Source organism: Bidens hawaiensis, unplaced genomic scaffold, assembly GCF_021521415.1.
Source record: "Bidens hawaiensis isolate Kalapana, Puna unplaced genomic scaffold, B.hawaiensis_p1.1 tig00022175_1, whole genome shotgun sequence".
Lineage (NCBI taxonomy): Eukaryota > Viridiplantae > Streptophyta > Magnoliopsida > Asterales > Asteraceae > Bidens > Bidens hawaiensis.
Genome location: NW_027493442.1, coordinates 1,001 through 73,089, shown reverse-complemented (window position 1 = coordinate 73,089; position 72,089 = coordinate 1,001). Strand labels below are relative to the sequence as shown.

General features: G+C 35.1%; 4 protein-coding genes across 5 annotated transcripts; 2 read left to right on the top strand and 2 right to left on the bottom strand.

The window, feature by feature from the left end:
- The first annotated feature begins 1,431 nt into the window (after positions 1 to 1,431).
- LOC143564905 (uncharacterized) lies at positions 1,432 to 3,783 on the top strand. The gene is made up of 3 exons (XM_077052043.1): positions 1,432 to 2,158; positions 3,181 to 3,366; positions 3,471 to 3,783. Exons 1-3 carry the CDS (start codon positions 1,676 to 1,678, stop codon positions 3,750 to 3,752), a joined length of 951 nt encoding a protein of 316 aa, XP_076908158.1. The 5' UTR covers positions 1,432 to 1,675; the 3' UTR covers positions 3,753 to 3,783.
- A 14,775-nt stretch (positions 3,784 to 18,558) lies between these two features.
- On the top strand, positions 18,559 to 20,284 carry LOC143564904 (uncharacterized). Its single transcript, XM_077052042.1, has 2 exons — positions 18,559 to 18,758; positions 18,791 to 20,284. Exon 2 carries the CDS (start codon positions 18,857 to 18,859, stop codon positions 19,685 to 19,687), a length of 831 nt encoding a protein of 276 aa, XP_076908157.1. The 5' UTR covers positions 18,559 to 18,758; positions 18,791 to 18,856; the 3' UTR covers positions 19,688 to 20,284.
- Positions 20,285 to 39,452: 19,168 nt separating this feature from the next.
- On the bottom strand, positions 39,453 to 45,667 carry LOC143564903 (chloroplast processing peptidase-like). Its single transcript, XM_077052041.1, has 5 exons — positions 45,199 to 45,667; positions 43,275 to 43,412; positions 40,386 to 40,472; positions 40,220 to 40,287; positions 39,453 to 39,755 (listed from the first exon to the last, which is right to left on the bottom strand). The coding sequence occupies exons 1-5, from the start codon at positions 45,649 to 45,651 to the stop codon at positions 39,587 to 39,589; spliced, it is 915 nt and encodes a 304-aa protein (XP_076908156.1). The 5' UTR covers positions 45,652 to 45,667; the 3' UTR covers positions 39,453 to 39,586.
- Positions 45,668 to 53,743: 8,076 nt separating this feature from the next.
- LOC143564909 (trihelix transcription factor ENAP1-like) lies at positions 53,744 to 56,679 on the bottom strand. Of its 2 annotated transcripts, none has more exons than XM_077052046.1 (2): positions 55,657 to 56,679; positions 53,744 to 53,957 (listed from the first exon to the last, which is right to left on the bottom strand). In XM_077052046.1, the coding sequence occupies exon 1, from the start codon at positions 56,669 to 56,671 to the stop codon at positions 55,661 to 55,663; it is 1,011 nt and encodes a 336-aa protein (XP_076908161.1). In that variant the 5' UTR covers positions 56,672 to 56,679; the 3' UTR covers positions 53,744 to 53,957; positions 55,657 to 55,660. The 2 variants fall into 2 exon arrangements, 1 of the variants encoding a protein (XP_076908161.1); XR_013140961.1 differs by lacking the exon at positions 53,744 to 53,957 and adding an exon at positions 55,085 to 55,472 and having other exon boundaries at positions 55,514 to 56,679.
- Between the last annotated feature and the right edge of the window lie 15,410 nt (positions 56,680 to 72,089).

The following is a 72,089-nucleotide window of genomic DNA, read 5'->3' as shown; positions in this document are numbered from 1 at the left end:
GGTATTCATTAATAATAGTGGTCCGAACAAGCTTGATGTTTTAATGATATATCTCTAAGTATCATCGGGCAAGGTTCAACTCAAACAAGGAACAGTACTCCCGATTACACCTTGCCAATAAGTTATTTTATAGCAAAGAGTTGAAATGGACCATTGAAGAACAAGGTTGCTCGTAAGGATTTGTCGGGCAAAGTTTGGCAAAACCAAGAAGACTGAAGTCTACCTGGTGAGTATTTTACTTGGTAAAATACTATTCAAGTAAAGTCTACCCGGAAACTGATTCTGAGTACACTTCTATATTACCAAGTCCTGAAGTATAGCAGAGTACACAGCCTACTCGGAGAATAAAGACTGTTGTAAAGCCTACCCGGAAGACTTGTTTTACACTTAGAATAATTCTGAATATGTAATTTGAATATGTTTTAGCATTTAGGGTTTCTAAAAGGAATGACAGCTATAAGGGATGTGTCAGGCCTATAAATAGAATAATTTAGGGCACACCTCCCGCGGCGGCAGAGAGAGAGGTCGCCAGCGACATAATTAAGAAAGAATATGTGTGTGTGACGGATGTCTGAGTACGAGAAAAACCTTCCTTCAAGAAACCCTAAATCGATTATCCAATCTGTATAATGAACATTATATAAATGGAAATCTTTTGAGTGAATCTTGTTCGTGTTGGTTACATTTGAATATTGATTTTGCAACCGTATGTTTGTTATTGATTCCGCCTTTAACAAACGGTGATCTTTCTAAATATAGCAACTTGTCATTAACTCCCTTGTCGACACATCTATTTGTGTGAGTTATGACATGATTCTAGTAAGATCCAGCTGAAATCGGGGACCTGACACAAATCAAACTTAGTGGCTTACTAATTATCATATTTGCATAACACTTCTTCCGTATAATTAATCCAAATATTTTTTTATTTTTTTTCCTTTTTCATTTAACCTTTGTCTAGAGGCATTATTGAAAAAAACTTTGATGGAATTTTCAAAACCCCGAGCAACCATGTACGTGATTTTTCTAAAATTGTTTTTGAATAAACTTGACAATGGGTTTATAAAGCCAAATCAAAATGTAATATTGGTTTCATAACATCAATAACTGAAACTTTAATTATTTTTGTTTTTCCCTTTCTCAAATTCAAATACCTCTTCAGCACCCAAAAACGTAAAAGGAAATAGCTAGAGGGGGGAAAACAAAGGCTGACAAAGGGCCATGTATATATAAGTTTTTTTTTCAAAACTACCTCAGAGCACTCGTATTGTGATTTTTGATATATAACCAATGAGTTTATATTATAAGAATGAGGCCCAAATTTTGTCTCACACGATGCCTAAATTTTTTTCTAATTCTCAGAGATGGCCCTAGGCCTATACGAGCCACATAGCGTGAGGAGTTCGTGTATGAAGATCCCATCCTATAACCTAAATCTTATCCATGGGCCTTGGGCCCACTACTAATTAATACACCAGCCGAAATTATCATCTCTCACTTCTGACACAAACACACGACTTGTCTATAATAATAAGGTTTTGTTTAAGGTTCCAAAATCCCCATTCACTCTTCACATGAAACGGTCTCTTTCCATTTCCACCGTTATCGTTCCTTATTCTTAAAACTTCAAATCCAATAATAATAATATTATTATTATTATTCCTTCAATCCAGCAATGCAATCAGAAATCGACTCAACCTCAATATCCTCAACATCTCCGTACATTGTTCAAAGCCCCTCACGTGACTCTCACGATGACAAATCATCAACCAATAGTCACACGACCCCAGTCGAGTCTCCGACGCATCCGTCCCACTCACGGATGTCGTCGGAGAGTCGTGTTTCGGGGCCGTATCGGTTTTCCATGGTAGGAAAACATCACGATGATCATGAACAAGAGTTTTTGAATAATGAAAATAATAATAGTATTAAGAATAAGAAGGATAAGAAGAAAAGGTGGCCACCTTTGTTTAGTGTGATTGATGAGGAGGATGTTGAGGGTTATGGGTACGATGATGATTATAATTATGATGATCGACAAGTTACGAGACAGTGTCGGGTTGTGATGCTTGTTATGGGATTTGTGATGGTTTTTATTACTGTTTGTTTTATCACTTGGGGTGTCAGTAGACATTACAAACTTCAGGTTCAAATGAAGGTAATTATTAAAAACCCTACTTGTTTTATTAATTTTTTCTTTTAATAATATAATTTTAAGAACAAAAATTACTATATATTTATTATTTACTAAATATTTTTTTTTAAATGACTGTTTAGATCACTGACAAGCAAATCATCTTCCTTCCTTGAATAACTCAGTGTTTGAAGATGTGATAAAAAGAGAAAAAAAGAAAAAGAGATAATTATATGATGTGTATGACAGTTAAAGCGAAAGAAACGTATGCGTTCGATTAAAAGATTTGTTAACATAAAATTAAAGTATTATAATATCACATGTACTTTGTTGGTAATGAAATAATTATCTAGTATGTGAATTTTTGGGTGGAGATTTTATATTTTGATACTTACTTTTCATGTGAAGGATTTGGAATCCAAACTTTTGTTAAAATAAATATATTTTAATTTAATGTTTAAGATAATATATTTTTGTTTGGTGTTTGATACTTGATTAATTTTCCATATATTTTTTTATAATTAAATATATAGTATAATATTTCTTATATAGTATTTCAAGATACCAGTTAATATTTAATATCACGTTTTGATCCTTAATATTTTAATATTTTATATTTATGAATTTACATATATTATTTAGCTTTTCTTTTAATTTAATAGTTTATTTGTTTCATAATTTAGTAATACTATACCTTATATTGGTGTTTCACTATGTACTGTTAAAAGTAATATTAACTACTATTTATTATTATAATTTAGTAGTTATATTTAATTCAATATTTTGTATTTCTGTAGTTGAATTTATTATGTAACATACTCTTTAATATTTTAGATTTACTTTTGACATTCCTGTTTGATCCTTAAGTATTAAATTAACTTCTATCTTTCTATTTATTATTTCAACCTACTTTTTATGCTATTCAACCTAATAAATGCTCCAATTTAATTATCGCATTTAATTTATTTTAATCTATAAATGCTACCATTAAATGCTAAGTATGTTTAAGGTATGCATTAATTATTGTATGATATCTTGTGTTGCAGAATTGGAAATTGAACAATTTTTATTATGGAGAAGGATCAGATAATACAGGAGTTCCCACCAAATTGTTGACGATAAATTGTTCGGTGAAGATGAACATTCATAATCCGGCTACATTTTTCGGCATTCATGTTTCATCTACATCGTTAAATCTTTTCTACTCACAAATCATAGTTGGAAGTGGTCAGGTAAAATTTTAAATTATTAATGAAAATTTAAAATTTTGAACTATAATTTATGAAAATTTTAGCAAAGTTAAATACATTTTTCTAAGTTTTTGTATTTTTATCAGTTTATGAACTATTATCAACCAAAGAAAACCGGCAGGACAATATCAGTAAATGTGGAAGGTCGAAAGGTTCCGCTTTATGGAGTTGGGGAGGGCTTGGTTATGTCAAGCAAAGTCAATGGCAGCGTTCCATTGAAGTTAGAGTTTGAGGTTCGTTCACAATCCTACTTGGTGGGTTCGTTGGTGAAGACGATTCATCATCGTCGAATCTTATGTATTTTGAAAATCGATTCTCAAAACAACAAAGTCATTGAGTTTAATGAGGATTCATGTTCTTATAGTTGAAATTGAAATGTATATCAAGATATATTATTCAGCTTCCCTTTTTGCGTAACTTATTAAATTTATATATATGCTAGTAATTAGTGTGCCCGTTGAATTACGTACATTTAGTTTCTTTTTTGTAGATTTTTGGTTAAATGAAAATAAGAGAATAGGGTAGTCACTTGCAAACTGTCGTTCAGTTCGGTTATTACTCTTAACTGTAGCCATAACCGCTGGCTTCGGTTATGGGATATCTTTAACTATAATCATAGCTGAACTACACTTCGGTTAATGGGTTATGAAGCTCGGTTTTGGTTAGGTTTCATTTAATTCACCTAACAAAGTTTGAATAAAAATTTGAAGTAATATATATATATATATATATATATACATATACATATTCTCAAGTTTTTGTTACAACATTGACACATATACTAAATCCATATATATACATATAAATACATATTCATCTCGATGTAAGCATGCCTAAAATTTTTTCAGTTTGGTTCGGTTTAGTTATGGAACACTCTTAACCATACCATAACCGATTAATTGGTTAATCAAATCACCTTAACCATAACGGTCGGTTAACTTGGTTGGATGACGGTTCCGTTATCGGTTAATCTTTGTTAAAAGGTTAAGGTTTGCTCACCCCTTTCATATTGCACAACATGTATGCATATATGAAGGGGTCTAGTTCATGAACCATTTTACGGTTGTCTGATCTGATCGGTGCGATCTTCATAGAGTAGACAAATGGACATACATAGGAGATGATCATGATTCTGGGGATAGAAAGAGTCACAATTGTCTTTGGATCTTAACCAAATGATTCAAGAGAGCTAAAAGTTTCTTCTCTAGTTCACAATTGTCAGGAATTTTATACATTGATATCTATGGTTTGACTTATCAAAGCATGTGCGACAATCGTTTCCAATACCAAAAAATATTATATTCGAGTACAACTTCATTTTCAATAAAGTTTATGTAGGAGTATTTAGAAATTCTTTATGAATATAATTAACGTTGGGCGGAGCAATGCGGTAGAAATTTTGTACATTATACCTACAACCTGACCAATCAAAGCACATGTAAAAATTGTTTATATAGAGCCGTTTTCAAGAATCATTTTATTTTTTTGAACCGAAGTGGAGAAAGAATTGGACATTTAGTAAAAAGTGTCTTTTACAAAGCATATAAAAAAAATTAAGGCCTACTAGGATTGATTGAATACTAAAAAGATATTTAAATATACCTTTACTTTTAGTTAATATTTATATCCGTATGTCCTGCAAAAATTTAGACATAATCAGAATGTTGAGAAACGAGTATCCGTGAAATTGGGCCTATGTGGTGTGGCAGAAATTTTACAATCTATTTACAATCTGACATATCAAAAGTACATTCGAAAGGCATCTGTGATATCAAAAAATAATTTATTTAGAATACAACTAGGTTATTGACCCGTATACGACACGGGTGAAAATATAGAAATTGTCTAACAAACACATGTAATCTGAAAGGGCAACATAATTTATAATATGTTTTCTGGGACGTCAACATGATATTTAGTTGTAAATAATACTTGTACGAAAGTACATGACTGTCATATATAAAGTTAAACTAAAATAACATTCAAAGTACAACGTTTAGAAACATAATCAAAAGTTGAAAACGTAAATTTCATAAACTACTAATATTTCCTTATAAACGATATTTGTTGTTTTATTAGTAATTTTACATTCCTTGTCTAATATAAGCATTTTAATACCGTCTATACTTTTCACTCTTGATAAAGTTACATAAAGTTGACCATATGTAAACACGAGGTCTCTCAGGTATATGTCAGCTCTTGTTAGAGACTAACCTTGACTTTTATTAATAATCATTACAAAACAAATTATAACTGGAAACTGCATTCTTTTCGATTTAAATGGAAGTTTCTTTTATTCATAGTGAAGTCTTCCTAACAATCAACGCTTTTTTCTCACCAAGATAAACATCAAACTTTGGAATACAAGCCTTCTTGACTTAAGTCAAATTTCGGTTACCCCGTTATATAATTAATGTAAAAAAAAAGCTTGTAAATAAAATATAAAAAATAATAGTTATTATGTGTAAGTAGTAACGAATGTTTGCTTAAATTATATATGTTTGTAAATATGAAATTAGCATCTCGTCTTGCAAAGTCATCTCTATGGACCAGTCTTTGTTATTGTCCTTTAGACACCATAACTTCAATATACGAACCTTGAGAATGCAATCTATCTTAAGAACATCCAACTCATTAAACATGGTTATGTTTGTTGGCTCCATTGTGTTGTTTGTAAAACAAATAAAATACATAGTATTAAATTGATAATTAAAATGTATGAACAATATCAATAACACGAATGAATAAAATAAATTGAGTAATAGAAATGAACATTATAAGAAATATGAAATTGCAGAATTTAGTAAATGAAAATGTGTGGTGTAAAATTTCTTGTGTGAAACTGAAAGTATATATATGAACATAAATATTTTTGGTTGATTAATTAAAAAAGAAATATTATTCTCAATTGCATTCAAGATTTCAAGATAATCAGTTTCATATAAATATGAAAGATTTTTAAAGATGCAAAAAAATATGAAAGTTCATACCTATAATTGATTTAATAAATGTTATTATTAATAGTCGAACGATTTTTAACGTAAAAATGGTTTCAAATTGATTTGATTAAAAATAAATATCTACTTATTTAAAATTCAAACTATTGAAAGAAATTAGAATATACCGTATAGTATACTTAAAATAGTTAAATAAATCTATTTTAACATTTTAATAGTTAAATTAACATTTCAATTTGATCAAAAAATATATATTTTGAGGTTATATGAAATATCATAGAAGTTGAGATACAAAAGACTTTTAATGCATAAAAGTATTAAATGCTTCTCCAAAATAAAAGTTTATAAATTTTTATTATATTCAAAAAAATCATAGACATAAACCCGGATATCTCATTGCATTCATTTAAAAAAAATCAACTAATTTAACAACTAATAATTAGTTGTTTCCAAATATACAAAGTTAATTGATTGTGCAAGTTTTAAAATTTATTATCTGCATTTTTTAATAGTTAAAAGCATAACACAATATAGTATTTTTAATTAATTTAAATTTTTTAGACAGCCAAAAATAGTAAAATATATAGTGTATTGGTTTTTATTAATCTCAATTATCATCTTTTAGTCGTTGTTGGTCTATAAAATTTTATTATATATAAATATACAAAAAATTAGAAATAACCTGTAAATGTTATTGCATTTACTTAAAAAAACAACTAATAATCAACTTTTCAAATATACAAAGTTAATTGATTATGTAAGTTTTAAAATGTTTGCAACGTTAATATATTGGTTATTTATGTAAATACCATATTTAATGTCTAATGTATTTCAATTAATATGATAGCATAATCTTGACATAGTACAAATAACATTGGTTAAAAAACTTCAAACAAATTAAAATTCGAACACAAAAAATAAAGTTACATGATTTAGATGGGTGTAAAGTTACTACAGCTCATCCAATCCTACATTTGTTTTTAAAAACAGGTGAACAATATAAACAATTTACAACTGAAAACATTAATTTCTTACTTTTTAGGTGAATTCCGTTTACATGATTTTGTATCCCTATAGCATTCATTTAACCACCTAGCATGTCACATAAGAATTTTGCTAACAAAATTGGTCTGCATCTTTTGTTTGTACTCCACTATGCAAGGATTTTGTACAACGGAAGCTCCATCTACATAATACATAATTATGTCACATATTAAGTTGTGTTACTTGTAACACCCCGGTTTTAAGCGGAATAGGCCTGGGTGCAACGTACAGATCACTCATAAGCTCGTAACACTATTAAAAGTGACAATATATTTATTTTATTTCATAATTTCACAAGTACACAAATAGTTTGATAATGAGACAAAAAGAACATCACATTTAAATGAAGCAAATATTATTCATTGAAATAATCCTATGATATAACTAATTTTCTTGTCCTGTCACTTCATCGTATCAACCTGCAGCACGTTTAAAATAATATATTTTGTCAACAACACATGTTGGTGAGTTTTCATAAGTTTTTGCGTATATAAATATATATTAAATATGTGATTCAACAATCGTCATGCAATAAACATTCAAACATAATGTAAATGAAATCAAATATTGTCGTTCTCCCGTTCATTTAGCCGAAGCCGCAGAAGTCGGGGAAATGAGAACAACCTTACGTAAACAACCAAAGTCGTAACGTTAGACGGCGCAGGTACGTCCCGTCCGACCCTCCCACTATGTGTATGCGTTTGCGTAACTTCCACCATAAAAACAGTAAACACGTTGCAATCAAGTTCACTTATAATCATACACAATATGCAAGAATAATATTAACATGTACGATAAATATGAATCGTTTTCTAAATAAGTGCATAACTAACGAAATAAAAACTTGTGACATGCTACACCTCAAAAATATTAAAAGAGTTAAAAAGGGGTTATGAAAAACTCACTTGTTAAGTAAGCGAGTCGAGAGAGAAAAATGCCTTTAAGCAAGTGAACTGAAAAAGTTCGGTTCAACAAATGGCCCTAGATAAATAAATAGCTAGGCTTAAAAAAATAAGTTGCGTAAAGAAAATAATTTGGCGAGTACGTTCGGTTTATGACAAAATGATTTATAAAGAAAAAGTATTTTTGGTTTATTAAAAAGGTTATTGGTTATTTGATTTTTTAGGTAAATTTATTTTAGTCTTAGAAAAATAAATGGGTTATAATAAATATTAATTAATTTAGATGAGTCCGGTTTGTTCCAACCGAACAATTAATTAAGAAAACGAGTTTAACGAGTGGTTCGTTTTTTGGTCGGACACGAACCCGGTTATTGAGTCGGGTTTGTGAGTAATATAATTTGAGAAAGATGAAGCAGTATGTTAAAAAATGTTTGTTCTTGATTATTAGTTTGTAAAAATAAAAGTTGACTTTTAAACATAAATTCATAAACCGAACATAAGCTAGCCGATTACGAAGAATGATAGGTCTCCATGAATGTCGTTTGTGTTATCATCATGGAAACAATCATTATGCGTAACGAAAGAAATAAACATTACCCGAGGATTGAATCACAAAAGAAAAGAAAATAATATTTCTTGAACAATTGACTTTTGAAGTTTAAACTTGAGAGTTGAGAGAAAATGAAAAGTTTGGATGATTTGAGTGTAAATTGGTTGTGCAAAGAATGTAGAGATTGAGTGAGCTTTATATAGGCTCCAAAATCGTTAATAACAAGGTCAAAATAAGTTAATTTGATGGCTAGTCAAGAGGCTAGTCATAAGGCTTGAAACATGGTTTTGACTAGTTGAATGTCTTTTATGACCAATTAAATTTCTTTGACTCAATTTATAAAATAAAGTTGATATAATACTTATGATTAAATTTGTAACATCATAAATAACAAAACAACATAAGAAACATCATGAACATAAATACAAAAACAATTCACCATTTTATTAATAAATAAAGATCGGAAAGGTGTTGAAAATTTTAAATGGGTCGGGTTTTCGGGTTTTAAAAATGACGAATGTCACATTACTTTTAAAAGATGGATCTTCATATAATAGATTTCCAACAAGAAGCTATCCATAATATTGGTCAACTGTTAATTTGCATCTTCAATCAAATGAACCTTCCACTATGAAAACATTTATAAACATATAATTAGATGTGGGTAAATAAGCTGGTTTATCGAACCGACCCCGAAAATCAAATCGAAACTGTTCGGTTTGAAACCGATTATGTAGAAACCGGTTTGGAACCGATTGAAACCGTAGGTTCAGAACCGGTTTGTAAATTTCTCCAACAAAGCGGTTCCAAACCGGTTAACCGAACCGGAACCGACTAAAACATGGCAAAAAGCATGCAAACTTGAACCAAAACCGATCGTAACCTAAACAAGAAACCAGTTTCAACCCAAACCAAAACCAATTATAAACTGATTTTGACTTTTGTTGACCAAACAGACTGTTTTAAACCGGTTTTGAGTTCTAAATATTTCAATGTAAAAACCAAACAATTTATTTATAACATACACAATAGTTATAACTAAAATTTTATACGTATGAATTACCATGTTCCAAAAAAAATAACACATTCAAATATAGCGGTTAGAAAAAAAAAAGGTAGTAGTATCATATTTGAGATCTCTTGAACATGTACCAATATTTTTTGGTTATTTAGAATTGAAGGACCTAAGATAAGTTGAAGATAATATTATTGTCCAAAACAAATAGAAACCATCTACTATTAATAACAAATTGCAGCAATATGACCCATATTTTTTTGTTAATGTTTATATAATAAGTAACATATCAAGCTGGCAAATCTTTGTATATAGCAACTAACCTATGAGGATTTGTCAGTAGAATCGCATATGTTCTTAAAGCTTGCAAGCTTAAAGAAATGATATAAAATTCAGATGAAGGAAAACAGACATTGTTATAACACAATAAAAATAATGAAATAAACTTTAATAATATCTAGTGTCGTTATTTAATCCATTGACTTTTAGGTCAAATTCAACTAAAGTCAAACTATCCCATAACCTAACTTTTACTAAATGTAACCAAGCGCTAGAACTCATCTTATCATTATTATGTTCTGTAAAACTAAAACTGTTACTTATTATGAGGCTTGTACAACTTATTCTCTTGTTATCTTTCCAAAATGTTGACTTCGTTGCAAAATTCTTTTCGGCTAAATCTAGAGTTTACTCACACAAATGCACTTGATTATTACCTATTTTGTGACATATAAATAATGCAACCATTCAACAGCAGCCCGTAGATCAAAGTTGTAAAAGAAAGACGACAATTGTACATAACACTTTTTACATATATGAAATGTAGAAACACTCATTAACATTTTTCGTAATGAACTATAACGTTAATTCTTCCAATCTCATTCAATGCATAATAGAGATTAAACTTATAATATGATTAATTACATCAAGAATATTTAATCTCATAATAACCATCAAACCAAAATCTTCCAATGGTAAACCTTGTACTACCTATCCATATGCCTTTCTAGCAAACGAATCAGATTCACCAATCAGGTGATGGCTAAAAACGTAAAAGTAATTAAGACGTAGAATACATTAATAGTAGAAAATGCAAAAAAAAAATGCTTACACGATCGTAAAACAGCCTTCTTGTCCCCTTTAGAATTACATAATTGATGCATGAAAGAAAAATAAATGAGTACTCAGACTGAGTAAATGTTTAACAAAAATCAAATGAAATCAAATAAATTACAACATTAACAAAAATCAAAATGAAAAAAGAACTTATAGTGAAAACAGTGTTGTGTTGCTGCAATATTATATAGGGTGATAAAGAAAATCATATTTTTGTTAAGTTTTTTAAATATAGAAGTTCTTTAAAAAAATTTTAAAATATACATAAATTGTGCTGAATTCAAGTCAACAATAGTAATTATAATTGCAGAAGATATGTCACTTGTTAAATATATGTCCGAGATTATATGCATAACATTAAAACCGTTGAAAACTTAATGCCTCTCTTAAATATATATATATATACAAAAAGTTGAAAATACTAAACAAAGATTTAATTCACTTATTGTCTTTAAAACAAAATAAAAATATAAAGGTTCCATCTAAAAATTTAAGTCATTTATTGTCCATAGAAAATTATAATTTAATTTTGAATTATTTAAATTCCAAGAAGATCTATGAATGCATAGTATATATGGAATCTATAGGAATTGACCAATATGATGGAACCAAGTATTCAAATCCCTATTAATTTAATAGTATAGGTAGATACATTAATAATACATTAATTATTAGTAATTCATATTCTTTTTGATTTATTTTATTGTTAAGAAAATTAGAGAAGTGAATGATAAATTTGAAAACATGGGAAATAAACCAATAGGAAAGGGCCATGTAGACTCAATCTCAGTTGTTTTAATAGTATAGGTAGATTTCGTGTTTAGTTATGTTTATATTGGTCCATCAAAATGAACAGGCCCGTCAGTTGCTTTAGTTCAATTCAAAATCAGTTAAATCTGTTAAGTCTAATAAGTAAAGTTAAAATATTAATATGTGGTAACAAGTTATAAAAGCTAGATAGCTTTAATTAGCATGGTCCGTTACATAAATTAATATAGTTAATCTCGCTAACTTGGTTAAGATGGTGTAGCTAATACTGTTAATTAAAGTAACCCCGTTAGAGCAGTTAGTTCTGTTAGCTAGTTGTGTGGTTAATTAATGCATGTGTATGTTAAAGAAAAGAATAACTATTAACCCATAACACTTCAGGATCCATGTGAGTTTCTAACCCTTTCTTTTTAAACGCTTTGCGGCTGTGCGCACACTCGTAAGTAAGAAAGTTAATACTTGCTTAATTAACGAGGTGTATTGTATGTGTGTTATATATATATTATATATTAAATGAATGTATGATTCTATTATGGTGGCAAACTCTTCTAGTATATGTGAATGTTAAAGTGGCAGACCATTTTTAATATTTATGAATGTTAGCGTGCCAGCCCCTTCTAAAGTCTGTGAACGTTAGGGCAGCCTCTTCTAATATTTGTGAATGTTAGGGTTGTAACTCCCCGACCATGTGCAAAAATTAAGGCGGGTACTTAAATTGTCCATCGCTCGTAGACGCTATTAAAGTGATAAATATATGTATATTTACCCCGTTTTATATAATCACAAGTACATATTTGTTTGAATCAAATAACGATACATCGAAATATAACGATATCAATTTATTTAAATAGTTCTAAAGGTCCAATCTAGTTATCTTAGTTCCATAGAACTTCGTCAAAAAACCTGTAGCACGTTAAAAAGAATATTTTTGTCAACACGTATGTTGGTGAGATATTATAAGTTTGATATATAGATAACACAAAAATGCTTGTTGATTCACATGTCAGAATGTAATGTATCCTATCATAAAGTAAGAAAGAAAATAATAAACACCCCACCCTCCAGATCAAAGTCGCGGAACTAGGGGAAATGGTAGAATAAGGGCGCTGGTACGTCACGTCGGACACTCCCACTTTGATGTTTATGTACTAACCATAAAACGATAAACACGTTGCACATTATTTATGTATAGTCATCATAAGCAATATGAAAGAAATGTTATTAACATGCATTACATAATTGCGAATCGATTTGTAAACAAAATCATGAAATAATGAGAAAACATGGTAATTTCCTACACCCCAAATCTTTATAAAGTATGGAAAAGGGATTATGAAATTCACAAGTTAAACAAAGTGAGTTTGAATAAGAAAAACAATTAAGCGAGTGAACCGGGTAGTTTCGGTTCGACACGTGATCTTAAAAATATGAAATATTTCCATGTCCAATGTATTGCACAAGATAACGATGAATAAACAAAAATAACATGAATGGTTTGGTTAAAAGTTTGGAGTTTTAAGGCTTTGAAGAAAATATATATACATTTTACTTTACAATAGGTTTTTAGACTTTTTCGTCAAGCAGGTTAAGTTTATTTGTTTAGTAAACATTGTGTTGTTATAAGGTTTAGTCATGCTCATAAGCTCGGCGCGTTTCAAGAAAGACGGAAACATGCCTAAAAAGTAAGAAAACAAGTTTAAGCGAGTGGTTCGTGTTCACTCAGACCCGAATTCGACAAGTCGAGTTTGGTTCCGACATCGGAAAAATATTATTTTAAAGTTGAGGGGATGAAAGAATTTGGATTTAGATATAAACAGTATAAAAATTCTCAAACTTAACCAAACGAGCGTTTAAGCAAGCCAAGTTTGTTTTTTTATGAACTAACACCGTTGTCAAATTATTTTTTACATGGAATTAAGTTCTAAACGATAGGAGAGTGTAGAAACTATAATGTACATACCCGGGGAATGAAGTAGAATAAAAGGAAGACTTGAATCTTAAACGATTCGACTTATTGAGTCAAACTAAAGCAAAAACACCAAATTAATAGCTGGAATGATTTTGAGAGTGTAATGAGTTTTGGCAAAGAATGAGTAGAAGCTTGAGCATGTATATATAATGAAGAATTCGTTAATAACTAATCAGGTCAAGCAAGTCTTTAGCCTAGTCTTAAGCAAGAGTAATGAGGGAATTAAATGTTTTTACCAAAATTGGTGAAGTGGTTGTAAATATAAATCATAAAAATTATAGACATGAAATATAAGTGACATGAAACTTAATGTTTTCATACATAAATGCATATCCGAATTATATCATAATTTTAAAACGGGTCGTGTTTTGGGTTTAAAAATTAACGAATGTTACAAGGATGGCAGATCCTTATAATATTTATGAATAAGTGTGTACTAAGTAGAATAAGTATGATTAGAAAATATGTATGGAAGTATGTATGTCTATATGAATGAAATGTTAGCACGTTAAGTATGGAATGTTGATGGTCGGTCAGTTTGTACATATGTTAGTTTTTATTTATTAGTTTTAATCGTTTATTGCACGAACTTTGATACGTCATACGCGGTTGTTACATTTCAGGTCACATGTGATTAAAGAAGCTATTTTGGACCTATACGAGCACGGAATGAAGACCCGGGATGTCCAACATGCATTACGAGACAAGAAAATGATGTTCGCTGGTGAGGAGTCCCATCGCGGTACGCGATGGAAGTGAAGAGTGTCCATCGCGTATCGCGATGGACTGGTATTTGGACTGCATTGACTTTTGGTCAATACGCAATGGACCAGTGAAGGTCCCATCGTGTACCACGATGGGTGGCAAAAACGGGAAAAATAGGGTTTTTAATTATAATATGTTTTGACGACCCTATGACGAGCCAACACTTTCCAGAGCAGTTTCTAATGCATAGGAGTATTTCCATCATTCCAATTCATTCTGAAATCATTTACATGTTCCATATCATCTGAATCAAAGACTTTGTGATGTTGAGACACAGCTAGTCTCCAAGAATCATACTCGAGATGTAAAGTTTGTAACTTTTCAGTTTTCTCGTGTGTTAAAGAACATACTATTTGTAATTATCTTTGATTAATAATGAGTGTTGATGTTTGGTATTGCTATGGATTCAGTCGGTTTAGGTTTATGTGATCAGAACAATTATTTTGTCAATTGCTATGTTAATTGGTTATAGGTTTGTTTGACTAGTTTGAATATGCTGAAGTATTAAGTTGCCCTTAGTTGGTTACAATGGCAGGGATTGTTTGATAACACGTGTCATGTGTTAGCGATTGTTGATGCCTAAAGTTTAACTAGTTAATCAGTTTGTATTAATCAGTGATGATTTATCTGTTAAGTTAACATGAGACTACTATCTATTTGCTTACTTGAACCCGGGTGAGATTTGTTTTTGTTAATTGTTTAAAAGTTGTTTATTGCTTGGTTAATCTTGAAAACCAAATTGTTTGCTATGTGATCAACACTTTAAACGTTCACTTCATAATATTAGAAATTGGTTGCATGACACACTGACCACATACTCCTCGTGGTTCGACATCGTACTTACCCTAGCTTGCAAGGCTGGTCATGGCATATGGCAGGGTAGTCGACGGCCATAGGCACGACTACTTGCTAGGCCCGAAATTTTTTTTTTAAATTATATGTGTTTTGATGAAAATCTATATCTATACTTAATGTTTTAACACTATTACAAAACAACTAACTTGGTCTAGTGGCAAAGGGGTATGGCTCTCAACCAAAAGGTTGTGGGTTCTAGCCTCATTTGAAACATGTTTTAGCCTATATTTATACATTAGTTTTTTAAACAACCCAAATCATAACCATGGAAGCCAATTTAAAATTTAATTTTTTAAAAACCAACAAAATACTCTTATTTACTTTAGGCCCAAAATATTTTTCGCCTTCGGGCCAAATTTTTTTTTTTTCAATTCTCGGATCCGGCCCTGCTAGCTTGCTTAGGTGATTATGACTTGATTTTAATTGTTTTTGACTAGATAGCGATGATCTAGCATCAAATGTGTGTCTTTATATATGTATGTAAATGAACGTGAATGCATCACTTGTTGCCTGTTAAAACTAGAACTTAGTCACCATAGCTGACTTTTAGTATGCACGTAGGCAAATAAGATGAGGCAGCTGGCTTTAGAGGGACACATGGCAATAGAAGAGAGACCGGCATATGAAGAATAATAAGTTATGATAGTTCTATTGATGTTTGAATGATTAAAGACAATTTTTGGGTGTTTGCTAGTGACTTAGGTGCACAAGAGTACTCGCGCCACAACCATATCTTTATTATGGGTTCTACGGACCAATGTTTGCTACTTCATCCAAGAAATGGATGTTTATGTAATGAATGGCTGAAGTTCTAATATTCAACAAAAAATTTTAGTTAACTCTTGTATTTACAACTGTGTTTATAAGTAAATCCAACGACAAATAGGGCGCCTAGTTTCGGGGCCTTACACAGCAATACCCCACTCTTTCCAAAGAATTACACAACTTTGAAACCTTAAAAAAGGCCAAGTTGATTAGGAGAATGCCGGGCTACGAGCCAGTAGTCTGAAGACACCTGGATGGGTACTCTAGCTTTTGCAGTGACTCATCTGGTTGCCATAATGTTGCCCCTTACACATTTTTTTTCTCACCTCCCAACTCTGAAGGGGCCATTTACCTAAGTTTCCCACATCAATAAGATAACTAACTAACTTAATATTAAGTGAAAGAATATCCTAGGGAAATATTTATTTGTAAATCTCCCAAACTACTATAATAATGTAAAATATGTATCTGTCTTTTGAAACCAAAACCTCAGCTTTTATAAACTAAAACCGATCTATAAAACAATAAAGGTTGAGTAGGGGAAGTCGTGTATTTGGACAATAGTTGGTTCTTACATAAGCTATGCTATGCGATGAGTTCTTTTTCCGATTGTGTGTGCTTAGTTCAAGTAATTATCAGTTTATAAATTTAGAACCTTGATAAACTTATGTTAAAAATAATACTATAAAATACATATTAGCACACGAACATAAGTCGATAATTTACATATGTGTAACAAACGTTTGAAAATCAAAAAAGAAATTGAGTACTTAAATATGCACAGAGACAAATATGCCACTTAACCACATAAAACACGCATTAAGTGTTATATCTTGTTCAGAGAATGGATAGTAGAAAACAAGTTTTTGGAGAAAACGGTAGGAACAAATCTACACCACACATTTTGATTAAAAATGTGCCACCTAAGCATTATTGACTATTTGTGTGTTTCCCTTCTTAAAAAGGGCATAATTGTCAAAAATGTGTTTTTTAATTTTAGAAACCTCCATTTAACCGTCTGAATTCTACGTCTATCATAGTACAAACAATTGAAAAATAATAGCCTAAGATCTTTGAAGAAATTGGACAGATCGTTTACATGTAAGAATTGTTGGTGCAATGTGCCAGTAGTTCATTAGTCTTTAGTTTATCATGTCTGTAATTAGTATATTGCTTGTTACGTTTTGGTGAACTTGATGTTTAGTGTTTGGTAATTGGCGAGGTTAACCCATATTATATTTAGTGAGTTCCAATCATCATATATAAAAAAAGGCAAAAGAGGAGACGGAAATCAAGAGGGGGGGCGCCCCTTTGGTCAGCTACTGTTCGAAGTACGAAAAGTTAAAAATAACAAGGTTGGTTAATTAATTGGGAAGCAAGCTTTCCTAGCATCTTAAAAAGTCCACGTCCAAAACGAAAGAAGCAAGCAGGCAGGCAGGAGGATTAATTTAAGCTACCTGGCTAGTAGCTCATCTATTATTGTTATTTTCTATGAACCGTAATACTTGTATAATATTTGTTTCATCGAATATTATGAGTAGCTAATCTGTTATACTGCCTGTGTTTGGATGAATACTTTTTAGACTCGTTTTATTTTTGGTCTTGGATTATTATTGATTGGTTCATGCTTTGGTAAAGTTTTTATTGTATTTGGTTATGATGCATGTGCGTATTTGGTATTGATTTATTATCAATTTTTGTTCCATGTGCGTCTTTGTGAATGTCTTTCATGTATGGATGCATGTTAGGTTGTTTACTATGTGTTTGCAACTAGTTTATGGTATATAGTTAACGTATTCCATAGGAACGGTAATTGATAGTTTAGAGATACCTTATATTCAGCCACTTGAGAGACCGGGAGGTAATTAAGTGTCGCCTGTTTTGGTCTTTTGCTGGTTTGGGTAGTGACTGCACGGGAGTGAGTTACCCTAGATTCCCTTAGATTCTTACAGATCCGAATTATAACCGAATTTAATAAAAATACCCTTTTACGCCTTAGGGTGATTTGTGATTAGTGAGAACGGGAGGTAATTTAGTCTTTGGGTACCTTAGCATAGTTAGGTAAGGTGAGACCGGGAGGTGATCCGAACCATTAAACCGTTGAGCATACATGATATTAAGGGTTCTTAGGTATTGTTGGTGAGACCGGGAGGTGATCTATCTTACTATAGTAATTCCTTAAATTTCATATTTTTATAATACGGTACCAATCATAAATCCAATTCCGAGACTTTACGAGTTGACTAGTAGGATTCCTTGTCTAGGTAGTTGTTCCCCATATTTGAGTTCTAGTCCGATTTTTCAGTGTCAGTTTTAGTTTAAGTATTATTTTATTTATAGTTAATAATTAAAAAAGATAAAAAAAAATAAAATCAATTTATTTAAGTTATTAGTCAGAGTCTAGTTTAGGTGTCGCTAGTGTCCTTTGGGTTCAATATCCGGACTTCATTAGGATTTACTACAGTTGATAGGTACACTTGCCTGTCTAGTGGTTTAGCATTAGGATAGTCTAGATTTACAAATTTACAACTAGAGTGTCTAGGTTAGGTTAAGTTTTTATAGACCGTTTTGCACATCAAGTTTTTGGCGCCGTTGCCGGGGATACTTAGGCGATAGCGAAACTAGCTTTGATTGAACTTAATTGATTAATTGGTCTTTTGTGTCTTAAGTTGTGGTGCGTCTTGTGAGTTCATGTCTTAGATTTAGCGCGTCTAGTCGTGTTTAGGATAATTTAGTTTGTGTTTTATTTTCTCGAGTCTAGTTAATATGTTTAATAGATCGAGTCAGTTTAGGAGTATTTTATATAGAAGATGTTGGAAAGAGATGATGTTGGAAAGAGCCGAACAAGAGGAACGTGAAAGATTCCAAAAGATTAAGGAATTGGAAGTCAGGCTTGATAAGTTGATCGAAAGAGAAAGACTCCATAAGATAGAGGAAATCGAAGCTAGGTTAGACGAGATAAGTGCTAGAATTCAACATGAGAGTTTTTCTAAGAAGGAGCGGGAAGTCGTCTATGAAACAGATGATGAATTCTGGAATAATGATGATGAGGGCTTGATAGAAGAGATGGAGTTGGAGCTACCTGATTACACGGATCTGAGCGAAGATGTCGTTGTGGAGCCACTTGACCAGATGGAAGATGACGAAGAGGAGGAGCATGTACCATCTTGGGAGGATGAGTCTGGTGATGAGTTAGTGGGTTTACCAGTTTTTGAAGAACATGAAGAATTTGACCCTGTTGGCGATCTTATATATTTAGAAACACTAATCATGGGGAAGCCAACAATGGAGATCAAAACGTCACTAGAAGAAGAAAAGGAAGAGGATGTGGCAAAGGATGAGGATCAGAATATGGTGGTAGTTGAGCCGCCACATCATGTGAAGGTTAGCAAGTCTATGGAGGAACTAGATAGTGGACCGCTACCGAAATCGACAAATCCACAGAAGAGGGAGCGAAAGTGCTTGGATCAACACGTTTTGAGGGTTCAAAAATGGTACATAAAGAGTTATAGGAGAAAACTGAAATGCAAGAATAACCATTTTTCTCATTATATGTCACGTATTAGGTTTGGTCCAGGTAAGTTTAAGTATTGGTGATCCGACACGTTTGAATGTTTTAAAATGCTTTTAAGTTTCACTATGTGCTATTTGTTTAAAAATGTTGGATTGGTGGAACTAAACGGGTTAGACCGGGGTTGGATAAAAGAAAAGCCTCCTGATTAAGATTTCGGGAGCGAGTCTGACTGAAGACTATTTTGTAAACTTAGCGCTTCCCGGGAGGCAACCCGGTAGTATGTTTTGGTTTTTACTTTTATTTTTACTTTTATTTTTTGGGTTTCTTGCTTTCTTGTGCTGGTTGTTTCTTGGTTCGCTTTCAGGTTGCTTCAAAGATGCTATTGGATGATTGATGATACATGGTTTGATTCAAGTGTGGGGAGATTATTTGCTGATTGATTGTCGCTTTCGTCCGTAAGTGACAGCTTGGTAGAGAGCATTGGAGTATGAGGCTTTCGTTCGAATTGGAGGGCATGGAACACGAATCGCGAGGCAATATCATCATATTTACCAGGGAAGTCTGTTCCACTTTACTTATATTTGAATGCGCTTTAATTTTTGTCGTTTTCCTGTCTCATTGAGGACAATGTGACATTTAAGTGTGGGGATGGGAAACTGACGTTTTTATAAAAAAAAGAATTTCAAAAATTTCAAAAATTTTAAATAAAAAAAAGTTGAAAAATGTCCCGAATTTTTATCGAATTTTTTTTTGCAAATAATGGAAAATGATAGAAAAATTTGAGATTGGTTTTTAAAACTACTATTATATATGAGATTAAATAAAAGATAACGCACTAAGGTTGGGATATGTCGGTAGGCCCAACTAGCTTTGATAGTCCTCTTTAGCAAATTTTATATATCTAATAATTTGAAAAACGGTGAAACCGAATTTCGATGCTTAGGGAGGATTACCATAATCTAAAAACTTTGAGATTGTAAGACTTAGATGCACTCAAATCATCACACCACCACATGTCCATCTTTTTACGAGCTTAGAAATAGTTATATACTTTAAGGTGGTATAAAAAAAGAGAAAAAAAAAAGAAAAAAGAAAAGTATGTTTTGAAAGTGTATTATGAAAAGTTGGTCCGAAAAGAAAATGACCATGTGAAAGTTATGTAATGAAAAATGCCAAAGAAGCATTCTCAAAAATAGAAAAAGAGGCCAAAGATGCAAATACTAGACGGGACTTAGAGTTTACGTGTTACCAAGGGGATAGTGACTCTGAGGATACACTATTGAGGTTCGAAGGTTTTTAGTCTATATATATATTTTAGGGAATATATAGGACAAAGTCCAATAATATTTAGGAATAGCTCGTACGGCCTCCACATGACCATTCATCCATCAAATTTCACAGAGTGCATCTACTTAGTACTATCAACGAGTCATTAGCAAATGGTGATTTGTCAAACCAGTCTGCTTTGACTCTAGTTTTTCTAGCTCTCTTTGTCTGAGATGGGGTAGGTGTAGCCGTGGTTTTTGAACTTAAAACGCTTAATGCAATTGTGGGCTTGATAGGCTGGTGGCTGGGTTTAAGTGGACAATAATATCGACAATCGCGGTTTTTGCGTTTATCTATGCTTAAAAGATAACCTATATGTTTTAAAAAAAATCAGTTTCGAATAGATTCCATTGCAAAATACTTTTTCAGGGACGAAAAAGGTTTAAGTGTAGGGATATTTGATGTGGTCTAAAATATACATAATATTATATTAATATTTCCCATGCTTTAAAGTATTTTGAGTCAGGTTTTTATTGAATATATTTATATTTGACTCATATTTGAATTATAAAGGTTTTAAAGAGACAACGAGCTAAAATGATGAAATATAATTAAGTCTCTTATTGGTTTAAATTAATTACCTATTATTTGTTGTATCCGTTAACAGTTTAAATAATATTTCTATTATAATAATTTACTAATACTAATATTACTTGTTCTTTTTATTAAGAATGGTTCATATAATCTATTAACAAACGTATGTTTGTTCCACATAAACATCAATTGGAAATTAATTTGAAGGCTTATATTGAATGTGATCCATATGCTCCATTCCTCCAATACCATGTAATAATAATATTTGCAAGTAGCTAGGAAGGAACGAGGAACATTACAACAAGATCACATGGGCTGAAACTAAAATTAAGCCCATATTATATTTAGTGAGTTCCAATCATCATATATAAAAAAAAGGCAAAAGAGGAGACGGAAATCAAGAGGGGGGGGGGCGCCCCTTTGGTCAGCTACTGTTCGAAGTACGAAAAGTTAAAAATAACAAGGTTGGTTAATTAATTGGGAAGCAAGCTTTCCTAGCATCTTAAAAAGTCCACGTCCAAAAAGAAAGAAGCAAGCAGGCAGGCATGAGGATTAATTTAAGCTACCTGGCTAGTAGCTCATCTATTATTGTTATTTTCTATGAACCGTAATACTTGTATAATCTTTGTTTCATCGAATATTATGAGTAGCTAATCTGTTATACTGCCTGTGTTTGGATGAATACTTTTTAGACTCGTTTTATTTTTGGTCTTGGATTATTATTGATTGGTTCATGCTTTGGTAAAGTTTTTATTGTATTTGGTTATGATGCATGTGCGTATTTGGTATTGATTTATTATCAATTTTTGTTCCATATGCGTCTTTGTGAATGTCTTTCATGTATGGATGCATGTTAGGTTGTTTACTATGTGTTTGCAACTAGTTTATGGTATATAGTTAACGTATTCCATAGGAACGGTAATTGATAGTTTGGAGATACCTTATATTCAGCCACTTGAGAGACCGGGAGGTAATTAAGTGTCACCTGTTTTAGTCTTTTGCGGGTTTGGGTAGTGACTGCACGGGAGTGAGTTACCTTAGAATCCCTTAGATTCTTACAGATCCGAATTATAACCGAATTTAATAAAAATACCCCTTTACGCCTTAGGGTGATTTGTGATTAGAGAGACCGGGAGGTAATTTAGTATTTGGGTACCTTAGCATGGTTAGGTAAGGTGAGACCGGGAGGTGATCCGAACCATTAAACCGTTGAGCATACATGATATTTAGGGTTTTTAGGTATTGTTGGTGAGACCGGGAGGTGATCTATCTTACTATAGTAATTCCTTAAATTTCATATTTTTATAATACGGTACCAATCATAAATCCAATTCCGAGACTTTACGAGTTGACTAGTAGGATTCCTTGTCTAGGTAGTTGTTCCCCATATTTGAGTTCTAGTCCGATTTTTCCGTGTCAGTTTTAGCTTAAGTATTATTTAATTTATAATTAATAATTAAAAAATACCAAAAAAATAAATAAAATCAATTTATTTAAGTTATTAGTCAGAGTCTAGTTTAGGTGTCGCTAGTGTCCTTTGGGTTCGATATCCGAACTTCATTAGGATTTACAATAGTTGATAGGTACACTTGCATGTCTAGTGGTCTAGCATTAGGATAGTCTAGATTTATAAATTTAAAACTAGAGTGTCTAGGTTAGGTTAAGTTTTTATAGACCGTTTTGCACATCAGTAAGCAGCGAAGTTGACTTTTAGCGAAGTTAATTGACTTTTAGCGAAGTTAGTACTTTGGTCTTTATTAACTTCTCCCTTAGAGAAGTTAACTCTTAGGCGAAGTTAATACTAACTTCGCTCGTCACTGCTTATAGAACAAAAGTTGAAATAGCTTTAGATCTCGTTTCGGATGAACATGACTTCGATAAACATCTCAGATTTGGTAAAGATGGAGGTCGAGGCAGGTTCAGCGACTAAGGCTCCTAAGTTACTTAAAGGTACTGACTTTGTTGCTTGGAAAGACAGATTTGAGCAATAAGTGAAGTATCAGGATGCAAAGATGTGGGTATGTATTCAGGATGGTTATATTCCTCCAACGACAGAATTTGAAGGTCGTGAGCAACTAAAAAAGTATAATAAGATGGAGGATGATGAGAAGAAAATGTATGAAGCAGAAAGTAAAGCCTTAGCAGCTATAACTATGGTGCCGCCTCAAGAGATATTACATACATTCAGAAAGTATAAGTCTGCTTGAGAGTTATGGGAAGCATTAGAAAATCGTTTTGAAGGAAATGTGGGAATTCGAAACTCAAAGACAAAGTTGCTGAAAACTCAATTCTCTGTATTCAAGCACTTTCAAAATGAATCGCTTGATGAAATTACCACAAGGTACTACCATTTGATGACCGAGTTGACCAACTACTTCATAAAGTATACTGAGATTGAAATAGTAGAAAAGCTTCTAGATGCTCTTCCACCGAAATGGGAGATGTATACTATGTTGATGAAAGAAGACAAAGAGTATGAAAACTTCGATTTAGAAACGGTAGTCAAAAAGTTACGTACCTATGAACTGAGTATGAGACGAAAGGAGACATTTACTGATCAGGTTCATGATCCGGGAATGTATGGTGCAAAGGGTTCTCCAAGTTCAGGTTCTAAAGCAGGCTCCAATGCCTTCAACTCTAGTGGAGAAACTAACTCAACTCAAGATGGTCAAGTGATAATGAACATGGATAGAGACTTATGTTTTATCGCTAGTGGTAGCTCTTCTTCAAAACCTCAATCTGCAGCTGGAAGCTCTACTGAAAATTCTCCAGGTATGAATTATTCAAGGATGTCTATGAGTGTGAAGTCTGCTAAACTACAATTTGCCCTCTACGCGTCTTTCATTGCCTCATATGAGAACTACATAAATGGGAAGATAGTAGACCCGACCACTTTAGAAGAGGACTACGATCAGATTGATGCTAATGATATGGAAGAGATGGATCTTCAATGGTAAATGTCCATGATCGTGAGAAGGGTGAAAAGGTTCATGAAAAAGACAGGAAGAAAGTTCGTGGGGGAGAGACCGGGATTCGAAAAGTCCAAAGTTCGATGTTACAATTGCCAACAAAATGGACACTTTGCAAGAGAATGTACTAATGAAAGGGTTGAAAGGAGTCAGAACAGGTAGACTTCTCAGAATGGAAATGGAGCTGAGACGAAAGCTATGGTTTCTCAACATGAAGGTGGATATAATTGGAACATCCATGTAGAAGAGGTTAGCGAACAGGCAAACTTGGTGAACATTGTGTCAGGAAGATATGAAAAAGACGGAGTGGAGGACCAAGCCTACGTGGCTGATATGAACAATCAAATCTCAGAGGAACAGTCTGAAAGGACTGTGAACAATAGGTGGGTTGTCGACAGTGGCTGTTCCTGGCACATGACAAGTAACAACAAATTGTTACTTGACTGGAATGTTGTACAAGGAGAAGAGTAAGTTTTGAAAGAGAAAGTGGAGGAAGAATTTCAGGCATTGGTACGGTTACTAACGGAAGGATCAGATTGGAAAAAGTAGATTTTGTGGAAGAATTATCTTCTTAGTGTTTCTCGAATTTGTGACAAAGAATACACCATGCATTTTACAAAGGACGAAGCCTTAGTGCTTTATCCCGGTTTCAAGATCCCAGAAAGTTGGATTGTCATGAAAGCTCCAAGAGAGAAGAATACCTATGTGATGGATATGAGGTCCACCAAGATAGCAACTGAAGAATCATGTCTTTTGTCCAAAGAAACATAATCTGAATCTGAATTGTGGCACTGAAGAATGGGACACATCCATCTACGTAAAAAGAAATACATTGTCAAGAATGGGTTTGTACTAGGGGTTCCTTTGAAGAATTTCAACTTTAAAGATAAATGTTTTTCATCCAAGAAAGGAAAACAACACAAGAAGCCGCATCACTCCAAGCTGATTAATTCGATTGTCACACCTCTAGACTTGCTCCACATGGATCTCTTTGGTCTCATAAATGTTAGAAGTTTGGGTGGGACGTCTTATTTCTTAGTAGTGACTGATGACTACTCACGATACTCGTGAGCGTATTTTCTGAAAGCTAAGGATGAGACAGTGCATTTGGTGATTAACTTGATTACCAAGGTGGAGAACATCATTGGAGGAAAAGTCAAATTCATCAGAAGCGATAACGGCACGGAGTTCAAGAATTATCAAATGGTGTTTTGTCTGCAGAAAGGGATAGAGCAACAGTTCAGTGCACCATACACTCCACAACAGAATGGAGTAGCTGAGAGAAAGAATAGAACGCTAATCGAATGAGCCAGGACTATGCTGGCATATGCTAAGCTTCCAGTGGTGTTCTAGGCTGAGGCTGTTGCTACAGCCTGCTATATCCTTAATCGTGTTTTGATTGTTAAAGATTAAACAAAATTTGTTATGAATTAATGCATGGTCGAAATCCTAATCTGTCAGGTCTCGAACCTTTTGGGTCCCCTTGTTCTATATTAAAGACTAATTCAAAATTTGGTGAGAAAGCTGACGAAGGTATTCTTGTTGGTTATGTGGTTGGTTCTACCAATAGAAGAGTCTTTAATCTATCAAGAAACAAGGTTGTGGTGGTGTGTAACACTGACATTACCATTTACAAGTCTCCAAAGCCTAGCATGAGACCAGATGAGGTTTTTGATTATGACAAACTGTTTAAGTCTTTTAATCTGCCTTCTTATGAATCTACAGATATGGAAGAAAGGATGGCCACTCAGATGTTAATTGATGAAGAAGAGAGTTTCACGCATAACTCAAAGGTTGAAGATAAAAGACAAACCGTGAATAGTACTGAAGAAAGACCCACTATCTCAAATGAAGAAGAGTTTATAAATCCGTTTCATAATCAACATAATACCGATGAACTCACTCCTAATCTGGGTGAAGACTTGGTAGTTGCTCCTGTCCAAACCACAAGAATTCACAAGGATCACCCTCTGGAGAATGTGATTGGTAATCCTTCTGATGGAGTGTAAACCAGAAGTAGCTTGGAAGAAAGCACATATGTGTATGTGAGCATCAAAGATACTGGTATTATGAACGAATACCTGTATGCATGCTACATCAGTCAAATAGAACCGAAAAACTATCGGATGGCGTTGAAGGATAGCTCGTGGGTTGAAGCCATGCAGGAAGAATTGGCTTAGTTTAATAAAATGGAAGTATGGAGTTTGGTTGAAAAGCCACACGATGTGCACGCAATCGGTACTAAGTGGGTATTTAAGTGCAAAAGAGATGAGAAAGGGGTAACTGTCCGAAACAAGGCTAGACTGGTAGTTAAGGGATTTAATCAAGAAGGAATCGACTACAATGAAGTGTTTTCTCCTGTAGCAAGACTGGAGACAATTCGACTTTTCTTGGCTTTTGCCGCTCATAAAGAAATGAAGGTGTTTCAATTAGACGTAAAGAGTGTGTTTCTGAATGGAAAGGTAGACGAAGTGGTATATGTCGAGCAACCTCCAGGTTTTCCAGATCCAGACTTTCCAGATCATGTGTACAGACTAATCAAAGCATTATATGGTGTACATCAAGCTCCACGGGCTTGGTATGCAACCTTATCTGATTACCTATTGGAAAATAGTTTTGTGAGAGGGAAGATTGACAGCACGCTGTTTGTTAAGTGGAGTGGAAAGGATTTTCTTTTTGTCCAAGTCTATGTGGACGATATTATCTTCGAAGCCTCAAAGATTTGTATGTGTCAAAAATTCAAAGCGGTCATGAAGAAAATATTTGAGATGAGTGCCATGGGTGAACTAACCTTCCTTTTGAGGTTTACAGGTAGATCAGAAGAAGGACGGGATGTTTATTCATCAAACTAAATATGTTCTCGACGTACTTAAAAGATTCAAGATGGAAGAAAGTACTCCGTATGATACTCTAATCTGTGTCAACCACAAACTGGGTGTTGACTCTGACGGTGATGAAGATGTGGATCCCACTCAATATCGCACAATAATAGGTTCTAATGTATCTAACGGCTTCTAGACCTGATATTATGTTTGCAGTTTGTGTTTGTGCATGTTTTCAGGCTAATCCAAAGGAGTCACACTTGAAAGGTGTGAAGAGGATACTACGATATCTCAAAGGAAAACCTAAGTTGGGTCTCTGGTATCCAAAGGGAGGTGACCTGGATTTGTGGCATATACCGATTCTGACTACGGAGGCTGTAACCAGAATAGGAAGTCGACTACCGATGGCTGTCAGTTTATAGGTGGGAGATTGGTGTCTTGGCAGTGCAAGAAGCAGACCTCGGTTGCAATATCCACATGTGAAGCAGAGTATATGACAGCATCAATTGCTGTTCCCAGGTTTTGTGGATACAACAACAAATGCGAGATTATGGTCTGAATTTCACTCATACTCCTATTTGCATTGATAATACTTTTGCTATCTCAGTAACTAACAATCCCGTAAAGCATAGTAAAACTAAACATATTGACATTCGTCATCATTTTATACGAGATTGTGCTGATAAGAAATTAATCGTGCTGGAAAAGGTTGATTCTCTGGATAATTTTGCCGATCTTTTTACAAAAGCTTTTAACCGATCTCGTTTTTAAAACATTATTGAGTTAAATGGGATGAACAATCTCGAGTAACCGTGTCTTGTTTTTGTTTTTTTTTTATTAAAAAAACTTCATTCTCGTTTAAAATTATGTCGGTTCGCTCAAGTTTGAAGGACATATACTTGTATATGTTTGGTCCTCTTATCTGCTTGTAGATTCAAAGGATAGCCATTCACCTGAAAACTGAAAACATCTGAGGTGATTGTGATGTGTTTTGTTTTAGTTCCTTCGCTGAAAAGTATGTCGGTAGCTCTAAGTTTGAGGGGCACATATTTATATGTGTTTGGTCCTGTTAACCAACTGGACATACAGGATGGTCATTTACCTAAGAACTAAGAAGTGACCGGGGCGATTGAGTTTAAACAGTTTTTCTGTTTTCTCTGGGAAGTGATATAATCATCAGTCTATAGCTTTTTAAGAAGCTTTAAAGTTTGTTTTAAATTGAAAATTGATTCAACCTTTGGAAAATGATAGTAAATTGATTTTGTGTGCCTAACAGGTGAAGTTATTAAGCTTAAAAGGCTCTAGAACAGTCATTGATTGGCATGATAGCTTTCCATGATGCGTAAAAGTTGAAGTGATACAAACTAAATATGCTAGATTTACTGTGGAGAGTCATTTTGAAGAAATGTGCATGTCTCCACATATATCTCTCCGAATGATAGGCAGAAAAGTGATTACCCAGTCATACATGAGCGCGTTAGTGTCTTGATCACCAAAAATATTTTGTTTCTTTGCTTTAATTAAAAAAAATGTGTGTGTAATATTAAGTTGTTACTTTTATTTTTCGAAAGCTTAAAGCGTCAAACTAGAACTACAAGGGTGGTGCATTCAAATAAGTCCTAAACACTCTGAATGAAAGGCATGTAAGTCAGAATGGCTTGTAAGCCCAACGTTCAACCTTAAAGCTTTAAATCTTTTCTTTTCAGTTATAAAAACTTTTGATCAAGTGCTAGGGGGTTGGAGTCAAATTGGGGTGATCTGGGGAAAACCAAATACGCTTTGAGAAGAGATAAGAGGCATCACATGTCCATAAGTTATGTCCATCTAAATTCTATGCCTAATTGAACCTAACTCGTATCACGGACGCAATGATAATCATGCTAAGTTATATATACCTACTTTCAACCTGTTTCTCTATGTCGTAATAACGCTGAACATGAATCCTTGTGACAACATATTAATCAATATGATTCCATGTTCATATCTTTTCATGAACGCGAAGGTTTTTCTCAAAGACTGAAATTTGATCCCGCATTCTTTTAAATACTTATTTTTAATCAGGTTTCCTTTAAACCACAGGTTACTTGTTATTGGTTATGTTCTAAAAATTTAATCCTTAACTTACTTGGCGAAGTTAGCCCAACTTCGCCTCCAGGGTTTCCTAAAGGTATATAAACGCGTACTTGATCAAATTAGGTCAAACCTTCTTCCTTAAACCCTCGGCGAACTTATCCTAAGAATCAATCTCGTGCAAATAAGTTTTTGTTCACCTATTAAGGTGCATTATCCCATAATGATTCATAATTTATTACTGGTTATTGTTGATTCTCCCTATACAGTTTGTTTTTAGTGTTTTTCTCGGATAGTAACTATAGGTCATTAATACTCCTTCATTGTTAATGTTTGTGTGATATCGAGTATTGGATGACCTTAATCGGACCTTATATGACCAGCCATGGCCTTCTGATTGTTTTGGTTTGCAACGGAAAAAGAGTTTTAATTCTGGTCTGTTCTTGAGGCGATGTTTAGATTAAAGGCGAAGTTAGCCTAACTTCGCCTAGAGACTAACTTCGCAGGCTATACTGCTTTAAGCATAACTTCGCTGGAACTCTAACTTCGCTGTAAATATGTTAAGCGAAGTTACCAGCTTAGTATGCATTTTCTAACTTGGCTCGTTTACACTGCAGATATGGCTGAGGTTGCGGGTGCTGGTGGCACGGATGGTGATGGAGTGATGGAGACAAAAGGCAATTTTCTTGGCTCACAACATGTATGTTACCCTAGTTCCCGATACTCGTGGAGCTGAGGACTACGCGAAGATCATTCAGTTTCTTTTGCGCTCATGTATTTTTCATTCTATCTCCGCAACTCTTCCTATTTCTTTGCCGAATATCGAAGACTTTTGGAGAACGGTAGAGTATGATTGTCGAATGGAACCTCCAGTTATGCGTGTTACCGTAAATAAGCAAGTCGTGCAGTTTTTAGCTGATCAGATAAGGGCAACTTTTCTGTTTGGGTTTGTTGAAGAAGATGAGGGTCCTACTGAGTATCCGGCAACGTTTCGTAATGGTGCTTTTCTTCGCATGGGTTACTCAAGTCCTTTGGAAGACTCTCAACGTTGCAAAGGGTTCTTACTTGATCAATGGCATTTCTTTATGCATGTGTTGATTGTTTGCATGTCTGGTCGTAAAGCTGGTTCTGATGGTATGGGTGCAACTATGCAATCTGCAATGACTGCGTTGACATACAATAAACCATTCAACTTTTGTCAGATGGTAATTTTGAGATTGATCGTCAACGGAGGGCGGTGGCTAGGGAACGGTTCTTGATGTATCCCAGATTTCTGCAGATGATCCTTAATCATGTTTCTCTGAATCTTCCACAACGTCGTCTTATTTCATTTATGGACAGTGTGAACAAGAATTTGCTCAGTGTCGGACATCGAGCGCACAAAGTAATGTTGAGCGTCGTCCGAGACACACTGATTTATTTGGTTATCTTGTGAATCCAGCTAATGTTGCTCCACCAGATGATGGGCTTGTTGATCCTGTTCCGGCTCCAGCTGATATTCCACAACCACCTCCTGTGGTTCAATATGCTCCAGTATATGCTCCTATAATGTATGATGCTGAAGAGGTAGATCTTGATGCTGCTTTTGGGGTACAAGGGATATTTAATATGTCCTCGGTTAATGCTTCTGAGGTTCAGGTTTTGTTGGTTGATGTGACTGGGGTTTATGGTTCCTCAGTTGCTGCTTCGGTGGGTCTATCACTTCCCATAGTTGAGGATTTTGAGGAGACTTTATCTTATTCATCCTCAGGTGAGGTTAATGAGACTCAAAGAGTTCTGGCACTTCAAGAAAAGATTCAGGGGAAACGTAAGAAGGGTTCCGATGATGACAGTGAATCTGATTTCGAGGATGAGTTGTTTGAGTTGGTTCGTAGATCCAAGAAAGCTAGGGGTGGTGAGAGCTCGAGGGTAGTTCACTTTGCTCCTTAGTAGTTATCTGGTACGTCTACTCTTGTACCGACCACTACTACCTCTATGCCAGTGACCTCTAGCTTGTCAACGGTGGCTTTGTCAGCACCAGAGATTGTGCCCTTCTACGGTGGCTTTGTCAACACTGGAGATTTTCCTTACTGCCTCAATCTATTACTCCATCTGAGGTGGTTTCTATGTTTGTTGAGTCTACTTTAGTGGCTACTGCTAGGTCCTCAGTTATAGTTCCACCTCCTGTTACTATTCCACCTACATCTGAGATTCCTGTAAGTTTGGGTATTCCACCACCATATGCTCAGGATATTTCTCATATGTCATTTGCATTTGATACTTCTTTGACGGATTCCGAGCGGATTGTGGCTCTGGAACGTGTTGTTGCTGAGAAATCAAGGATCATTGTTATTCAGACTCAGGCCGTCCAACGTCTGGTGGCTGAAAATCAACTTCAGTCGGCTCTCCTGGTTGAACACGGTAAACTTTTTGATGCTTTAAAGAAGCTTTTAGCATCTCAGGGTGGAGAAGTTGCAAAGAAGATGAGTTAAGAACAAAGAGAAGGGAGGACAGAGATGATGATCCCAATTCATCGAAAGATGCAGGTGGTGAGCTGCCAAGAAATTCACAATCTCTTGGGGCTTCCACATCTCAGGGGGAGTCTACTACTCCGTTTGGCAGTGCAGGTGGTGAGACTATAGTTGTGGATGATGAGGTTGATATTGTTGAAGATGTGTTATCGTACAGTGAGATCGAAAAGCTTGGTGAACAGATTGAGATTGATAGTGGTTTGGAGGAAGAGGAGATACCGGAAGATGGGGTTGAACATGATATTCCGGGTAGTGGACAAGAACAGGTGATTCAAGATGATAGTGTAAGTGATGATTCTGAATGGGAAGAACAACCTAGGTGGAAGGAAGAATGTGTTCATTGGTTTGTTAAAACAAATAAACCAGAGGTGCCTCCGATGTTCAAAAGGAGTTATAATATCAAAGGGTATAATGAATCAAAGAAAGGTATCATCTGTTGGCTCTATGATTATCAGCTCAAGGTGTTTGTGGTTAAGAGGTATGATGGGATTCAGTATTTTGCAAAGAAGCTGATATCGTTCAACACATTACCCGAGTGTGAGGTAAAAGATTTGGCTCGTTTGAAGTTGATTAACAGGAGTGGTGATAGATATGCTGGTTGGAATGGAAAGATAGTGCGGAATGAAGTGGTCAAGGAGAAGAAGTTCGGGTTGTTAAAACCTCAGAAGGGTAAGTTGATTGAGGATGCTGAAAGGGGGATGCGAGCGGATGGTAAACCGTGGATGATTATGAAGTACAAGCCCATTCGATGTCTGACATAGATTCCGATGAAGATTATGCCTCAGGATGTGCTGAAAGACTTGAAATGGTGGTATTTTGATTGTGAGACGGCTGAAGCTGTAATGGAATATCAAGATGAACAAGAGATCTTGAGGGTGTATGATCCTATGCACCTGGTTAACTTGTCCCAAGCTGATTTGCAAGTACTGAATGAAAAGAAGATCTTTTATATTCCAGCTTGGAAAGATGAAGGGAAGAAGTATAAAAGAGTGGTCTCGGTTTGTGTGAGACAAGGTGTGCATGTCTGAAGATTGTTGGTACAACTTTTTAGATTACGAGAAAAGAAGAAGTTATAAGAGAAATGAAGCTACTGCCAAGGGGGAATCTGTTGGTGTAGTGTGCCAGTAGTTCATTAGTATTTAGTTTATAATGTCTGTAATCGGTATATTATCTGTTACGTTTTGGTGAACTTGATGTTTAGTATTTGGTAATTGGCGAGGTTAACCCAACGGTGAAGTTAGGGACAACTTCTCCAAGCATGTTTGGCGAAGTTGTCGCAGGTTATTTAAACGTAACTTCGGCCGTGGTTTTGATTAGGGTTTTTGTCATAACTTTTGGAAGTCGTCTTGCTTATTGGTTATGAGCACTGAGTTGCTAATAACAATTAAGTATTTGGTTTACGCATTTGTTCTTTTTATGTGTTTGATTCGTTATCTCGTTTATACACTCGTAATCGTATACTTAGGGGATTCCGCACCCTCTGTGTTCAAGATACTCCTGTGTAGATCCGGCTGGGAACCTACAAGAATTCTCGATTAATTGGTATTCCATTTTCCGATTGAAAACTACCCTGTACTCCACATTTCTAAGAGTCGGCGATTAACACCGAAGAAAGGCGAAATGCGATGGTAGCACCTGGTTCATGTAAAATCAACAAATTATTTGTGCTTTTAAAGCAAAAATGTTATGATTTTTTTGTTATTTTGATTTGTGTGTATGTTACTGTAGGTACTGGTTTGGCTAACTCCATCATTCTTGGTGCTATATTTAAAAATGTTGGTATTAAACCTTGACGTGTTGGTTTGTTTGTGCTGTTTGGACTTTTTGGTGTTATTTTTGGGGCCATATGTGCTAGTTATATATCATTTGTTTGTGCTATTTTGATATCAATCCCCTGTGTTATCATTTCCCTTTTCGTATCCAATAACTAATGTGTTGTTATGAACATTTTGCTTATAAATTAGGTGGTGGTGTTGTTATAATATGCTTCATCCGTTGTTACAAACTCAGAAAATCGATTATAGTAACTAATAAAGAACTCCACGCAAAGGTTTCATTTGACGTTAGCACTATTAAATTCAAAGTTGTTCATTAATATAGTCTGGTAGAATCTGATCATCCATTTACAAATAGAAATCTTGAAAAATTATTAATGATAGATCGATAATAAAGATGTTTGTGCTTGATTTCTGATACGTATCGTTTAATTGATGCATCAAAATAGGAATTAAGATAACAAGGAATTCAATTTGATTAAAAAATGATCAGCATATGTCTTTCCATGAAAAAAGGATTTGGATCACAAATTCACAATTACTATAATACCCTTTTTAATTAATTTATTAACTGAATTCTGAATGGTTCTTATCATTCTCACCAAAAATATGTTTTCTATTTGATCCTACCTCTTAGTATTGTGAATTACAATTAGTGTTACTTCAATTTTAAAAAATCCACTTTGTTACACATTGTAATATATAAATGGATAAGAATTTGACGTGGATGCAGTAAACTCCACTCATATGCAATTCCTCTCCTGATAGGAAATTTATGCTCCTGAATCATTGAATTCAAACTCTTTATCAGATGAAAGGGAGTGAGTGAATGTAGGTTACTCCTAGAATGTTGGGTCTTAGAGACAGTAGAGTGCAGTACAAGCGAATGGAGTGGAATCTACCATCGAAGAAATCTATTTGCTTAACCCAGGCCTTCAGATCGCACTTCTTGGTTGAAGAGGATCGGAAGAAGTTGAAGGTTGTGAAAGAATGATCATATGTGTACGAACATAATGAACCTCGGATAGAGAAAGCGAACCAAGGGGAGATTCCCCTTTCGATTGTAGATCTTCGATGGGAAAGAAAGTAAGGAGTTAGAGCTCGGAAGTGAGAACTAGCTTATAGGAGCGAAGCCACTCGACCACAGGGAGAGGAATGGGTACTCTCTCTCCTCATTCAAAGAAAATAGAGGAATTCCCCAGTACTGCTATAACTATAGGAGGAGAAGTGATAACTAGCTAGATCATATTGATTTTTAGATAGGCTCGACCGGAGTAAAAATTTACTTATAGGGCCACCGGTCATAGCTATATGAAGAGGGAATCCAACTATCACAATTCCCGGTTAATGATGCGATGGGAGAAGTTTTTCTTTTGTTATTTCATCAATGTTGGCTCAGTCGTCCATGCCCAATCCAAATGGAAAAACCTTAGCCCCTTGCTCTATAATCCACCCTACCTAGTCCCTGAAAGCCCTCCCAGGGGCCTAGCCATTCGAGTCTCCAGAGGCTTTCATCGTTGACGAACACTTGTGCTAATAAGACAAAGAGGCAGACTTTGCCTTGAATGAATCAGCAAAGTAAAAGTAGATTAGTGGAATGAGGGATCAAGACACAGATAGAGGGAGAATGGAAATCATTGGTGGACCTTCCTTTGAACGAGTCACGGAGTTCACTATAACCAATGGCTCTTATACCAATTTGTCACACCCTCAAATTTTGACTAACATAGTTTTACCGCGAGGCCTGGGACATACAAGGATCTAGCTCATCTGTTATAGCAAACAACTAGTTTAATTTATTCGAGAAATTATTCAAATCTCATTCAAACATGGGAAAACACAAAAAAAAAAACAAACCAAACAGTAAACATGGTTGGTGAGTTCATAAGTTATAACAAAGAAAATGATAAATGTAATATGTATAAGTAGATTTAGCACATTTCAAAATATATCATGGTAGCTAACCCATTTACAAGCTACTAGACGGTTGAACCGAAGCTGACCGTATGTATACCTTCTTACCAAGTCTATCATGAACACTAGCGTATAAAAGTTAGGTAAATACACTCGTTTTACGACATTACAGCTGTGCTAGTGCAACTAGCCCAAGTAGGGTTTGTCAAGCCCAGTAGTACTGCTCAAAGTAAAGTAAGGACTTTAAGTTATATAAGGGCATCTAGTATAAACTTGTGATATATAAGAAATTACGAAAAATCTAAAAAGAGTTGTTGTGTTTCCCTACAGAAAACTAGTATATAAGTAAGTTTGTGTTTTCTCCCTGAAAACATGTATCAGAAAGTAGTTTGCGTTTTCTACCCAAAAACAAGTGTAGGCAAATGTTTTGTATGTTTTGTGTTTTCAATCCAGAAAACCAATATACGACAATGGTTTTATGTTTTCTCTCTAGAAAACAATTAGGAACAAGTATGAACTCACCTAAAGTATGCAAAAGAGATTCCGTGAACCAACTTAACGAAAGAGAGTGTGCCCGTCTAACCAATACCGAGTACAAGTGTTAAGATATGAGGATGTGTTTAACAATACGACACCGTAAGACTCACGTAACGATCCACACACAAACATGGACCTGATCCGACGACTCGTTGGTGATTGATAGTAATGTCAACAGTTTCAAATTATTCTAACATGCATCCTATCTCACAACACCATCCAAACATCAAGCAGTTATCAATTATTTCAAATTTGTTGAAATCTTTAAGACAAATTCTCGCATGCACACCCTAATTTATTTAACGAGGCATCCTTTGAAATAAATTCCACAAATACTAGCACAGAAGAACATAAGAATCGGGTTTCTCAATATATATATATTTTTATATATTTTTGCTTTGTGTAAAACATTCACAACAATTCAATCATCACACATCTGTAAGTTTTTCATCAGTTTGCGCAAAAAAAAAGTATAGACTTGGCTAAAACTCTAAACCAAACTAAAGAAAGCAAGGTCAATTGGGTTAGTTTCCTGACTAAAAGTATGAACTTCTAGAAGTGGAATTAACTCATTTGATGTTGTCATTTGGGAGTTATGCTGTCGAAAGACAGACCAGAATACAACTCCCCGAACCAGCTTTGACACACGTTTTTGTAATATCATAAAACTTATTCAATTTTCCTCCAAAATTTACCTTTCTGGAAACTAGACTTAGAATACTATATCTTATAATCAAGAATCAATAAATAATCATTGTTTATCATCAAGTTACAGCCACAACAATAAACGAGAACGAATCGGTCTGCAAACTGTTGTCATCAAAACTCAAACTCTAACATGTTTATGACGTCTCTAGGGTTCTAATTCGTCAATTAAAATCAATTAACATCATAATCATGTTATATCATCAATATTAAAAATAATTAGACCTGGGGTTTCATCAAGAATGATTAAACTAGCACACAGTGTTTAGCACTCACATGTAATGATTAATGTAGCATACCATCATCATTCTAAACACACACAAAATCATCAAGAACTCGATTGGACATCTAGGGTTGCAAAGGAACTAATCAAAGTCATAAACTTAATCAAAATTGAGAATGATTGTTACTATTTATGCATGTAGGAGTGTTAGAAAGCTCAAAAATCACCAAGAATTCCAAGGAATCAAAAGATGGAAACTGGATTGAAGATCATGGAGGTTGCTTGGTGGGTCACGATCGATGAAGAGGATTGCAAGGGTTGAATGCAGGTTTTGGGGAGGGGATTAGGGTTGGTTTATATTTTTAAAGTTAATATTAATCAAATTTACAAGAATGACCCCTTTAAAATGGTTTTTGGGCGAAAATGGAATTTAAACACCAAACCGGGTTATAAACGAATCATTACTTATATAATTGATAGCATGTTAAGCAAAAATAATCTACTAAATCACGTAACAATAAAATCATCCAACACATAACATTACATTCGAATTATTTAAACATATCTGATTCGACGTTAATTACCAACGCATACTGACGGACTCATGTGTGTGACTCGTTACCGACTCCTATAAATATTATGCATAACGTGTAAGATACCAAATTTTGGTTAACAAAGTTAATGTGCAAATGTGGGGTGTCACAGGCTAAACCCATGAACTTGCAAACACAATCCGTTTAACAAACCTGGTGAGGCCTGAATAGCCTTAACCGTTTGATCGTAGGGGCGTAGGGCTGACTTTGACTCATACCAGAACTTAATCGGGAGAAGCCTGGGTTCAAACCGGTCAAACTCAATCGTCTGACCTTTTTAACCCAGTTCTTAGCTAAAATGGTTCGTAGTGGAATTGTCAGCTTCGACAAGTCAAAGCCAATCCTTTGACTTTCCACCCATGAGCCAAGTCTGAGCTTTAGGATAAGAGCGCAAATCAAATCGAAGCCAACCTTCATAAAACATCATAAAACACCATGATTTAAAACCAAGTTCAGGTTCGAGTTTGAACATGTCAAAATGTACCAACATTGGCTAATTGGTCTAAAGTCAAAACTCAAAACCAATCTTCATGTCGTTGAATTATTTCCACATCTTGGATTTAGGTTGAAATAATAGAAGAATGTGAATTGTAAACGTTTTAATGAGCCAAGTTCGACGCGTATTGACTTACTCGAGCTAGAAGTTAGTTTGATTCATGTTGTTTTGTAAAGCTCGGACTCAGTTTAATTCGTGCTCTTTTTCTAAACATGAAGCTCTTATACAGTTTAGAAGACTATTCTTTTTTAGTAATTTATGAAACTGCAAATTCAAAAACAGAGCGGGTCATGTTATTTAGGATATGGTCAAACGGGTCACTTTCTCTGTAAAAATCGTTCATGACTAGACATGAGATGTTTTATTGTCTTAAATGTAATTCATAAACCAGTCATCTCATTTTGCAACCCTTTATGAAAACTAAATACAAAGAAACAAAATCCATTACCAACAACGAAAACATCCATTAACGCATCACCTAACAAAGTATTAACTATAGTTTGAGAGAACTATCGTTTTCTCAATTGGTTGATGTTATTTTATTTACGTTTTTCATGTTATATCAACTATAGTTATTTGGTTATGTTCTAGTAGACATTTCTACATGCTCTAAGAAAATTTAAATTTTTATTGTTACGACCAGAAGACAATGCCATCCCCATCAGTCGAACATAACGAACCGATAAACATCAGCTATACATTCTAATACTCGAACCAGTTATCGCCTGCCACCCAAGAAACTGTTCTGGAACTAAGGAACCGGTGCCAAAGAATCGCTAGTGTGTGTTACCATACGGTTCTCGGTTCTCAGTATTTGCATTAAACGTTTCCAAGTTCAGTTCCGGGTAAAACTGAAGGTTCTAGACGTGAAACCGAAGAACCGGAATATTAAAAACTTTGTAATTTTTAAATAAAATTACCAATCACCATTTTTATAGGGTAATTTATTAGCCGGTATTCATTCAAACATTCTTTAATTCAAAATTTTCCTTGTTTGCGTTTAATACCGCAACCAAGATCAATTTGGACTCAAGCTTTCAAGTTAATACATATAATGGTATTATATTCCTTTAATCTATCACCACTAATGATTTTTTTAACTTCAACAATTAGTTTTTATTCAAAAATATAATTGATGTTCATATTATAATCTAAATTAATTTTATCGTGAAAAAAGATATACAATTACATAAACTTGTTTTGCAGTCTGTTAAGTTTGCATAACCAATATGATAAATGAACGACCGAACCGGTTATGGCACATAGCGAGAACCGACTTTACCGGTTTCAGAACCGAACCGGTTTACCATAATAGGTTCCGGTTCTATCTTTCAGCCATTTCTGGTTCCGATTTAGTTCCGGTTCGGTTCTCGCGATTCCAAATCGTTGCACAGCCCTAGATCTGGTGTCACCTTGCATTCCTCAAAATAAACTGCATAAAAATATAGTTTACAAATTGACCATAAAAAGTCAAACAAATGATGTGTATGCCTTCAATCCCTAAACACCTATTGAGATGCCAATGTAGTGGAATCTTGTTGAGTTTCTAAACTATTGGTGGTATTTTCCAGTTTGTCGACTGCACAACCAGCTGGCAAAATCGTGCTGCCGATCCTCGTTGGCGGCCAATATCGCAACACCGATCTCCCAATTATGTTTTTTAAAGGTAGGGGTCCCCTGTGATTAGATTTTTTTAAAAAAAAATTAATCTCGGTTTTGACTTTCATTAACTGAAAACAGAAATAAAATCATGAAGATTAAATAATTAATATCTTTGAATAAAATCAATTCAAGAATTTGTACGACTGAATACATAATTATTACGGCTTTCAACCCGTTTGATATGTTCCCTTTGAAGCTAATCTTTAAATCTTTTTTTGACCCGTTTGAGATAAAATACACCAAAATCTTTAGAAATCTTTTTATTTAAACCATCTGGCCCGTTTGAGATAAAATTCACCAAAATCTTTAAATCTTTTAATTTGACCCGTTTGAAATAAATACACCAAAATCGACCCATGTAAAAACGAAATACCAAAACTTTTAGTTCGCTGAAAAGATTTAAACTTTTATCAGAAAATTTCAAACCGACCAATTGGTAAAAAAAAAAACAAAATGTGCATAAAACCGAGAAAACTTACCAAACATGTGAATCATAGCTGTTATTACGGTTATCTCCCATCACAAACACATAATTCTCTGGTACACGCTGCAATAAACAAATATGCCCGACTTTTAGCTAACGGTTTCAAGATTAGGGTTTCATGGATGAAAAAAAAATGTTAAGATTTAAGATTTTGGACATACAATTGGAGTCATTTCATATTTAGGTGCTTCATAAGTGAAGTCTTCGTTTCTGACTATCCCGTTGACTATTAGCTTCCCGTTGTGTACCTGCGGAGAAAAAGTTTGCAAATAGTTTAGTTTCAATGAACAGTTTGTTTATTAGTTAAATGTCTAAAATGCCCCTTACCAAGAACAGGACGACTTGTTGAGACCAAGAGTTTATTGATACCGAGGTGTTTTGGAGATGGTTATTTCTATTGTAATTGTATGCTTATTATTCCCTGTTATCATGTAATTAAGTTGCAGAACGCATAATCTTAAACTACTTGACCAGATTGAGCTTATGGATGAGATAAAATAAGATTTTAATATAAATGAAACGGTCAAACGAGACAAAACCGAATGTTTGAAAAAAAGAAAAACTATGCTTTAAAACATACTCAATCCAATCTTGAAACGCGGATGAGGATCTACTTAAGAGCAACTAAAGCGGAACTTGCTGAGACTAAAATTCGTGTTGACAGATGATCCTTTGCTTTTATGTCAGGCATCTAAATAGGATCTATTTCCATTTGTATCTTGGAAGACCTCTTCCAAATGCTAATGAATCAGAAGACTGTAAGTTTATCATGTATCTAAGATTCATTATGCACTTGATCTCATTTGAATTTGGGAACAATATTCCAAAAACAGGAGGCACTTACTTTAGAAATGCACACAAGCCGAGTTGAGAACGAGCTCGAGCTCGGCTCGTTTAACTTACATGGAGCTCGATCTCGGCTCGTGAGAAGATTTTCAAGCTCAAGTCAGCTCGTTTACTATTTATTAATTATATTCTATGTATTTATAATTATTATTATCTATTTTTTTGCGATTATAATTTTATGTATTTAGTTACTTTTTCATAACATTATATATATTAATAAATAATTATTAAATATATATATTAAAAAATAATATAAATGACAGCCGTTTAGGCTCGCGAGCTGCTTGAGCTCGATAGGTGAAGCTATGGCTCGTTCATATCGAGCTTACTTATAAGATCGAGCTAGGGCTCGATCGAGCTTTTTTACGAGCCAATCTCAAGTAGCTCGCGAGCGGCTCAGCTCTTTGCACCCCTACTTATCAAAATCCCATACTCACAAGGTCTTCACCAACCTGTACAATACCACAAGTGGTTCTCAGGGTATGGCATCTCACCATTATCTACAATGGTGGGACCATATGTCCAACACGGTGACTTAGCACATCGTCCCTGCTTTTAAAACTCCCAAACTGAAAGTAAGTCAGTCCATATTAGCCAAGCCGCTCTAGAAAAAAGGCCGCTGAACAAGCTTAATCCCAACCACACAAACCAAGAAAGAGTGTTAAATAGAACCTTCGTTTACACACAACTGGCCCAAGCCTTGTTGCTAAACCGGCAAGCAAGTTCACAAAACTCTCTTATTAAACTTTAAGAGAATGCCTACGTCATGAAGGTGCTTTCTTTGGAAGGTACTTCTCTAGATTCAATACCGTCCCCCGGTCCTTCTCATTCTGAGAGCAAAACCCCCAAACCAAGCCTCAATCAGCAAGCATTAAGAATCAAGATGCTTATATAGTTGTCCTTACATCTCAAAATGAAGCATAATTTACACCAACAACATATGTTGCCAAAGTGTTGACTGATTTGCAAGGGGTGGAATCTAAACCCGGATTCTACCAAGGTTGATCGTAAGGAGATTGATCACATGACATCCATCTTCTTATGATCAACCTTAGTAGAACTTGGGTTAGATGCTACCACTAACATCTCAGTCACCACTTTGGCAATAGATGTGGTTGGTGTTAGTTGTGCTTCATTCTGAAATGTAAAGACAAGCATATAAAGCATCATGGTTCCGAATGTTTGGTGACTGGATAGACTTGATTTGGTTGTTTTGCTTAGAGAATGGAGAAGGATCTAAGAGAGAGGAACCTGAATCTAGAAAAATACCTTCCAATGAAGGCACCTTCGTGACATAGGCATACCCTTTAAAATTGACAAAAAGTTTTACATGTTTACTTATCGGTTTGGCAGCAAGTCTTAGGCAATTGTTATTTAAAATAAGTTTTTATGACACTCTTCCCTTTATTTGTTTGCATGGTTGCGATTAACCTTTCTCGGGGGGCCTTTCGTCCAGTGCGGCATGGGATATATGGGCATGCTCACTTCCAGCAAAAGAAGCAGTGATTTGATTCATGAAATATGCATTAACTGTTTAGGAATTTGTAGGGGTAGTAGGTGTTGGCAAAGTTATCAATAGCATGGTATTATGATTTGATTAAAAAGATGCCTTACTAATTACGGGCTCTTCATAAACGACACTCGAGAAAGATGCAAGTCTGCAAACTCAATTTTGGAAGAAGTGAACTAAAGATCCGAATTCGGATTTTGGAAGAACTGAACTCGATTTTGGAAGCACACTACATTCCTACATGCCGATCTAATAACCTAATTCCCAAGTTTAACCAGTTCTCTTATTAATCACCCTACAAAACTCAAACTTATAAAAAAAATTATTACCGCCATTTTTGTGCTTTTAGATCGCTACAACCCATCTAGTGGGAACTCACATATACGCTACGCTATTCGCATAACGGCTGCTACGAGCGCTATTGACAACTACGGATCTTGAGCAGGGGACGTCTTGCCAAGTCACCATGTTAGAAAATCCCATTTTCCCGACATGCACAAAAATTATCCGTTTTGACCTGTTACCCAACATGTTTGACCCGCCCAAGAAACTCGGTAATGCACGTCTTTTTATGTGAAAACATGTACTTCAACAACAAATAGGCTGAAATACAAGCATAGGATATCGCATGTTGCATAACCAATAATATTTGCATCAAAGAACTGTGTTTGTGAGAATTAAACAAGAAACTAACCTCCACTAAATCTCCTCCCTTCGCGACAACTCGTTTAATGAAAACATCATCATCAGTGTATCCTACGTCTTGGAGGACCGGAGGGCTTTTAAAAATCACAATATCGTTTGGGCATGGCTTTCTAAAATAGTAACTAACCTGAAAACAGTGTCCATAAATCAAGATATTGCCAACGAAGAATCAGATAAAAGGATTAATCATGTAAAGAAATAGTTGAAAGAACTTTTTACATATGAAACTATAAATGTATGTCTTATAACATGGATTGATATATAAATATTACAACCTAAAAGGCTACATGTACAACATCTTGATACACAAAATTTTCCCTCGTATAAAGGGGTATGCCACAGAACAACGCCTCATGTTGATTTTCTGTATAGCAAATTAGCAACCATATAACTTTATTAAATCTGACTGATCTGACAGTTAAGTCATGTCAAAAGTTATAGGCCCGTATAGGCATATAGCCTTATATGGCCAGTATAACAAGGTATGGTATACAATAATCCTAAAATCACTTTCAAATCCGAACGCCAAAGAACTTTGGATATCAAGCAGGATTAAGGTTGTTCACGGGTCGAGCCAGGCTAAGCTAGGGCTCGGCTTGGCCTTTATAATTATATAAAGATACATGCCACCCTTGGCTCGGACTCAACTCGTTTACAAACCGAGCAAGCTTCAAGCGAGCTCAAAGCCACAAACTTTTAATTTAGTGACAAATTAACAATAACTATTTGCCTCAATTTAGTGCTAAAAAAAATAAAAAACCATTATCAAATTACACAAAATTAACAAACTAAAACACAAATTAAACAAAAATTTCTACCTTTTCAGCTACAAGACTATCTCCTACATCAAATATAGGATACACAGACAACAAAGGAATAAATCTCGGTTCAGCAATAAACGCTCTAAAACCCAAGATCAAATTACACAAAATCAGGAGTATGCATGAAACCAAAAAATCCGACGGTCTGAATTTATGTGTTTGTAAAAACCAAATTCATGGTTCGGTTTTGATTTTGCATGTAATAAAAACCGAAAAAACTGAACTAAAACCAACCAAATCTACAAACTTTTATTTTATTTTATATAATTTATAAGAATTTAATAAGCATGCAACTCAAATATGTTAGCGACTTAGCCCAAATGTATGATAATCAATTAGTTATTAACTAACAAAATTAATTAAGCCCAAATTCATATTTATGGTCTAACTTATTCTTTCTGGCCCAAAACTGAAAAACCCGAAAAACCCGAAACTGATCTGTTTTCAAGTATTCAAAACCTAATAATTTAATAAATATTCAACTCAAAAATATTAGCCCAAATGCATAATAAGCAATTAGCTATTAATTAACAAAATAATTTAAGCCCGAATTCTTTTTGACCCAAAAATTTAAAGCTCAAATGGCAAAATTGAAAAACCCGAAATCCTAGAAAACAAAACCTATAAACCTGGAACCAAATTCAGTTTTAGCCCAAAACCGATCCAAACCAAACCGTGCGCACCCTATAACATAAAACTAAAACCCCAAAACACAAAACACAAACCAAACAAAATTTCTACCTTCTCAGCCACCAAAGTTTCGTTTTTAGTTCGTTTTAGCCCAAAACCGGCCCAAACCAAACCGTGCGCACCCTTTAACACAAAACTAAAACCCCAAAACACAAACCAAACAAAATTTCTACCTTCTCAGCCACCAAAGTTTCGTTTTTTAGCTTGGTTTTAGCTCAAAACTGACCCAAACCAAACCGTGCGCACCCTTAACACAAAACTAAAAACCAAACTATTTTCAAGCTCAAATAACAAAACCGAAAAACCCAAAACCTAAAAAATCCGAACCCGAACTGTTTCAAATATACAAAAAACCGAACAATGCACACCCCTACACAAAACTAAAAAAAACAAAACTTCTACCTTTTCAGCCACCAGTCTATCTCCTACATCAAATGTAGGATACATCGACAACGACGGAATAAACCTGGGTTCGGCAATAAACGACCGAAACGCAAGCGAAACCGCAAGCGCCAAGAACACCGTTTTCGCATCATCGGAGCTAAAATCCACCCAATCCGGCAACAACCCACCTTTCTTTTCATCATCATTACCATCTCCACCACCACCGTTATCACCACCACCACCAGAATCTCCAGAATCTAAACCCACTTTGATAATATCCTTAGCAGAAGAGTCTTTAACATTATGGCAAGTTAATTGGCGAAATTGAGATTTAGGGTTTGGTGGGTTATTATGAAAGGTTGAAAATTTGTGGGTTTTGATGGGTAAAGTTGGTGATGAGTTGGTGAAATTGAAGGTGGGTTTTGGGTTATGGAAGGAATATAATTGCGAGAAGTGTGAAGAAGATATCATTTTTGATGGTTGGGTTGGGTTGGGTTGGGTTGGGTTGGGTTGAGTTGAGTTGAGTTGAGTTGTTAATTACAGTTGGATTGGTGTAGAAGACTACAGGATTGGATGATGATGATGATGATGATGATGATGATGATGATGACTTCACTTTGACTTTGTTAATTAAGTTTCTTTGTTTGTGGGAACAAACTAACCTTTGTGTGTACAGAGGTAAAATGTTTGTAGTATTCGGATAATATTTGTAGACATATATAGAAAAAACGGTGGATTAAATATTTGCAGTCTGCAAGAAGAAAGATTGTTTTTTTTAAGGTCTGTATATTGTTAAAACAAATAGTTCTTAGTGTACGAACTGCAGTAGTGAGTGGTGGTGTTGCTGGATGGTGATAGTGGTAGTGGTGGACGGTAGCGGCGGCAGTGGTGGTAGAAGGCGGTGATGGTGGTGGCAGACGGTGGTGGTGGGTGGTGGGGAGGTTATGTATGGAATAATACTAACGCTTGTATAGTTTATGATAAAAAAAACATTTTTTAAACGACTTGTAGTCGGTTAGTAAACTCGACTGGTGAGCTAGGGAGGCTGTGAGTCGACAGAAAGTTGGTTGGTATCTGGTTTTAGCACCAGAACTAAACCAAATATAAATTTGTCAATGTCCAAATACAAGAAGTTAACATGTTAAAAAGACATGACACACTTGTTAATGTGGCTAACATGCATGAATTTGGACGGTATTGGACTAAGAAACTGAAACTAAACAAAATAATAAATCCGTTAACACCCAAATACAACAAGTTCACATATTTTCTATTAAATAAAAAAGCAAAATATGCAGGTTTAACATCAATCGATTCGTATTCTCCTTTCGATCACCCTAAAAAATCGAAAAAAGGAACTTAAATGAGTTAAGATTAAGTTTTTTTTAACAAGAATCACAAAAAATGGGATTAATTTCCTATGTTGCTTTACTAATCGATATATGTTGTACAAGTGTAATAATAAGGGTGAGGCTAAAGTACACATCTTCTACTTGTCATACCATCTTCCTTAAACTTTCAATTCCTTTAATAATTTTTTTGACATATTATTCCCCTCTAACAATTTTTTTCATTTTATTGTACAAATTTTGCGCAATTTATTACGTAAATCCACTATTTATTTATTTATTTATTTACTTATTATAAACAAACAATAGGAAATTTGTTTTAAAAAATGCAAACTATCTTCAAAAATTATTAAAAAAAACACTCTAAACAATGAAAACAATTTAAAAAATGTATTTTTAAATTATAAGAATATTTCATTTTAATTAATAAAAAAATGTTTTTGTTATTTTAAAAAAAAAATTGTCTTAAAAATATAAAAAAAATAGTCTTAAAAAATGTGTTTTGAAAACAATAATAATAAAATACAACAAAATGACAAAAAAATCAAAAAGATTTGAATTGTATAAATGTGAAAATTAAGGAAGTGAGTATTTTTAGTAAAGATTAGATAGATATAGGTACATTAAACAGCACCATTAAAATAAATCCAAATATTTTAAAAGTTACAATTGACCTTTTCTTTTACTCACAAACCCTTTTGTGTTTATGTGATAACTAGGTTTAACGCGCCGGGGCTATTATGTGTTTGTCGAGTTTTATTACTTGATGCATTATAGATAATAAGAAAATACAACTTATGAACTTCTGAAGCTGAAATGTTTACCGAATGTATATACGGGCTCTTTTGCGTGAAGACTGAGGTTTGTTGACGTTCGTAAATGGCAACGACATTTATAACTTATAAGCACACACAACTATAGCTATAGATCAGAACGGTTATCCAGCCGCACACACATTACAAAAGCTTTTCATTACCAACCAGTATAGGCAGGGTAGAAATCCGTAGCAACTTTTCATTACATAAAAGGCTTCAATAGAATTACAAATTTTGTCCTTTAAAAAAAGCCAAATTACGATTTATGTCTTTTTTTTGGTTTCTTTACAGGCGGTATCCTTTAAACATTTTTTCCTACACGTTATGTCCTTTACGCTAACTAGGTTAGAAAAACTCAGTTAAATACCCTCACGTGAGGCGCATGTGAGAGCATTTTTGTCTTTTCGTATGTCCTGCAAATTGATAACACATTCTCCTTTCTTTCTCTCTTCTTTCTCTCTCTAAGCCACCACCATCACCACACCATCATCATACCACATAACACAACCACTTCCTTTTCTCTCTATGTTCTACCACACCATCACCATACCACAACCACTCCTCAAACACCCTCACCACCGCCACCTCACCACCGCCACCATAGCTCCGCCACCAATCACTCCTCAAAAACAATCTTGTTCATTACTATACTGAAAAAAAGTAATTGATATAGAAAGAAGTTGAATTCCCAACTAATCTCTTATTACTTTCTCTCTCCATATTCTTTTACAACCAGTTGTATTGATGAGAAAGAAACAAAGCACAGAAAAAGAGAACCTTTGACTAAATTTACGACGACTTCCTCATCCCCAATCTCTCTCTCTCTAATTACCCCCAAAACCCTCAAATTCCACCTTCAAATTCCATCAATTCAACTATTTCAACAACTGGGTTTTCTTTATTTATGCCTGATTGATTAGATTTGCATATGGGTTTGTGAAAATTTCATCTTTTTAGCTGTTTCTTGAAGTTGGTTTTCAGTTTAGGCTTCTGGGTATTTCAAATTTCTTGATCTGAGTGGTTGGTTCATGAGAAAGCTTCAATGACCCGGACCCGGTTTTGAGAAATGGATCGGGTGGTTTCTTTGGTTTCAGTTGTTGTTGTGTGGTTCATATTGGTGTGGTGGCGGTGGTGATGGTGTTTGAGGAGTGGTTGTGGTATGGTGATGGTGTGGTAGAGAAGGAAGAGAGAAGGAACCGGCAACAGCAACGGCGGGTTGGCGGCGTTGCGGCGATGGAAGAACTGGAAGAACAGTCAACACCACCACCACCTGCATGTAAATGTCAACACCACCGCCACCACCTGCGGCGATGGAAGATCTGGGTCGGTGTCAGATTGCCGCCGGAAGCAACGGCGGCGGTGGAGGTGGAGGTGGAAGAACTGGCGGCAGCGGCGGTGGAGGTGGAAGAAGTATGAGTGAAGTAGGAGTAGAGTTAGAGTAGAAGGTGTGTGTCATTTTTGGAATTAGGGTTTGGGTTTAATTGGGAAAAAAATGCAGGTTGGTTTCATTAATTTATGAGAGAGAAGAAATAAAGATACAGAGGCGGCGTGAAAAGACAAAAGTGCCCTCACATGCGACTCACGTGAGGATATTTAACTAAGCTTTTTTAACCCAGTTAGTGTAAAGGACATAACGTGTAGGAAAAAAATGTTTAAAGGACACCGCCTGCAAGGAAACTAAAAAAAGAACACGAATCGTAATTTGGCTTTTTTTAAAGGACAAAATTTGTAATTCTGTCTTAAATCTATAATACACCTTAAATAGTACACATAAATAACAAAAAAAAACACACACACACACAGAGGTTGTATCTAAAAACCATGTCTTCAATAGCATTAACTAAAGCATGTAGGAAAGATATGCTAAAATCATAAGCTAAAAAAAACTCAACAACAAAAACCAAACAACCAAATTGATAAGGTTATTATCAATAAGAATAAATTATGTTAAAACCACCACCTTGACCTAAAACAAACCAAACGCCAGTGAAAAACAATAACAAGCAGCAAGCTTCTAATAATCAGCCACCTTAACCGCATAGTAGGGATTAGAAAATGTTACCGGGTATCGGTACCGAACTGGGTACTTTCGGTACCAATACGGTATTGGTATTTTCGGTACGACATCGCTGTCGAGCTCACCCCTACCAAGTATAACCAAAAACTGTACGTGTTATTTTATGCTAAACATGTACTAAATCTTTATTACATCCAGATGGCAAACACAACATTATGTTTTAGCAGGTTATAAAAGGACTCGAGATAGCTGAGTTAAAAAAAATACGTATATTATATTAAGGCAGAATCGAACCCAAGAAGAAGCCGGAAAACAATCCAGCCAACAACATAACAAACCACAGAGCAACCACCTGGCAAAATCTAATATTACTTTTCTCTTGGAAAAATATTAAGATATATTGCAACTACGCATACTTGCTTTCTGCGGCGCCAACAATGTTTTTGATACTATATAAATAAATAATTTCATTAGCAAAGCAACCACAACTTTGTTGGGTTTTAGCCTTTAGGGTGGTGGGCGTGGTTGCGTGGATTCGGTATGGGCTACGGATGGTGATGCAGGATGTAAATATGCAATGTAATGTCATGAAAAACAAAAATAACATGACTTAATGTCGATTTTGCACTATTAAACCATCATGTACGTTCTTAGATATCCATTCTTAGTAACTCTTTTTTTAATAGTTTGATCTTAAATGGTTTTAAGTGTGTCTAAACGCAAAATTCTAAATAGTGTTTATACATATTTGACTCAAAATAAGTGTCTAAACTCGAATTCAAGTTAATACCCAAAACTAAGATGACTTCTAATATAATTTTAAGAAAAACAATCAAATATTATTGGTAGTTTCGTTGGGAGCAATATAGTACATACAAATTACATGTGAAGAAAAGAAAAACATATCATACATGAATACATATCATACATTGAATTAAATGGAAGTTATTAAAAAACGCAGTTGAAGAAATATAGAGATCGATGAGTTTGTTAATTTATCATCATTAACTTAGACACCAATTTTATCACCCCCGACACCACCACCACCTCCAACGCCACCACCACCACCAAACCCTCCTTCTATTCCTTTTCCGACACCACCACCTCCACCTAAGTCTCCGCCTCCACCAACTCCACCACCTTTTCCTCCTCCAAATCCACCACCAAACCCTCCACCACTGCTTCCGCCAAAGCCTCCACCTCCCCCACCACCAAACCCTCCACCACCTCCACCTATCCCACCACCACTTCCAAAACCTCCTCCAATTCCTCCACCATATCCACCACCACCTCCAAAACCTCCACCGGCTCCACCTCCACCTCCTATTCCCCCTCCAGCTCCACCACCGCCTCCAAATCCCCCACCAGCTCCACCACCACCTCCAATTCCTCCACCACCACCTCCGATTCCACCTCCACCACCGCTTCCTATTCTTCCACCAGTACCTCCTCCAGCTCCACCACCGCCTCCTATTCCTCCACCAGAACCTCCTCCAGCTCCACCACTGCCTCCTATTCCTCCACCAGAACCTCCTCCAGTTCCTCCCCCGGCACCACCACCACCACCTCCTATTCCTCCACCAGAACCTCCTCCTATCCCACCACCACCTATTCCGCCTCCAACTCCTCCACCGCCTCCTTTACCAATTCCCCCTCCTACTCCACCGCCACCTCCTTTACCAATTCCCCCTCCTACTCCACCGCCACCTCCTTTACCAATTCCCCCACCTACTCCACCAATGCCCCCGCCTCCTTTTCCAATTCCTCCACCTTTCCCAATTCCTCCACCAATTCCCTTACCAATCCCACCACCACCACCAAAATGACCATGGTGGTTTTTTTCTTTCTTACCATGCTTCTTACCTTTACCACCCTTTTCTTTTCCAATACAATCAGGTTTCACCACTTTCTTATCCTCACCCCTGATCGTAAAACCCTGCCCATTCCCATTCCCAACACCAAAACTAAAAGAACTACCACCATCACCACCCCAATTGCCACCACCCCCAAAACTCCATCCCGGCTGATCATCAAGAAACCATTCCGGTTTCTTCACTTCAACCCCATTGCCACCAGTTAGCTCCTCTGCCACCAATTTTCTCCCCTCAATACAACTCCCAACAAATAACACAAACAAGAATCCCACTAAAATGACACACTTAACAACTCCACTACTCATCATGTTACCAAGTATTTGGTTTGTTGTTTTTGAGAATGATGGCTATATTTTGGATCTATATACAAGTATTCCATGAGACAGAATTTAATTTGCCACAGCTTCTCAACTGAAAGTGACCCTTCTTCATTTCTTTATATTATTTGATATATATATTTCTCAACCAAACGAATATGTTACCCATATTGCATCTACGTGAATCTCTTCATACTTGCATTCAAGGCCACCGTACCCACAAATTAAATATTTGTTTAAATATTATTCTCTGCTTAAAAAAAAGTTTTTTATTGAATAGTGATACATCAATTACTTAACAAATTAAAATCGATAATAATAAGTTCATTTAGTCAATGATCAAGTTGTCAAAATACATAGAATATATAGGCATCGTATATTATTGTATAAAGATGATAAGTCTAAATAATGTATTCTTTAATGTTTTATATGTATTGTTGCATGTTTTCTTGGCCAAGACGTGGGTTTCGATGTCTAGCTTAAAAGACATTCATTCTTGTTATTGTGCTTGTAAAATCTTCTCTCTAATTCGATCTTATGTTTTTATTCTCAAACCTCTTCTCTTCATCTTGACCAATGTTGTAAAAGATGTTCTACAAGGCTAAGTACTACTCGAGAAATCGTTATAAGGTATGACGCCGATGCGACTTTCCTTAACTCCGTCTAGTTACTAAGAATCGATCAAAAGTGGTCAATCTCAGCCAAAATCACATCTAGTCGGTTAACTTGGACCAATTTTGACTTAAAAAATAAAATATAATTCGTATTTGTATAATATTAAAGAACATATATCATTTTTTTTTAACTAATGATCAGTATTTTTGGAATAAATTATTGATATTCACATATTTTGTTATAAATGTTAGTAAACTTATGATACTTGACAGATATGTAATATCCAAAAGTTAATTTTTTTATATTTACCATGTCCGAGTATTCTCCGAATACACCGAGTATACCCATACTCTCCAATAGGCCATCTAGGGTTCGCCTAACGACTTTTGTAACCATGATCTTGACATAACTACAGTTTAAAGTTGATGGATTGGTGCCTGATTTGAGTTTATTCAGGTTTTCAAACTTCAGAATATGTGTGTAATTTGAAAGAGAGAACCTTTTCTAATGTGAGATTATTTTCGACCAGCCAAAAATAGTGGGATTAATAAGATCGAATTTTCTAGTAATTTAGATTTAATTGTTGAATTGTTAAGAATATAATAAATTTTCATCTGCTAACAACCAAAAAGATGAAATTGGGGTTATGGTGTTACTAAAAACACTTGTGGCAAAAATGTACAATTCACCTCACCAGCCTTCATTAATTCAAAATTCAAAATCAAACTCATATAAAATAATATATAGTCTAAGGACTTAAAAACCCTTGTAATGTTATTTCAAAAGAAAAGATTCAGAACGAGTTAGTGAAAAATAAGAAAAAGGTTGATTGATAAAAAGTATAAAAAATAAGTAATTAGATTTATCATATAAAAATGTATAAGAAATGCGAAATAAAAATAGAAAAACACCAAATGGTCAATATTTTTATCCACCAACACTTGTTTCGTAAATAGTTTTTATAACATTAAAATGGTAAATACTTTTACTCCAGACACTAATTTGAGAAAAAAAACTCAAAACAAATCCTGAGTCCATCACCGCTTTTTCGTTGACTTATTATAAATTAAGAATTTCGTTGACTTATTATAAATTAAGAATAATAATGTGAAAGCATATTTCAACTCCATAGAGTTCTCTCACATTTAAAGTATGGCACATGATTCAAGAGTCCTAATGTACTGTACTAGTATCAAAAGTTCTTGGAAAGGAACTTGTGATTATAATATGGTATTGTTCACTTTTGTTTAGGCTGGATGAAAGGGTACATCACATGATTCAAGTGTAGTAATCAAAGTTTTATTTTTCATATTTTATAAAAATAACAATAGTAATGTATGCATATTATTTTTTTTAATGATGTAGTTCAGCATATCATTGGTGTTTATATTTTGTACATTATATTCAAGTACGTAAAAATTTTATACAAATGTTTGTCCTTCAGAATATACATTAAAACGCATCATTTTAACACCGACTTCGGACAAAGGAGTAAAATGGTCTATTAGATTCATTAATACCGTTCGCTCAGCAATATGATGCATATGAACATTCGCAAAGCTAAAGCTCAGCGTGCAAAATGTATTCTGGAGTATACAAGGCTGCATAAAAATGTTATCAAAATAAAATAATAAACAAATTACAAGCTTGTTAAAAATGTAGATATCTTTATTAAACATTAGATTACTACATAAAAGCATCAAGTCAAAATACAAACAAGAACATGTGCTAAAGACTTCAAATGCTATCAGGTACCGCAACTTCCGCTTTGATCATCAATCCTTCAGCATCTGCAAATACAAATAAAATTTTCAAAAATTGTCCTGATTGTAACGAAACTGTCAAAACAGATACAAATGCTCGAATTTGTTAGAATATAAACCATGAATGCAATTACAGCTAAACCACAACCCTCCACTACGGATCGTGAAACAGGTGGGCCAAACCTGTTTGACCCGTTCCCTTTTTAGCTAATTCTTTATTTGACCCGTTTCAGATAAAACATAAATCAACCCATCTGTAAGTGAACACTGAACAGGGTAAAAATGTAAAAAATAACACTTTATACAAATTTTTAAGTGTTATAAATTACTAACCTGTTAAATATGATTAAAAAAACTACACTGTTGTCTATTAGACTATTACAATAATACTCTTAATGTAGTTATTTTGGAGGTTTTACAGATTTAAATACACGAGTGATTTTCAAATTTCTACTGATTTGACCCGTATCCTTTGTAGTTAAATCTTTTAGATTAACTTGTCGCTCCACAAAAGACACAACATAAGTTACATAACCCGATTCAAATTCCATAAGCAATAATACATGTAACTTATTCACAAATATTCGGGAGAAGGTCTCTGAGTACAACAGATGCAAAATGAAACTGAATATTTGATAATAATACAGAATTACAGTCAATTAAAGAGCAACAGTCAACAGACGATATAATTTTATTCTGCGAGAACTTATTGCCTCTATGATATAAGGGGTGTTTAGATGTGTGTGGATGCTAATAATTTGATTATTCGCAATTTCAAGTCAGAATAGTTTGTGTGTTTGGTTAAACTACTTTTACTTATTATTATAGGATAGCTTAGAGATCAAATAATCAAATTGATACTAGCAAACAGCTACAACAAAACTTATTATCAAAGGATATATAAACCTTCATATATCTATTGCTTCTTTAAAAAATCAAATTTTGTTAAAACAATCAAGTGCCCAACACTATGAAAAGTGATTATTATATGCAACAAAATACCATCTTCTACATCATGGTTTATAACAGCTGATTGTATGCTTCATTACTAACTACAACAAAAATAATTATCAAAGGCTGTGTTTATAATCAACTTGTATCCCTTATCAATATCTACTGCTTATTTCTTTTTTATAGAAAAAATAAGAAAATTGTCTAACGCTACCCACCATTAAAGGTGATTATTAAAACTTCAGGCTGCAACAACATATCCAAATACTGTCCTCTAAAGCATGTTTTATCACAGCAGATTACTTAATTATTAATTTATAATATTTCAATATCACATACTCCCACTGTCCCAAAAGTATTTTCCACAAACAAAAAACCACGCTTCTAGTTATGTACAATTATCGCACGTTCTAACTATACTCCCACTGTCCCAAAAGTATTTTCCACAAACAAAAAAACACACTTCTAGTTATGTACAATTATCGCACGTTCTAACTAACAGAATCCAACTTTTAGTTGCGTACACTTATCACAAGATTTAATGATAAAGACAAGCCTAAAACAAGAGATTGGTAAATTACAACTATCCAACTATGAAAGTGGATAACAACTTTTGAGACAGAGAGAATAACCACTTTCAATATGTGCATCCAAACACTCCATATTGATTAATAAAGACAGTAACTTGCAGACAGTTTATTAAAACAAACAGAGCAACTAATAAATCTACCACTAGATCCTATAAAACAAATAACAAAAAGTAGAAAAAAATTACCTTATTATCCACTAAGATTCTCAACTGAATTAGCATCTTCATCATCACCTTCACGAATCTTTGCAATCTCAGCTTGAGCCCGTTCAAGAATCTGCTTCTTCTGCAACTCCATCTCTTTCTGAAAATCCATCCTCATCTTCTCCAACTCCATCATCTGCTGCCTCTTCCTCACCTCAATCTTTTCATAAATCTCACCAAAATTCTGAACCGATTCAGCCAACAACCGAAACCCTTCCTCATCTTTCCCTCCATCTTCATCATCATCGTCGTCATCATCATCCTCTTCCGATTCACAAGGACTGTCTCTCATTTCATCCATAGCGTTCGAATTGTTCAAATAAACCTTCGTGTTCATAAACACGTATTCACCCGAATCAACACCGCACGGTAAACCGTTGTGTTGCTTCTTCGGTGACAATAACATATCCATCTTTTTAAAAAAACCCCATTTCCCATTATACACTTCTCGCCCAACCAATCCCATATCCTCCATTTTCATCTTCTCTTTCTTATACTTCTTCTTCAAACCTTCTAACCTGTTCCTACACTGTGTCTCGTTAATATCCATCTTACACATCGCCGAAACCTTTTCCGCAACCTCAACCCAATCTTCTCCCCGTAAACTTTTCCGTCCTAATTGCATAAACCTATCTCCCCAAACCTCTAACAACACAAAAGTTGCATTCTCACTCCACTCATCAACCGATCTATCTGGAACAGGGCGAGGGGCATATTCATAATTTGACACCAAATTATCTAACCTACGCTTCTTCTGGTGACGTCTAGACGACTCCCCGGTGTCCATTCCACCTCCTGGAACCCGATAATATCCGTGCTGATACTCGTTATCATCATCCTCTTCATCGTCATCGGGCTCTTGATAACCGTATCTCGGATTCAATCCTTCGGTTTCCTCTTCATATTCGTCGTTTTCGTACTCGTTGTAATTGGTATTGTTATGATAACTGTTGTTACGAGCAGGACGTCTAGATCGAACCGATTGATTGTAATCCATTACGTAGTACCCCTATATACAAACACTTATAAAAAATTAGCAAATTAACAAGTGAATAGATTTCAAAAGCAACTAATAAATAATTACAACCCCTAATTTTACGTATGCCAATACTTATAGAAAATTTTATGAAAACAAGTGAATAGATTCAAAAAATCAGCTACCACACAATTACAAACCCTAAATTCAAGTGCATAGGTAAAACTAAAAAATAATTATCGGAATTTATAAAATCAACGAGTAAATATAATCAAAAGCAGCTAATACACAATTTACAAACACTGTCTTCACGTAAACACACAAAATTAGCAAATAATGATAAGAATTTACGAGATTAATAGGTGAACAAATTCAAAAGCAGCTCATACACAATTACAAACTCTACTTTCACATAAATACGTAAAATTAGCAATTAATTATCGGAATTTATATGAAAACAACAAGTGAATATCTTTCAAAAGCAGATAATACACAATTTACAAACACTAATTTCGCGTAAATAAGTAAAACTAGCAAATAATAATCAGAAACTATGTACCTTTCAAGCACTAATTTCGCGTAAATACGTAAGATTAGCAAATAATAATCGGAATTTAATGAAATCAACGAGTTCAAAAGATTCAAGACAATTACAAACCCTAATTTCATTAAAATTTATTAAAACAACGAGTAAATAGATTCAAAAGCACATAGTATACACAATTTACAAACCCTAATTTCCGTAAATACATTTAATAATCGGAATTTAACAAATCAACAAGTTAATACACAATTACGAAACCCTAATTTCTTGTAAATACGTAAAACTAGCAAATAGTAATCCGAATTTAACAAATTAACAAGTGAATAGAATCAAAAGCACAATTGCAAGCTCTAATTTGTTGTAAATACATTTAGTTAGCAAATAATAATCAGAGTTTTAAAAAACAACGAGTGTATAGATTCAAAAGCAGATAATATGCCTACCTTTTATGGATCTGCTTAAAAGAACCCTAATTTTGGCGTTAAGCTTTCGGAATTGAAGCAATTATGATGACAAGTGGATTTGTTATTGTTAGGGTTTTGAAGTCGAATTGGGGATTAATGTGGATGAGTTTCAACTGCGTAATGCCATGTCATGTCATCTTGGTTATGTTTTGGGTCCACCACGTCTTTTGAGTTTATTTTTGAAGAAGTATCATAACTTTATGACGTAACACATGGTGGGACAAAAACCCGGATAGATTCAGGATTCAAATTTTTATTCAAACTAGAACTAACCCAGCTCGAAAATCTGAACCCGAGAAAAAACTAACCCGATCTCGAATTGAAGTTATTCGAGTTGGTTCTTGGGTTTAATTTTTAATTTATTTATATATGACAACTATATAAATGTGTAGACAACACACATAAAATATAACTAAAAGAACATGAACAATTTTTTTTCCATTTAGTTAAAAGAACGGTTATCAACAGATGTCTCATTTGTTTATTTGTGTTTGTGAATGATGGTTCATTAAAATTCGTGTATATGCCTTCATTTACATTTATTTGTATTTGTTGGTTTTTAGTTTTTTTTAATCGTGTTGCATTCATTAGAATTTCTTCAACAGGGGCTTTTTGAGGAAAATCAGGTTAAAACTTATTCGGAGTCAACTGAACATTCACTTATCTGAGTAGGACAACCTTAAAGGCACATCGTGTTCATGTTTGTTAAGCATTTTTGTGAAACTTAAGTATTATTGTATTATAACAACATAATTGAATTTCACTATGAAACTCTTGTGTTGGTATGACTCACAGAAGATGATGTAAAACATGCAACATGATTTTCGAGCAGAGGGGTATTAAAAACAAATACTAGAGTTTGGTCAATGTAAGCATTAGATATTGAGGAAGAAATCAGCTGACTCCGTTTCTGATCTTAATAAAATGACTTGTACGGTTCAAGCATTAGGTATATATCTAACTTTACCCTTACTAACTCATTTTATAAATTAATAATTGTTTAGTTTTTGAGTGTGAAGTTCAAAAATTGAACCTGGAACCAAATTATTCATTTTTTTGTTTTAAAAATTGTTTAGTTTTTGGTCCTCACTATTCACTCGTGGGTAGCACGAATGGTATTTGGGGGCCTGTTTAGTATTCTGTTTGGGTTATTCGGTTTGGAATTTTATTTGGGTGAAAACAAAAACTGAACCGAATTAAGTATGGTTCAAAGACCCGAATAAGAATTCGGTTCAGTTTTAAACTGAATAATTATTTTATTTTATTTTCAAATTTAAACGGTTTTTATACAAGTAAACCGAATAAAAACCTAAACACATTTGAAACAAGAGTTAACCGATTGTTCCAATTGTTTAAAATCACTATGGGATGAACATAGTTTATTTGATGAAAAATCATGTAACACCCCGACCCACGGCGAATAAACGTTTGGTTTTCCCGTGACTAAAATATAAGTCACGGTAATAAAGTTCATCTAAAATAAAGGAAAACTATAAAGTTACAAGGTACTAACTTAGATGGTACTATCTGAGGCGGGGTTTAAAACTCATGTTTCAAATGAAGGTTTATAAATGTTTTATGCTTGCTTGAGATTACACACGTAAGAATATACAATATAAAGGGATTCATATAACAAACTATCCAGGGGCGGACAAACTTTATGCCGAGCCGTAGCCTCCGCTACGGCTCAAACTTTTACGGGTAGTGTAAAATAAAAAAAATTTGGTCGATTTTCGTTTTTCGTTATGGCTAGAAAAAATAACGTTCCGGCTAAGATTTTAAGCCCAACTAATATATGTTTTAAACCCAATCAAAAGATAAAGCCCAAATAAAAAACCCATTAACACAACCCAACCAACCCATTAACACACCTTTCACAACAACAACAAAAATCTCTTGGCATACCAGTGTTAAAGAATTTTATGAATCTCTTGGCATGGTTGTTAATACGGTTGGTGCTTCTTGCAAAAGAAAAGATATGATGTTGGAGTTAAAAAGTGAGAGGGTGAAAATTGAAATTCTTCTTGGTGAGATTAAAACTGGAAAATGATTAAATCAAGAGGTTTCCCTTGCCCGAGCCGGAGACACGCGATGGGGTTCACATCATAGAACAATCACAAGTTTGTTAAAATTATTCCCGGAAGTTGTTGAGGTGCTTCAATTTATTAAAATAGATGGAGATAGTGTGCAACAAAGATACAATGCGAAATGCATTCTATCATATTTTAAGACTCTTGAATTTGTGTTTTATACACACTTGTTGGACGAAATTTTAGGCCTCACAAATGTTTTATCAAAACATCTTTAAAAAAAGAGTCAAGATTTGTTGGAAGCGTCTAAGTTAATAAGCGGGACAAATTGAGCATTGAATAATCTAAGACAAACCGGATTTGACAAGATGTTGGCAAAAGTTACATCTTTTTGTGAAAAAAACAAGATTAAGATGTTAGATATGGAGGAAAGTTATGGTAATCAAAGAAACCGGAAGTATGTCATTACTAATCGACATCATTTTGAGGTTGAAGTCTTTATCACGGTCTTGGATATGCAAATTCAAGAACTTGGAAATAGATTTAGTGAGGTCTCAACTACTTTGTTAGAAAATATGTCGGGTTTAAATCCTTGTGATTCGTTTTTCAAGTTTGACATATATAAGATAGTGGCTTTTTCATATATGTATCCGAATGATTTTACTAATGAAGAAAGAGGGTGTATTCCGGGTGATCTTACGACATTTTATTACCCACTTTAAAGGAAGATGATAAATTTGTAAAACTTGGTGGAATGGGTGATCTTGCTCGTGTAATGGTGGAAACCGGAAAACACACAATTTTTCCTTTGGTTTATCGGATATTGAAGCTAGCATTGGTTTTACCGGTTGCAACTGCAACCGTTGAAAGATGTTTCTCTAAATTGAAGCTTATCAATACGGATTTGCGCAATCGAATGGGTAATGAGTATTTGAACAATGCTTTAGTTTGTGCGGTCGAAAGAGAAACGTTAGATGAAGTAAATGAAGAAGATGTAATGGCTCGGTTTCAAGCTATCAAAAACCGAAGAGGAGATATTTACAGCCCAGATAGATCCGCCACTGTTGGTTCGTTAACCCGGTTAGTTTAAATTTATTTGTTGCCGTGTTCTTTATATTTGTTTCATTAACATTGTATTAAATATGGGGGAAAAACAATTTGAGCGTTCCGGCTCGGTTTCGAGTCTAGATCCGCCACTGAAACTATCCCTACCAATATGGAAATGAAATCATTCTAAATAATACAAATATAATACTCTAATACGCCCATGCAGTTTGAGCGTGGTTTTGTCGAACACTCAAACTGGACCGAAAATTCTGAAAGAGCTCCCGTGGTAAACCTTTAGTAAATATATCAGCATATTGATACTGTCACACCCCGACTAGGTAGTTGCGGAAGCGTAATACGGGAATGTAACAGATAACACTGGTATCAACCACATTGTTTATAAAGAAATTCAACAAACTAATTTACATCATATTACATTGGTAGGTACTAAGTTTACAAACTAGATGAAAATCACATAACCAGTTTACGGGCTTCTTATTCATTACTACGTATTTGCATCTATTCACAGCTATTCAACTTTCCTTCTAACACCAAGCACGTAAGCAAATCATTCAAACTTCGGCTTACCTAAAAAGCATGTTAAAACGGGTCAACTACGTCTAGTTGGTGAGTTTCAAGTTTCACGAGTATCAACGAAATCAGTATACGAGTTCGTAAAGTTTACAGTGTGTATGTATACATGTATGTGTATGATGTATTATACTGCCCATGCACTCCCGTTGGCATTTAACAGCCACTTTGCCCCAAGTATGTACTATGTCTAACACCGCATAGCAGTATGTAATAAGTTTAAATGACAATGTGCAACTGGGTTAACATGTTCCGGCATACCCCACCGGCCCTGTCAATTAGGTTTGTCAAACCGATAGTACTATCCACACGTCACCGGCACGAAGTTAATCACTTGTGTTTGTGGGGACTTTCAAGTGTTAGTACTTAGATAATTCACATCATCACATGTTTTCATGTATATAAGTATATGCTAACATGCTTTCCACCCCAAAAGTTCGTAAAACAGTTTAGAAAGTGGGGTCGTGAAACTCACCTTATTGTAGTTCGAGCAGGTAATATACGTCAATAAGTGTTATGCCTCGATTATAACTCGTATCCTATAATCGGTATCGTACTGTTAATACTAGTACAGTGTTTAAACCAAATTGGGCTGTATAAATAGTATGATTATAGCTGTTAGGCCCAAAACATGACCATAGTCTTAGATTGTGACGTTGTATACTGTGAAATACTTAAAATCAGATTTGGCTCAGTTTCACCGTTTTCCGAGCCTAGCCAAGTTGATCGTTTACGCGTTTCGGGAATAGGTAAGATCATAAAAATTTAAGTAAACATATTGATTGATAAAATGATTTAATTTATAAAAGAATTTTAAGGTTTCGGTATCTGGATTGATCGCAAGGTTCGCTTCCGTTTTCACACGGGTTTGATTATACAAGACGCGTACAATCCACCCGAATTGTCCGGAATTCTCGTAAAAAATTCGCTTTTATCAATTTCATCCAAAAATACAATATTTGACCACTTTTGATATTTTGACGTACCAGTTAGTCCGTTAAACATCAAACTGTCGGTTTCGTTAAAACAATAATAATTTAAATCTTTGATTAATCATAACTAAATATGTACTTATATATAAATTATGTAAATTTTTGTAAAAATACATTAAAATATGGAGAATTTTATAAAAATATTTTCAGAAATTTTATTATTAATTATTTATTTATAAAAATTCATTTAATATGTTATAATCGTGTAATAAATTGCCCGTTTATATCAAACGACCTCCGAAAAATCCGATAATTTTTAAAAATGGCCTCAATGTTATTAAATAGCTCCTGTAAAATCAACAGAACCTAAATATTTTGAAAAAATGCCTTTTTGTGCGTTTTTCTGCTGTTAAAATTCGGTTAAATCATAATTGAACAAAACATACTTAGGCATTTCCAATGATCCCCAAACTTTAGCAGTGATCTTAAAATCACATATTAATCTCCAAAACCAAATTTCATAATTTTTCAATATGTTTAGCTATTTTTCCCAAATAAACACTCATAAACGGAAATAAATTCACCAAATATTCTCCGTTTATCGAAAAATTACCAAATTTGAACAGGGACTCATTTATATGATCCCTAATGTCCCTGAAAATTTTCACAAGCTAAAAACAAGCACGTCCCAACCTAATACTAAACAGCCCTTAAACGAGTGTTACGGGTTTACCTTGCCGGTTTCGATGAGTTTTGCTAGCTTAAACGACTTTCCGGCTCTCGGGTTGCAAACTCAGTGTATCTACATATCATATAACATCAAACCAAGCATAAATCATCCATTGAACAGCCTTGTTAACTAGGGTTTCGGTTTTGGTATCAAACCGAACTTTCAAACCGTAAAAACGTTGTATTCATGTTCTAATCCGTGTTTTTGACCAAAAATCAATATGTTTCTGCTTTGTAGACATGTTTAACATCAAAACATGATTTTACTTGATTTTTATGGTTTTTGGATGGTTAAACATGTTTAATACTAATCAATAACTAATTTTCTATGTTTAAATCTTACTAAACAAGCTTGAAATCTTCATGAATTTAATGTTTACCTTTAGGGTTTTGGAAAAGAATTGAAGATGATCAGCTGGATATTGAGTTGGTTGGTGTTTGGAATGAGAAAATATCTTTTTCCTTAGCTTATTTAACAAGCTAATCAAAAGCCCCCCCCCCCCCCAAGTTGCGACCCGGAAACATTAAGGGCCCATTGGGCCTCCTATTTGGCCCAATGGTTCCTCGGTATTCATGCCATACGCAAACGTCGGTCCAAAATTTAGTTAGGGTTTGGTTTTTCGCAAGAAAACTAGTTCGAGTGCGAAAACCAGCGCGAAAACGAGTGTTTTTCAGCTTCTTTTTGTAAAATAAGAAAAACGTACTAACTCGTTGTAAAAATCCAAAATATTTTCACCGATTGCCTAGAACATGTCATATAAGTGTTTTATAAATCTTTTTCGGCTTAACGGATGCTACAATGCTCGTTTTGATGTTAACGATTGTGTTTAAACTTATAGCGTATCAATAAACGAAACCTTTTTCGTTTAAAAAGTTTTAAACGTACTGGGGCCTAAATATCAATATGTTAACCTCTACAATATATCTACAACTCGTATATGACCCCTCAGTATATATATACGGGTCATAATTAGTTTCGGTCGGTTACTCGTTTAAGCACTACTAATTAATTGATTTATCGTTTACTTGTTACGTAGTGAATATAGTATACCTCGTTTTGTCACGAATGTCACAGATACGGAGCCGTAACATGTAGTACACGAACTTGTCCGAGGCGTATCTTCTAGCGAACAAAATGGATGTCTATCTCAACGTGTTTGGTTCTTTGATGTTGAACCGGATTTCCAGACAAGTATACAACTGAGATATTATCACAATAAACGATACTGGCACGTTGAAGAGGCACGTGCAGTTCCAATAACAGATTTCGAATCCATGAGGTCTCTACAACCGCATTAGCTACCCCCTGTACTCGACCATGGCACTAGACCGAGAGATCGTGGGCTGACGTTTGGACGACCATGAAATCAAGTTGTTACCCAAATACACACAATAACTCGACGTTGAACGGCGAGAATCCAGACAGCCACCCCAATCAGCATCAGAGTAGGCTGTCAAAGTTTTCGGAGAGGACAAGGAGAGCCGTAACCCATAATCAAGGGTCCCCTTCAGATATCTCAATATACGTCGTAGAAATGCAAGATGTGGTTCCCGTGGAGCATGCATAAAGAGACAAACCTGTTGGACGGCATATAAGATGTCAGGTCTAGTAAACGTGAGATACTGTAACGCACTAGCCAAACTGCGGTATGATGTGGCATCATCAATTAGGGGCCCAGAATCAGCAGTTAATTTCGAACCAGTTTCAACGTGAGTAGCACATGGTTTGCAGGACGACATAGAAGCGCGAACTAGTATATCCGACGCGTACTGAGATTGTGAGAGAAACATGCCAGATTTATCACGGGTGACATGGATACCCAAAAAATTATGTAATGGCCCCAAGTCATTCATTGCAAATTCAGAAGAGAGTGATCGAATGATGCGATTTAAGTATATGAGGCCGTTAAGACGATGTCATCTACATACAGTAGTAAATAAGCCATAGAGTTTTCGTCTCGGTATACAAACAACGAACTATCACAAACACTTGGCTTGAACCCCTTGGAAATTATATGGGAGGAAAACCGTTCAAACCATGCACGCGGGGCCTGCTTAAGGCCATACAACGATCGTTTAAGTTTGCACACAAATTGTGGTGCACTGGGGTCCACAAAACCGGCAGGTTGGTGCATATAGACTGTTTCTTTTAAGTGCCCATGGAGAAAAGCATTTTTGACATCCAGTTGATGGATGGGCCATGATCGAGACAAACCAATTGACAATACTGCTCGAATAGTGGCCGGTATAACGACTGGGCTAAAAGTCTCATCACAATCAACGCCCATCGCTTGTGATTTGCCATTTACAACCAATCGGGCTTTATATCGTTCAAGTGAACCATCAGGTTTATATTTATGCCGAAACAACCATATACTACGAATAACCGGTTGTTGAGCCAGGTAAGGTACCAAATCCCATGTATTGTTATCTTTCAAAACATTATATTCATCTATCATGGCCGACTTCCAATTGGGGTCGGCTAAGGCTTGTTTATATGATGTTGGCACAGGAGAGATGGTTGGTGAATTTGTAATGGTATTTAAGTTGTATTTAGGATTGGGTTTTGTAATTCCTGATTTGGCTCGAGTTTTCATGTTGTGTGGAGCATTTGAAATAATATGTGGAGTGGGAAGTGTTGTTGGTATGGGATTAATTGGTATTGTAGAGGGTGTAGGTTGGATGTGAGTTGTGTTGGATGTATTGGTTTGGTCAGTGACTGGTATAGTGGGATAGGGCTGGGTGGAAGGTGGTGGTGTAGTCATTATGGGCTGCATAGGTAAAAATTAGATTGTGGAGCCGGTTCATCGTCCAGAAAGTTGTAGGTGTGGTCGGGTAAAGGAGTGGTGAATGGAAAATAGGTTTCGTCAAAATCAATGTGGCGAGATATGTAAACTTTCCCGGTGAGTGGGTCAAGGCATCGATATCCTCTATAGTCGGAAGGATATCCAAGAAAGACACATCGGGTTGATCGAGGGTGGAGTTTGTGTGGCATGGTGGTGGACATGTTTGGATAACATGCACACCCGAAGACCCGAAGATGATAATAAGTTGGATGTCGACCATAGAGAGCAAATGTGAGAGTGAAAAAATTTAAACGTTTAGTGGGAAGAATGTTATGCAAAATAAGTTGCCGTGTGTAGTGCTTCGACCCAATAAGACAGAGGTAGATTGATGTACATAAAAATATACATCTTTTCGGCCTCAAATAATCTCTAAAAACTGTAATTTCTATCTAATAACATTGCATAAGAGGCTACTTATCATAATAAAACATAATTTCAGGTGAAACCAAGCCCCAAACGAAGAAACAAACGAAAAGACGAAGAAAAACAGAAGAAAAAACAAGAAAATAAAGAAACACGCCCCCATGCCTCAAGAAACACGCTCCCATGCTTCTAAACACAAGAAAAGACAAAATCTAGAAGCAAAAGCACGGGGCCGTGCTCATAAAGCACGGGGCCGTGGACGAGAACAGAGAAAAGACAAAAAAGAATTGAGCACATGTCACTAAAAACCACGGGGCCGTGCCTACCAACCACGGGCCGTGGCCACGTCACAGAAAAGATAAAACAAATCTGGCACATGTAATACAAATGCACGGGGGCGTGCTCATCAAGCACGGGGCTGTGCCTCACTATCCAGATTGCCTATAAATAGTGGCTCATGTTACACTCTTTTGTTGTGCCTTGAAAAGAAATCTATTCGGTTCTCTCTTATAAAAACACACACTAACACTCACTTTGAAGATCTAGTGAAGAGTTTGAAGCCTTGGAGGCCATTACCATCAACCATCATTACCATCATTAAGAAGGAAGATTCATCTATAATTGGTTAGATTGTTCCAAGTTTAATCATGTATTTGTTATCATCAATCATCTTAATGTTTATCATCATGCTCATTATGAGCTAAACTCCTTTTACCATCTAAAATCTATGAAGAAGCTTTGTTTTACTTGATAATTAATCAAGACATGTGATGTAGTCTAGTAAAGTACATGGTTATATTACAATTATCTTTTGATGAGAAATGTTTCACCATCTTAAATCACTAATTCAAAGTTGGTGGTTGTCAATTCCATTGGAAATCGTTCATGATCGATTCATGTTCTTGAAAGATAGAAATACTTTGATACATTATCGAAACACGGATCCTTATATTGTACTTAGAAATGATGAGATATAAGTTATGATGTATTTTTCTAAACCTTGGTAATCCGAAAATGGCTTTGCTTAGGATATCAAATTAGTTAAAGAAACCATATGTTTAACGGAATATGTAATTATAACCTACATAAATCAACCAAGGGGAGGTTGTGTGATGAACTACAACCACCCGAAGTTGTTAGAATTGATATTTGAGAAATCAAAGTCAATCATAATCTTTCTACTTTACGAAACTACTTGCCAACTTAAATTGACATCATTGAGATGGTATGACATTAGGAAAGGGTAAACTTTAAAATGCGCATGCTATCTCCTTAGTGCCAAAGATGCTCACTTAAGGTTTAAGGAGCTATCTATCATATATTGCTATGACAAGTTTATCACATGTCCAAATATTAAATTATCAATGTTAAAATGGAGTGGATTCTTTATCTTAGATAGTAACCTTCGCATAATTAAACAACTCGTTTAGAATTTCTTGTCTTGGTCACCTATATATTATATATAAGTATTTATATTTTATAAAAGTTCAAAAAATTAACCCCAAAATGATTAAAACCTCCGATTAAAGTAAAACAACGATTTATCATAAGAAACATTCGTGTCCACGGATCGATACTTGGTTCTTACCAATATATTCTACATATACGATAGGTACTCTTGCCTATTTTGTGTTTGTTTAGTCTTTGTAAAAATCACTTTTATAAATTTAAAACACGATCTTGTGCAAAAGCTAAATATCCAATCTATCATATTTTATAAGACGCACGCGCACGCACCATCAAGTTTTTGGCGCCGTTGTCGGGGACACGGTACGTTTCTAAGAACAATCCAAGTTTTTATTTTAATCATTGTCTATAACTATACAAATTTCTTAACTTCAATTGTATGTTATCTTTATTGTTTTTTTTTAACTACATACTAAAATATATAATTTTACGGCTAGCCTACTTTTTACCTTTATTTACCTTACCCTTACTTTAGCATTTAACTAATTAAGACCCTAGTTTAGTTTAAAATAGCTAAGCCTAACTCATAATTTAACTTAGACTAACCTTTAGTACTAACTTTAACTAACTTTTACTTTAGTGTTAAATTTTGATTTAGTCCCATGTATGTCCTCTACTTTTGAGCCTGAGCTTGTTTCTCCAATTTCTGAACCGGAACGACTCTTTCGTCGACGAGCACGTAAACGGACAGCAGAAACCGCCGAAGCAATTAAAGACGAATCAGTAGACGCCACCACATCAGGAGAAAATCAAACCGAATAAATGATGGCGGACCAAAACAATGAGCCGAACATGAGCCAGTATGCCAAGCCAACTCTCGAAGGCTACGACAATGGAGTGGCTCCACCGAAATCACCGAAAATTTCGAAATCATATCAAGCACCATTCATATGGTGGAAAATTCAGTTCAATTTCATGGTCTCCTCGACGAAGACCCTCTTTCTCACATATCTAGATTTCTACGAATATGCGGAACCTTTAAAATTCAAAACTGTTCGGACGATCAAATCAAACTCAAACTCTTTCCTTTCTCTCTAAGGGGCCAAGCCCTAGAATGGATAGAATCTATTGCCTCTGGTTCCATCACCACTTGGGACCAGATGGTTGAACAGTTTCTCCTCAAATATTTTCCACCCGATAAAACTGCCAAATACCGAGGCAGCATTACCGGATTCCTGACCGATGATGATGAGTCGTTACACGCAGCATGGGAAAGATACAAAAGTCTTCTAAGAAGATGCCCACATCATGGACTGAGCGTATGGTTACAAGTTCAAACTTTCTTTGACGCACAATCCAGTCAAAACAAACAGGCCATCGACCAAATCGCCGGTGGAGACCTGGGATCCAAATCACCTAACAAAGTATTTGAAGTCCTGGAGAAGGCCGCAAAGAAGAGTTTTGCTTACAACCCACCAACATCTACACCTACCCATAAAGGAATACACCACGTCGATTCCAACACTCTTGTCACAGCACAGCTTGAAGCCCTCTCAAAAAAATTCGAACAACTTCAAACCGAGCTATCAAAAACCAGACTCGCCTGTGACACTTGTGGAGGAAATCATAAGAAAAGTAACTGTAAACAAGCCATCATGGCCAAGGAAGAAGTTGATTTCAACACTAGACAGAACAACGCTTTCAGCAATAACTACAATCCAGGATGGAAAAACCACTCGAATTTCAGCTGGAAAGACGGAGGTAACACTCAACCTTTACCCGGATTCGAAAAAAGACCGATGAATCAACCATTCCAGCCTAAACCTCAATTTTAAGATCAAAGTTCTAGTAGCCATCAAAACCCAAGCTACTCTAAGATCGAAGAAATGCTAATCCAACTGATGACCAAAACAAATGAAGCAGAGAAGAAGGCCGACTCAAGAGCTGTTGATATCAGCGGAGTATTATTAAAACATGAAGCCGATCTCAAAAGTCAACAAGCATCACTTCAGAACCTAGAAACCCAAATCGGACAAATTGCCCGACAATTATCCGAAAGACCACCTGGCACTCTTCCAAGCAACACAATCACCACCCGAATGCAACAGCTAACGCCGTTACACTCAGGAGTGGTACGACCACTTTTGTCTCACCAACTTCAGAAACAGTCATGGAAAAGAAATTTCTTGATGAAACACACGAAAGGCTGACCCCAACAAGCACAGTACAGCCTAAGGAGCCAGTCCGAACTTATGTTCCACCTATTCCATACCCCGGAAGACTGAAGCAGGAACGATTGGAAGCTCAGTATCGGAAGTTTCTAGAACTCTTTAAGCAACTCCATATCAACATCTCTTTTGTCAAGGCTATTGCTCAGATGCCAAAATATGCCAAGTTTCTCAAAGAAGTGTTGACAAGCAAAAGGAAGCTGTAGGAGCTCTCGCATGTCACTCTAAGTGAAGAATGTTCAGCTGTCCTCCAAAGCAAGCTACCAACAAAGATGACCGATCCAGGGAGTTTTACTATCCCTTGTCTCATAGGAAATTTATCTGTTAGCAATGCCCAGGCTGACCTAGGAGCTAGTATTAATTTAATGCCTTATGCGGTTTTTGCAAAACTAGGGATAAGAGAACCAAAACCCACCCGCATGAGCATTCAGTTAGCTGACAGATTCGTTAAATATCCTCGGGGCATTGTTGAAAACATGCTTGTCAAAATTGACAAGTTTGTTTTCCCAGTAGATTTTGTAATTCTAGACATGGAGGAAGACGAAAATGTACCTCTGATTTTAGGAAGACCCTTTTTAGCCACCGCAATGGCTATCATTGATGTTTGCACCGGCAAACTCACTCTCAGGGTCAATGACGAGGCAATCACTTTTTGACATAGGAAAATCTATGCAATATCCGCAACAGCACGATGATACCTTATACTGTGTTGACATCATAGATTCCATCGTAAGTTGCTATATGCGAGATTCCTCCGTCAATACTTCCCTAGAAACACAAGTCTTAGACAAAAAACTCAACAAACCCATTTAGAAGACGAAAATCTCAATAATAACTACCACGAAGAATCAGAAATGATATATGAAATCGTTGAAAACAATGAAATCAAAACCATCAATCGAAGAACCACCAGCCTTAGAGTTAAAAGAACTACCAAAACATCTCGAATACGCCTTTTTAGAAATAGATTCTCAACTCCCAGTAATTATTTCATCTCATCTTTCTAAAGAAGAGAAAGACGAACTTCTTAAGGTTCTTAAAAACCATAAGAAGGCCATCTCATGGAAGATCATGGATATCAAGGGCATCAGTCCCTCCTTTTGTACTCACAAAATCCTCATGGATGAAGAATACAAACCCGTGGTCAAACATCAAAGACGTCTTAATCTCAACATGCAAGATATGGTGAAGAAGGAAGTAATCAAACTGCTTGATGCCGGATTAATCTACCCGATCTCAGATTCACCTTGGGTTAGTCCCGTTCAAGTAGTACCCAAGCAGGGAGGAATGACGGTCGTAATGAACGAAAAGGACGAACTAATACCAATGAGAACCATCACAGGCTGGCGAGTTTGCATTGATTACCGGAAGCTTAATGACGCCACAAGAAAAGATCATTTTCCACTTCCTTTCATCGATCAAATGCTTGAACGATTATCTGGAAAAATATTTTACTGTTTTCTTGACGGATTTTCAGGACATTTCCAAATTCCCATTGCTCCTGAGGATCAGGAGAAAACCACTTTTACATGTCCATACGGAACCTTCGCCTACCGAAGAATACCATTTGTACTATGTAATGCTCCAGCCACCTTCCAGCGTTGCATGGTGGCCATCTTTCATGAAATGATCGAAAACTCTATAGAAGTTTTCATGGACGACTTCTCAGTCTTTGGAGACTCGTTCGATCACTGTCTAAAAAACCTAGACAAAATGTTAGCTAGGTGTGAAGAAGTAAATCTAGTGCTCAACTGGGAAAAATTCCACTTTATGGTAAAGGAAGACATTGTTCTAAGTCACAAGATTTCTCAAGACGGACTAGAAGTTTATAGGGCCAAAATAGAAACCATATCCAAACTTCCACCGCCAACTTCAGTCAAAGCCATTAGAAGTTTTCTAGGTCACGTAGGTTTCTACCGCCACTTCATAAAAGACTTCTCAAAAATCTCAAGACCTATGACCAAATTTCTGGAGAAAGACGCACCATTCGTTTTCTCTGAGGAATGTGTTGAATCATTCAATACATTAAAAGACAAACTTGTCAACGCACCAATCATGACGACACCCGATTGGACCCTTCCATTCGAAATCATGTGCGATGCAAGTGACTTTGCAGTTGGAGCCGTACTCGGACAACGCAAAGAAAAACACTTTCACCCCAATTTACTATGCAAGTAAAACTCTGAACGATGCACAAGAAAATTACACCACAACAGAAAAAGAGTTACTAGCAGTAGTATTTGCCTTTGAAATATTTA

What these genes read in the sequence shown, in the direction of transcription:
- LOC143564904 (XM_077052042.1), top strand. Translation starts at nt 18,857, where the DNA reads ATGTTTAATAGATCGAGTCAGTTTAGGAGTATTTTATATAGAAGATGT.
- LOC143564909 (XM_077052046.1), bottom strand. Translation starts at nt 56,671, where the DNA reads ATGGATTACAATCAATCGGTTCGATCTAGACGTCCTGCTCGTAACAAC.
- LOC143564903 (XM_077052041.1), bottom strand. Translation starts at nt 45,651, where the DNA reads ATGATATCTTCTTCACACTTCTCGCAATTATATTCCTTCCATAACCCA. An exon ending in AGGGAGGAGATTTAGTGGAG is followed by an intron (nt 40,473 to 43,274) that starts GTTAGTTTCTTG and finishes TTTTCTCCGCAG; the next exon opens with GTACACAACGGGAAGCTAAT. An exon ending in AGCTATGATTCACATGTTTG is followed by an intron (nt 39,756 to 40,219) that starts GTAAGTTTTCTC and finishes ATCTAATCACAG; the next exon opens with GGGACCCCTACCTTTAAAAA.
- LOC143564905 (XM_077052043.1), top strand. Translation starts at nt 1,676, where the DNA reads ATGCAATCAGAAATCGACTCAACCTCAATATCCTCAACATCTCCGTAC. An exon ending in AACTTCAGGTTCAAATGAAG is followed by an intron (nt 2,159 to 3,180) that starts GTAATTATTAAA and finishes CTTGTGTTGCAG; the next exon opens with AATTGGAAATTGAACAATTT. An exon ending in TCATAGTTGGAAGTGGTCAG is followed by an intron (nt 3,367 to 3,470) that starts GTAAAATTTTAA and finishes TATTTTTATCAG; the next exon opens with TTTATGAACTATTATCAACC.